Source organism: Arachis hypogaea, chromosome 7, assembly GCF_003086295.3.
Source record: "Arachis hypogaea cultivar Tifrunner chromosome 7, arahy.Tifrunner.gnm2.J5K5, whole genome shotgun sequence".
In the NCBI taxonomy this organism is placed as follows: domain Eukaryota; kingdom Viridiplantae; phylum Streptophyta; class Magnoliopsida; order Fabales; family Fabaceae; genus Arachis; species Arachis hypogaea.
This window is the reverse complement of record NC_092042.1, coordinates 62,864,188-62,936,276: the sequence shown is the minus strand read 5'-3', so window position 1 is coordinate 62,936,276 and position 72,089 is coordinate 62,864,188. Positions and strand designations below refer to the sequence as shown.

The window sequence follows — 72,089 nt, the reverse complement described above, 5'->3', positions numbered from 1 at the left end:
ATTTGTGAAGATTGTTCTTTTTGCATAACTAGAAATCTTGACTGAAAATCTCTCTGCTGGTTTATCGCTCTCAACTGAAGCTCCTCTTGTCTCTCTTGAGCTCTCCTGTATTGGGATTGGTACTCTTCCTGTTTTTCTTGAACTCTTGTATACTTTTCGGATAGCCTTTCAATGGCTTCTTGCATCCCGCTCATGTCCATGTTGATTTCTGCTGGGAATTGTTGCTCTTCTTCGTGTTCTTCTTCCTGTTGTTCTTCTCTCCTTCTCCTTCTTTGTGGTTTTCGATGTTGTTGGGCCACAGTGACATTCATCATCCTTTCTAGGGTCATGGGCATGCCTGGATTTAGCCAGATTGGGTTTGCATCCTCCAATGGCACTCTGGCTTTCATGCATAGCCGTATGATGGTGCTTGGGTAGTGTAGCTAGGCGTCAAGTGAGTTTTTCTCCGCGATCTTTTGAATATCATTTGCAACAATCTCATAAACTTTTATTTCTCTTCCTACCATTATGCAGTGCAACCTGATAGCCCTTTTTCTGTTAACTTCTGAAGTGTTGACTGTGCCCAGAATTGATCTCTTTATAAGCTCATACCACACTTTTGCTTCAGGGATAAGATCCCCTCTTCTCAAGTACTTGTGCCTTCCATGCTTGTCCCTCACCTAGTCAGCATTAACCACACAAATATCACTAGAAATTTCATCATAATCCGGTTGCCATTTAGTCTTTCTTGGTACCCAGGCTCATCAAAATATGCTGCCCTTAGTCCTAAGACCTTCATAATGGTCTTCGAACTAAAATCTACCTCCACTCCCCTTACAAAACTCTTATAAGTTGGGGCACGAGTTGTATCTAGCCTTGCATTGTTAGCATAAAACTTCCTTATGATGTTGGCATTGATCCTGGTGATTGGTGAGATAAGTTCCTCCCATTTCCTCTTTCTGATCTTGGCTCTTAATTCTGGACATCCATCATCAGGTAGCTGGAGAAGGACTTCTAGAAATATTCCTTTTTTCTGTCATCCACCCAAATTGCATTTGGTGGAACCTAATAAACCCCTATTTTATGGTTTATCTTGTGCTCAATTGAGTGGTTTCTATCAACTCTTTACCCACTTATTCATACTATTTACATGGTTTTACATTTTTCCTTCCTAACTTTGTGATATGATTAAGAACATGCTTCTTTGGCTTTAAATTTGCTATGTTTAATCCTCTCTTATTACCATTCGATGCCATGATATGTGTGTTAAGTGATTTCAGGGATTACAGGGCAGGAATGACTTAGAGGATGGAAAGGAAGCATGCAAAAGTGGAAGGAATAAAGGAAATTGAAGGAACTGCAAAGCTGTCAGCCTGACCCTCTCGCACTAAATTAAACATAACTTGAGCTACAGAAGTCCAAATGAAGCGGTTCTAATTGCGTTCAAAAGCTAACGTCTGGGGCTTCGAAATGATATATAATTTGCTATAGTGCCCGTACAGCTAGGTGACGCGAACACGTGTTCCACGCGGACACGTCGCAGTAACAAAAATCAGCGTGGCAGGTTTCGCAATCAGCAATTTCTGGGCTTTTTTGACCCAGTTTTCGGCCCAGAAAACACAGATTAGAGGCTATAAAGTGGGGGAATCCATTAATTCATGATCATTCATTCATAATTCACAATTTTAATTTTTAGATGTAGTTTTAGAGAGAGAGAGAGAGAGAGAGAGAGAGAGAGAGACTCTTAGGATTTAGGATTAGGATTCCTCTTAAAGGATTTAGGATTTCTTCTTCTCAAATTTCCAGGTTCAATGTTCCTTTTTTTTATTTTTCCAATTTAATTTATGAACTTTTCCATGTTACATTTGATATCTTTATTGAGGAAATTTGAGGTATTTCAGATGATGCCAAGTTATCTAGGCCAATTTCACTGACCTTTTCTTTACTGTTTTAGGGTAGTTTCATGCATTTTCTTAGGAGATAAGCAAGTTTTGGATGAAAATACACTTACACCTTGATTCAAGCAATTATTGTGTACTTTACATGATTTCATGAGGATTAGGCAGGAATTGAATGATATAATTGATGATGCATAATCTCATGACTTGTAACAAAGCTTTGATGCATTTTAATTGCTCGATTTCAGGACAAAGGAAGCTAGAAGCAACCACGTTAGTAGCCACGTTAATCTAATTAACGTGGTCACTAACGTGGAATGGGGACAAGCTTGTAGCATTAATGGAAAAGGTGATCACCAATAACGCCTTCGAAGCCATCATAGCCCATGTTAGTTGCCACGTTAACTACATTAACGTGGTAGCTAACGTGAAAGAAAAGAGGAGCTCCAATGTTAGTGGTAAAAGTGAATGCCACTAACGTTCCACAAAGGCACAAATTAAGCCACGTTAAGAGTCACGTTAACCTAATTAACATTATCTCTAATGTGGGACGAGGAATCAATTACCAACGTTAGTGACACTCACCTTTGTCACTAACGTTGGATCAACCCAAGAGTGCCCACGTTAGTGGTCACGTTAAGACCACTAACATAAGAAGTAACGTAGAGCTAAGCATGATGTGCCAATGTTAGTGACACTCACCTTTGTCACTAACGTTGGAGATGGCATTCACTACCACGTTAGTGGCCACGTTAATCCAATTAACGTGAACTCTAACGTGGGAAGGAGGGGCGTTTGGAGCGTTAGTGACAAAGGTAAGTGTCACTAACGCTCTCGAAGTTTAGGCATGCCCACGTTGAGAGTCACGTTAGCTATACTAACATGAACTCTGAGGTAGAGAAGGGGGGTAAAAGGCAACGTTGTTGGAAAAGGTGAGTGCCAATAACGTTTGCGAAGGACCAAGAGGCAACGTTAGTAGTCACGTTAGTACCACTAACGTTGAAGTTAACGTGGATCATTTTGGGTTGGAACGTTAATGAAAAAGGTGATCGTCACTAACGTTCTCGAACCCACATTTTCACTTAACGTTAACACCACTAACGTCCTAACTAACGTCCATGCTTAACTCACACTTTTATGCAAACAAAGCTGAGCCCACTGAAGATTGTAACGGCTTCAACACAAGATCAAATGCCCATATTCAAGACTTGAAGAACTAACTAGAAGATCAAGAAGAGTAGTATATATAGGAGTAGTTTTGAACTAGAGAAGAAGCTTGGCACTTTGGAGAACTACACCTTGTATATTTACTTTTCTGCACTTCTAGTCACTAAAAAATGTATTCTTCTTCATCATCTTCAATTTCCAGAGCTATGAACAACTAAACCCCCTTTCATTGGGTTAGGGAGCTCTGTTGTAATTTGATGGATCAATTATAGTTTTCATTCTTCATCCTCTTTGTTTTCTCTTGATTTACTAGAAAGCTTTCGATCTTAATCCAATTGGTTAGTTGTCTTGGAAAAGAAACTCTCCATAATTGGATCTCCTCTGAGCCTTGGAAAAGGGATGAGGAGATCATGCTAGAAATGCTTTCTCATGTTGGACCAAATTGGGGTTTAGACGGATATAGTGACATGTAATCCTCCCAACACTTTGATTTGGAAATACATGTGGTATAATTAGTGACCATACTTCATCTCTTCCCATGAGCAATTAAATCAAGGAATTGGGCAATTGTTCAAGCTTAGAGAGATTGGGTTGCCAAGGAATTGGGATCCAATCATCTAAGATTGCCAAGAAGATCAATGAATGCATTGCTTGAGGAAGAGATGAGAATGAACTTAATCCGGAGAATGCAACATCTCCTAAGCCCAATGAATCCCCCATTTCTGATCTTACCCATTCTCTTTACTTTCTGCCATTTATTTTTATGCTCATCTCCTCAAATCCCCATTTAAGATTCTGCAATTTATTTTCTGCAATTTACTTTCTCGGCATTTAATCTTCTGCAATTCTCAACTAAATTTCTGTTTAGCTCAACTAGCACACTTTTTCAACTAAAATTGCTTGACCAATCAATCCCTGTGGGATTCGACCTCACTCTACTGTGAGTTTTTACTTGACGATAATTCGGTATACTTACCGAAGGGAAATTTGTTGAGAGACAAGTTTTCGTGCATCATGTTTTTGGCGCTGTTGTCGGGGATTGATTTTGTATCGATAATGATTAAGTTGGAAGATCACTAGATTGAGCATTCCTCTCTTTTGTTTGTTCATTTTACCTTGTCAATTACTTTTAGCTTCAGTCATTTTCTTTCTCATCCCCTCTACCATCTCTATTTCTTTTTTTTTTGTTATTACTTACAATTTTGCTCACTAACCCACTAACTATTTGATAATTTGCACCACTCACACTAACAGCCACTCTAACAAGTATAATCACTTCACTTTATTTTCTGCTGTGTGCTCTGTTAGTTGTATGACAGGGAGAAGAAGCGGAGCTTCAATTTCCTTTGATTTGGAACTTGAGAGGACCTTCCTTAGATTAAGAAGGGAAGCAAGAGGAAAAAGAGTTGTTGGTGCTGAGGAAGAGTACTTTGAAAAAAACATGGAGGAGAACTTGGAAAACAACCATGAAGAAGAAGCTCACAACCATGCCAGAGAAGGCCCTGTGAATCATACAGGGCAAGAAAGAAGAGTGCTAGGCTCTTACATCAATCCAAATCCAGGAAATTGTGGAAGTAGCATCCAAAAGCCAACCATACATGCCAATAACTTTGAATTGAAATCCAAGCTCATCACCCTTGTTCAGAACAATTGCTCATTTGGAAGAAGTGCAAAAGAAGACCCCAATCAACATCTAACCACCTTCCTGAGAATATGTGACACTGTGAAGTCTAATGGTGTTCATCCGGATGTCTATAGACTGCTTTTGTTCCCCTTTTCACTCAGGGACAAAACATCTAAATGGCTGGAATCCTTCCCGAAGAAGAGCTTAACGAATTGGGAAGATGTGGTGAACAAATTTTTAGCAAGATTTTACGCTCCTCAAAGAATCAATAGGCTAAGAGCTGAGGTACAAACCTTCAGGAAACAACATGGTAAAACTCTCTATGAGGCATAGGAGAGGTTTAAGGACTTAACAAGAAGGTGCCCACTAGATATGTTCAATGAATGGGTTCAACTGCACATTTTCTATAAAGGTCTTTCTTACGAGTCAAAGAAGGCCATAGACCATTCATCAGGGTGCTCCTTAAACAAGAAGAAGACCATTGAACAAGCCATAGATGTCATAGAGACTGTGGCAGAGAATGACTACTTCTATGCTTCTGAAAGAAGCAACACTCGAGGAGTGATAGAGCTGAACCACATGGATGCACTGTTGGCTCAAAACAAGATGATCACCAAGCAATTAGCGGATCTTACCAAGAAGGTGGAAGAAAACTGACGTTAGGATTTTTGCTAGTAAAGAATTTTATAAAAATAGTTGCGTTGTAGATATAGATTCTAAACCAACAGAAATCCCTTCATACAAACATTTTGGTTGTCACAAGTAACAAACCCTTTTAAAATTGATAACCGAGTATTTAAACCCCGGGTCATCTTCTCAAGGAACTGCAGGGAAGTATGTTCTTATTATTGGTTATGGAGATTGTAAATTGGGGTTTGAGAATGATGAATGAATATGGCAAATAATTTAAATGGAAATTAAAATAAATAAATACTGTAAAGCAAACCCTTTGGCAAGGTATGAGAAATTGAAAGTCCAGACTTAGTTATTCTTATCAATAATAATGAAAGTTGAATCTTAATTCCACTTAGTTAACCTTTGCTAAAGTCAAGGGACTAATTAGTTTGACCTTCGAATCCTATTTATTTCCTAAGAAAAGGTTGGGATTATTGAAGTTCAGTTCAATTAGCAAAGATAACAGTTATCAATTATGTTGAGCTAAGATAACTCCTGAGTTACTGATTTCTTAACCAAGACCAAAAGGAAAAGGAATTAAATCTATTGGAATAAAAATGTCTTCAGATTGGGAATAATCAATAACATAAATAAAAGAAAGCAATATTAACTGAAATACCTCAAATAACATTAATTCGAAAGAGTAATCTGTAACATAGAAGAATTCATACTAAATTGAAAAGCAAGTAATGAAAAAGGAATATTGAACCTGATAAAAAGATAATCCTCAAAGCAAATAAAATCCTAAATCAAAATCCTAATCCTAAAGAGAGAGGAGAGAATCTCTCTCCAACTAAACCTAAATCATGGAAAGTGACTAAAATTCTCCAGTGTTTCCTTAATGGATGCATTCCCCCACTTCAGAGCCTCTGGTCTATGCCTTCTGGACTTGGATTTAGGCCAAAAAGGGCTTCAGAATTCACTATGAGCTTTTTCTGCAATTTCTGGTGCGTGGACTCTGTCACGCGTCCGCGTGGGTCACGCGGTCGCGTCAATTGGAGTTTTCCTTGTCGCGCGGTTGCGTCAGTCATGCAGCCGCGTCATAGGTGTTCTTCTTTAGGTGCGCTGACGCGTCAGTCATGCGGCCGCGTCGCTGCTTCTTCGCTCTTGGCACGCGGTCGCGTCATCCATGCGATCGCGTGGATGCCAGTTTCTCCAAAACTCCGTTTTACGCTTTCCTTCCATTTTTGTATGTTTCCTTTTTCATCCTTTAAGTCATTCCTACCTTAGAAGATCTAAACTATTCAACACCCTAATCATGGCTTTGAATGGAAAATAAAGGTAATTAAAATAATTAATTTTAAAGCATAGGAAACATGTTTTTCACATACATCACATAATAAGGAAGGGAAAGCAAAACCATGCAATTAATATGAATAAGTGGGTGAAGGATTGAATAAATCACTCAAACTAAGCACAAAATATATCACAAAATATGGGTTTATCAACCTCCCCACACTAAACAATACAATGTCCTCATGCTATATCCAAGGTAAAAAGTAAGGTTGAAGTGGTGGAATGCCATGCAATGCAATCTAATCTAAATGCAACTACTTAAATGAGTCATGCAATCCTAATTTTATTCACTCATATATAAAGCTTACATGTAGTTAAATCAATTCACATTCTCAAGGAATCATATATACATAGCCAACCTTAGATAATGTTAAAGCACTTTTACACTTGAGATGGGAAGAGAAATATTTCATAAACTTGCAAGACAATTAATAAATTAAGCATAGATATATGTTGATGAGTTATTGAACCCTCACTGGATTTTGTGTTTACTCTCTAATCACTCAGTGTTTATCGGGTTAATCACTCTATTCTTCTTTTTATCCTTACTTTCTATAACTTTGTTCTTCATCTAACCAATCAACAATCATAAAAAATAGACATACAAAGATCATGAGGTCTTTTTAAGGTTGTAATGGGGCCAAGGTAAAGGTAAGGGTATATATATAAGGCCAAGTGAGCTAATTAAGTGAATCCTTGATTAGTCTAAGATCTCACTTAACATACATATTTTATAAAGCAAAGCTTCTTTACCTATTTTCTCATATTTCCCACTTTTTATGTTACATGCTCATGCATTAGTTTTAATTTTTGCTCCATGTGCACTTGCTTTAATTTGCATTTTTTTAAATGCACATGGTAATTAATTATTTTAATTTCATATGAGCATGCTTCCCAAAACATCTTTATTCTTTTCAACTTTTCTACCTTCGTTTCTATCATCCATGTTCCCATAAATTTTTCCCACACTTAAACAATTACACAATTTCTATCTTAAGCTAACCAAGGATTCAACTTGGAATTTTTAATTTATTTTTCTGCTTAAGGTTAGTAATGTGGTTATAAACAAGGGGGATTTAAAAACTCAAGGGGGCTAACAAGGATGGCGTAAAAGGTAGGCTTTATTTGGGATAAGTGAGTTTTAATAAAAAATGGCCTCAATCCTATCTTGGTATGTATCTATATTCTATACTGGACATATAGATTAAAGCAAAGTAAAGAACATCAGAAAAATAAAAAGAAGGGCAAACACACAGGAATGAAATTTATGGTTTGAATGTAACCGTACAATTAAGCTCAAAACTCACAGGCTGTGTGTTCTCTAACTCAAACATCATATATCATTCATATATGTCATGCAGGTTTAGTTAAAAATTCCCATTATTCTCATAAAATTGTTTTGGGTGGCCTTTAAGGTTTTAGTGTTTCTCCTTGATGAAATGTTGTTAACTAACTAACATGTAATGCTATATATACAAGGTGTGTGGATTGTTTCTGTTGAGGTCTCTAGCTTACTCCTTTTTTTTCAATCAAGTTAACTATCATATACTAAAAAGGGTAAACTATACTAATTAATCCACTTAAAATATGACTAGTAAACTAATGTGCAAATCAAGCTAAAATATCCAAAATAGTATACATATAGCTCAAAGTGCAAAATGCAAAAAGTACAATAAAAAGCAAAAAGAGAAAAATATGCAAAAATACAGAAAATGAACAAAATAAGAGAGAGTTTGTAGTGGTTCACCAAAATACAGATATGTCAGAGATGGCAACCTCTCCACACTTAAAAAATAGCATCGTCCTCGATGCTCAGTCAAGCTGGGTGTGAAGGAGTGTCATCTTTAGAAGGATGGGTAGCTGGAGTCTCTGTGGTGGTGGTCTGAGGATCTGCCTGCTGCAGAGGAGGTGCTGACTGAATAGGGATCTCGGGATCTGCAGCCTGGATCTGATATGGGACCTCCTGCTGTGGTGCAGCCTGCTCTGTGCCTGCCTGCACAGTCTCTCTCTATGGATGGGTCTCCTCCTCGTGCTCATCCGCCTCCTCCTCAGATGGTTCTGATGGTGTGTCAGGCTCGGAGGGGATATCGCGGCCAGATCGTATCAACAGCTTCAGGTGCTCATAACGTCGCCGGCTGCAACGCTCAGATCTCACATACCGGCACCGGTTGCGGCGCTCTATCCTGTCTAGCTGCTGAAACAAGCGGTACACTAGGTGATAAACTGGCTCTGAGGCAGGTGGAGGTGCAATGGGTGGGGGAGGTGCAGCAGTGGAAGAAGAGGGGGCAGTTGAAGGTGTGGCTGTCTCATCTGAAGGAGTAAGGAAATCTGGTCTGTAGCCCAAGGCCTGAAAGTTCCTGCTGTGAGGAATAATCTTCCTGCACTCGGTAGCAGGTGGCCTCTCATCAGCGTCCTCCCAAGGCACGTCAGCCTGACGGCCTAACTGGGTAACCAGATAAGGGAAGGGGAGGGTACCTCAGATATGTACCCTAGCCATATAGTGCCGGATGAATCGTGGTAGGTACAGGTCCTTACCCTCCATCACACACCAGAGGAGGGTGATCATGGCAGCAGGTATCACAGTCTCATGGGTACTTGGCATAACAAAGTTGCTTAGGATCTGATGCCATAACCGAGGCTAATCATTTAAATAAATCCGCTTGATTCCCTTAGGCATGGTGGTGTCCTGACCCAATTCCCATGGAACAGTCGGGTCAAGGGCTATCTTTGCCTTGATAGCATCCCAATCAAACCTCATGAAGCGCATGTCCTCCTCAGCCTTTTTGTACCCATCAGGCTGATCGGACTTTGGTGGAAGGTGCAAAATATCCTCAATGACCTCTTCAGTGACCAGTATCTATTTTTCTCTGAGGTGCACGGCATCCAGGGAAGTCTTGAAGTAATTGCAGTAAAACTCTCTTACCCAGGAAGCATTTACCTCAGTCAAGTTTCGCTCTAAGAAGAAACAGCCTCTTTGTTTGATCTGATCGGAGGTGTACTGCTGTAGTTCTTCTGGGATTTTTAAAGTCCTCTCTAGGTACAAGTTTCTGGAGGTAGAAAACTTAGGAAACTTCAGCTCACAGTACCAGATTGCAAACTTGATTGGATCATTGGCAGGGAGGAGTTGGTCAGCCTTATCCTGCGCGGTAAAGTGCTTGTCCCACCAGGAGTCATCATGCAGAAGTTCTATGAGAGACATAGAGGATTCACCTCTTTTCCGTTTACCAGTAGTTGCCTTTCCTTTTCCCTTTCTTTGGGTGTCAAACATCCTGAAAGACAGAAATCAAGGATATAATGGGAATAGGAAAACAGGTAGGCACATAATAAAATAAGCACATAGTGGTAAAGGGGCAATAAAAGAATGAAAATTGAGTTAAGCGATGTGCATTAAAGATTATATAGGAGTTAAAATCTGAGAAAAGATATGCACAATCCATAATGTAATAGAAGGCATGTTAATTAGGAAAAATTATCAGTATGCCATGATTAGAAAGTTAAAAGAAAGTGAAAAACCAGAAGAGATGTTTTAAAAGGTTAGTTTGGTTAGAATTGAAAAAGAGTTTAGGAAGTTAAAATTAGTGAGTTAGTGAAAAATGGGTTGAGGTAAGTGGCATAAGGATAAGTTTCTAGGTAACAAGCATTCATAATTAAAAGCTACAGGTAACTCATAACCAAACAAGGAAAACAGGGGGATGTTGATTCAGATAGATATAGAAATAGCAAAAATTGGAATCAAACATAAAAAATGCAATTTATGAACCAGGAGATCAAAGAGAATAAGAATGTGTTCCCTGGCATTCATGAATTGGTTTGGGGGAATCTAAGGAAAGCACAGTTGAAAATGCCAAAACCAAGACAAGAATGGAAACATTTTACAGAAATTTGGGCAACATTCAGGCTAAAATTGGATCATCTCGAAAAATAAACAGCAACAAAACAGTTCATATGAATGAAAAATAAAACATAGCTGCAATCACATATAAGGAGTATAAACAGAAAAAGGCAATGTAAAAAGTAGCATGAAACAAGAAAGTACAGCATATGAACAATAGCAACATCACAGAAACATCAGAATTACGAAAATCAGAAAGCAAGAAACACGAACAGCACAATTATCAGGCCTAAATCCACTAACCACATCCTAGGCTACCTAACAACCTAGAATCCACTACAACATGCATATCTAAATAGCCTAATGATAAACAGAAACAAAAAAAGTATGGAATTAACTAAGAATGATAGAAGGGTGGCGTTCTGCGGAACCTGGTAGACGTATGAATTAAGGCGGGGCAGGGAGGTGGCTGGGGGATGGTGGTGGTGGCGTCTGGTGTGGCGGAGGAGGGTGGCGCGGCGGCGGTGTCTGCTGGTTGGGGGCAGGGAGGGAAAGGCAGGGGTAATGGGGGTAGGAGGGGAAGGGTTGGGACGGGGGTTAAGAGTGGTGGTTGTGGGCGGATAGAGGTGCGGCAGAGATGGCAACGCGGTGGGTGGCGATCGCGGAGGGGGGTCAGTGGCGGTGGAGGGAGAAGGGGAAAGAAGAAGAAGAAAGAGGGGGAGGAAGGAACGGGGTGGCGTGGCGGTGGGATCTGGGTGGTCGACGGGGGCGGCGGTGGCCGGTGGTGGTGGCTGGGTGGTTAGGGGGAAGAGAGGAAGGAGAAGGGTTTGGGGGGCGCGCGAATGGGTAGGGTTTCGCGTCACAGGGTGTAATCGAATTTGGGCACACGCGATCACGTGGGGCACACGGTCGCGTGGCTGGGGTGGAATAGGAGTTGACGCAATTGCGTGGGTCGCGCGATCGCATGGAACGAATAAAAGAGGGGATGACGCGATCGCATGCCTCAGGCGATCGCGTCGCTTGAAATTGTGTTAAACGCACGATTCCAGCGTCGTGTCAGCATAACTCTCTGTCTCATTGTTGGGTGTTGTGCAATCCATGTGACGCAATCGCGTTGCTCACGCTGTCGCGTGGGATTGGTTGTGTGCGATTGACGCGGTCGCGTCAGGGACGCGACCGCGTGGATCATTTTGTGCGAAACGCACAATGGCCACACGATTCCAGCCCAACTTTCTGGGCGTTGGATCTTTACGCCGATTTCCAAGTCACACGGCCGCGTGAGTGACGTGGACGCGTGGGAGGTGTTTTGTCGCAACTGACGCGATCGCATGATCGATGCGGTCGCATCGCACACCCTTTTTCTCTCTCTTTTTTTATGCAGGTATGTAATTATGCAGTATGCAGTGCTAAATGCAAATGTTATGAATAGCATCCAAGTTCAATACAAATGAAAAATATAAAATAAACAAAAACGAAATAAAATGGAAACAGGAACGATCATACCATGGTGGGTTGTCTCCCACCTAGCACTTTTAGTTAAAGTCCTTAAGTTGGACATTTGATGAGCTTCCTGTTATGGTGGCTTGTGCTTGAATTCGTCCAGAAATCTCCACTAGTGTTTGGAATGCCAGCATCCTCCGTGGTCCCAAACAAAGTACGTAAAGCCCTTGTGTGAGTTCAAACAGGCTTGTATGTTCTCGAAGTGTTGAATGTCAAAATAGACTCCAGGATCCCAAACTTTTCTTCTACACCCGTCTTTGTCTTGATCTACATTGTTCCAGTTGGGTGAGAAGTAATCCGAATTCTCACTGCAGTGACCAAACAGCTTCCGAGATCCTTTAAATTGAGCTTGACACCAATTCCTGCACCTCAAATTGAAGTGCAAAACCTCATTGAATCTTGCATACCAGTGCTGAGTGCGAGTCATTTCCCTCATTGACTGACAACCACTTTCGTTCTACCTTAGGCCGGGCGCATATCTCTTAGATTCCCCAACAGAATCTTCGTGGTATAAGCTAGATAGATGGCGGCATTCATGGGAATCCAGAAAGTCTAACCTTGTCTGTGGTATTCCGAGTAGGATTCCAGGAATCTGGAAAGTCTAACCTTGATGGGGTATTCCGAGTAAGATTCCGGTATTGAATGACTGTGACGAGCTTCAAACTCCTGAAGGCTGGGCGTTAGTGACAGACGCAAAAGAATCAATGGATTCTATTCCAACCTGATTGAGAACCGACAGATGATTAGCCGTGCTGTGACAGAGCATTTGGACCATTTTCACTGAGAGGATGGGATGTAGCCATTGTCAAGGGTGATGCCTCCAGACGATTAGCCATGCAGTGACAGCGCATAGGACCATTTTCCCGAGAGGATGAAAAGTAGCCATTGACGATGGTGATGCCCTACATACAGCTTGCCATGGAAAGGAGTAGGAAGGATTGGATGAATGTAATAAGAAAGTAGAGATTCGAGGGGAGCACAGCATCTCCATACGCCTATCTGAAATTCCCACTATTGATTTACATAAGTATTTCTATCCTATTTTATTTTCTTTTTATTATTAATTTTTGAAATCCATAATCATTTAATCTGCCTAACTGAGATTTACAAGGTGACCATAGCTTGCTTCATACCAACAATCTCTGTGGGATCGACCCTTACTCACGTAAGGTATTACTTGGATGACCCAGTACACTTGCTGGTTAAGTTGAATGGAGTTGTGAGCTTCTCTAACAGTGCCTGTAACTCTCTTGGTCCAACAACAATACTAAGCTGTTGGTGCCATTACCAGGGATTATTAAGATCCCAGTTCATCATACCATGATCTCTTTGGGGTATTTTTGATTTCATACAAGGACAAAGAGACCAACTTTGAGAATCACAATTTTGTCCACCAGCAACATCCTCTTTAGCATCAATTGTAACATCCTTGACGGAGTTCTCCACAACTATGGATTCAGGTGGCGGTTCGGCATCTCCTAAATCTTCAACCAACTCTTCTTCTTCTGCAATGACAGCGCCCTCTACTTGTTCCAGTACGAAGTTATGCTCTATGCTGTCCACTGGAGTCTCTAGTGTCTTCTTCGTGCTGCGTTCTTCATTAGTTTCTCCACATGAAGCCATGGGAGTCTGTTGAGTGTCTGAACGTCTAGAAGATAATTGATTTATTGCTTGCTCCAGTTGATGAAGGGTTGCACTGAACTGGTTTACTGATTCTTCGAAGCGGACATGTGATTCTTGGCTCGATGAATGTGAACATGGTGTATAAGGGAGTGGTAGTTCTCAGGAGTAATTGGATTGGTGTTGAGGTGGATAAGGATCATATGGTGGTGAATAGTGAAAAGAAGCTTGTGAGTATGGTGGATTGGGGTTGTGTTGAAGGGATGGTCTCTGAGCATAGGGTGGGGCTTGTTGGTAGCTACAAAGCGGTCCACCAAATCTATCAGTTGGGCATGCATCGTAAAATGGTCTTTGTCCATGATATCTAGGAGGGTATTGTTGCCTAAAGGGTCGATCAGGTCCTTGTGACTCCATCCATCTTTGATTGCTCAGACTTTGATGCATAGTCCTGTTATAGCTTCCATTCCTTGCAACAAAATTAGAATCAAACTCAAAGCAAGAGGGGTGAGAATTCATAATAGATATCAGAAATAAGAGGGAAGAGAAGAAACAAATAAACAAGTAAAAGAAATTTTTTTTTTGAAAAATGTTTACAATAACCAATAATAAGGCACACATTTGCAATTCCCCGGCAATGGCGCCATTTTGACGTTAGGATTTTTGCTAGTAAAGAATTTTATAAAAATAGTCGCGTTGTAGATATAGATTCTAAACCAACAGAAATCCCTTCGTGCAAACGTTTTGGTTGTCACAAGTAACAAACCCTTTTAAAATTGATAACCGAGTATTTAAACCTCGGGTCGTCTTCTCAAGGAACTGTAGGGAAGTGTGTTCTTATTATTGGTTATGGAGATTGTAAATTGGGGTTTGAGAATGAGGAATGAATATGGCAAATAATTTAAATGGCAATTAAAATAAATAAATACTGTAAAGCAAACCCTTTGGCAAGGTATGAGAAATTGGAAGTCCAGACTTAGTTATTCTTATCAATAATAATGAAAGTTGAATCTTAATTCCACTTAGTTAACCTTTGCTAAAGCAAAGGAAAGTCAAGGGACTAATTAGTTTGACCTTCGAATCCTATTTATTTCCTAAGAAAAGGTTGGGATTTTTGAAGTTCAGTTCAATTAGCAAAGATAATAGTGATCAATTATGTTGAGCTAAGATAACTCCTGAGTTACTGATTTCTTAAACAAGACCAAAAGGAAAAGGAATTAAATCTACTGGAATAAAAATGTCTTCAGATTGGGAATAATCAATAACATAAATAAAAGAAAGCAATATTAACTGAAATACCTCAAATAACATTAATTCGAAAGAGTAATCTGTAACATAGAAGAATTCATACTAAATTGAAAAGCAAGTAATGAAAAAGAAATATTGAACCTGATAAAAAGATAATCCTCAAAGCAAATAAAATCCTAAATCTAAATCCTAATCCTAAAGAGAGAGGAGAGAACCTCTCTCCAACTAAACCTAAATCATGGAAAGTGACTAAAATTCCCCAGTGTCTCCTCAATGGATGCATTCCCCCACTTCATAGCCTCTGGTCTATGCCTTCTGGACTTGGATTTGGGCCAAAAAGGGCTTCAGAATTCACTAAGAGCTTTTTCTGCAATTTCTGGTGCGTGGTCTCTGTCACGCGTCCGCGCATGACTGACGCGAGCGCGCGACAAGGAAAACTCCAATTAACGCGTCCGTGTGACCCACGCGATCGCGTCAATTGGAGTTTTCCTTATCGCGCGGTCGCGTCAGTCATGCGGCCGCGTCATAGGTGTTCTTCTTTAGGTGCGCGATCGCATCAGTCATGCGGCCGCGTCACTGCTTCTTCGCTCTTGGCACGCGGTCGCATCATCCATGCAATCGCGTGGATGCCAGTTTCTCCAAAACTCCGTTTTACGCTTTCCTTCCATTTTTGTATGTTTCCTTTTTCATCCTTTTAGTCATTCCTGCCTTAGAAGATCTGAACTATTCAACACACTAATCATGGCATCGAATGGGAAATAAAGGTAATTAAAATAATTAATTTTAAAGCATAGAAAACATGTTTTTCACATACATCACAAAATAAGGAAGGGAAAGTAAAACCATGCAATTAATATGAATAAGTGGGTAAAGGATTGAATAAATCACTCAAACTAAGCACAAAATATATCACAAAATATGGGTTTATCAAAAACCTAGTTGCAGCAGTAGTCACATCATTACCCGCTCAAGAAGGAGTGAATGTAGGAGAAGAAGGTGACTGGGAACAAGCCAATTACGTTGGAAATTCACCCACACAGACCCATGATCCATACTCCAAAACTTATAATTCTGGTTGCAGAAACCACCTTAATTTTGGGTGGGGAAACCAACAAGACCAAGGCCAAGACCAGAGACGCTACAACCATAATCCCAACAACAATGCAACTCACCAACACCCCTCACAGAGATCCTATCAACATCTACCTAATCACCCTTCTCAACCAGCTAACCTCAACCCACCATCACCAACTAAAGATAGACTTTCCAGAATTGAAACTCTATTTGAAGACATATGTAAAGAAGTCCAAGATAATAGAGTGTTCAAGGATGAAGTGCGAGCCAATATCAAAAACCAGGGAGACACCATCAAGAGGCTGGAGTCCCAAGTGGGGTATCTATCACAGCAGTTCCCAAAACCTATTGATAGTTTCCCAAGTGACACAGAGAAGAACCCAAGAGGAGAAACAAAGAAAGTAAGGTGGGAAGAATGCAAGATGATCACTATAAGTGATGAGAAGAGTTTGGAATGAGTGCACACACAAACAGAACACTTCCAAGACAATCAAAAGGAAAAACATGAAGGAAGAAACCAAGCAGCCCATCCCACACACAGGGAGGAGCTAAAGAAAGGGGAGACCCTAAACCCATATGCACCCTTTCCCCAAAGGCTCAAAGGTGGCGTAGCAAGAAGAATGTATTCAAGGTTCCTCGACATGTTTGCATCTCTTGATGTAAATATACCATTCATTAAGGCCCTCCAGCAGATGCCCTCCTACATCAAGTACATAAGGAGCTGCTAGCCAAAAAGAGCTCACTAAAGGGTGGGTAAACAATAATGATGAACAGGGGGTACAGTGCTCTCATTCAAACAGAGCCACCTACAAAGAAGAAGGACCCAGGGGTTTTCACATTCCCTGTGCTATAGGAGAGACAATGATTGATAAGGGACTCTGTGACTTGGGAGCAAGCATCAACTTAATGCATCTATCCCTCATGAAAAAGCTTCAAATCAATGAGCTAACTCCCACGGATGTAATCATCAAACTGGCTGACAAAACTCAAAAACAGGCAATAGAAGTGGTTGAAAATGTGCTAGTGAAGGTTGGGAACTACCTCCTACCCACAGACTTAGTTATCCTGGAGATGGAAGAGAATCCCATCCATCCCATCATCCTGGGGAGGCCATTCTTAGCCACAGCCAGGGCGCTTATAGATGTGGAGCGAAGGGAGCTAGTATTGAGGATACATGATGAACAGCTCACCTTTAACGTATTCAAACCATCACAAGAAGCAGATCATGATAACAAAGAGTCAAAGGAAGAGCACAATAAGGAGCTGATGAAAGAGACAAGTATGGGAGCACAAGCACCACACCTGAGAATCCCTATGGTTGACACGCAATATGGTCAGAAGAAGCAACAGCGCCAAGTGTAACCCTAGAGAAGCTAAACCCACCAGAGTCATATGAGACAAGCAACAAAACCCTCATGAAAGAAGAAATCACAAGGAGCAAAGTAACATCGAGGGACACAAGGAAAAAGGCCCCAAGGGGATGGAGAAACAAGAAGATCCCTACAGAGGATTTTTCTCCAGGAGATGAAGTAGTCTCTGCCTATATTCCATTTATCCCACCTCATCTCCCCACTATCCCATCTCAGTTGCCTCAAGTGTACACCATCAGCAAAATTTTGTCCTTAGAACATGTGGAGCTTCTTAACAAAGCCAATGGAGATAGATTCACTGCAAGAGGGGAACATTTGAAGCACTACCAACCACCCTGACAAAGGCCAAACGTCAAGCTAATGACGCTAAAGAAGCGCTTCATGGGAGGCAACCCATGTTTTATACCCTTTCTTTTTAATCTTTAATGGTAGTTAATAAAGCAAGGTTCATGGATTCTAAATCAACTTCGACAAACACCTATAAGAATCCTTACATGCAACATATAGTACATGATAAGTTTGGTGTTCAAGGCACACCAAAAGGGCTTGAATACACTCCATTTTATGAGAGTCTTAAGCAAATCTTGTTGCACCATATGATCACAAACAAGTTTGGTGTCACCAACGTTGCATGCATAGGCATTTGATTGGTCGGTTGATTTGCATTCATGAATAACATTTAGTTAGTCAAAAGCAAAAACAAAAAGAAAAAGGGGGTGGCTAGCCTCCGAAAATTTTTTTTCCGCCACAATTCAAACTAATCTCTCTTTCCTTTTGTTTTGCAAGGAATTTGAAGGGAATATTGGAAGAACTTGATGGGATAACCAATTAAAAAAGGGGGAGGGTTCGGCCACTTCACCCACGGAACTACACATTTGTCTTCAAGGAGAGCACCTTGGGAAGTGTTGCCATGCAACATTGGGAGTAGGATAGCCTTGGAGACCAAACCAATCAATTCATAAAGGTGGAGATCCTTGTGCCCATCCAATGCCAAACTCCAACCGTCCATTAGTGAGCCACACTATCAATCCACACCCTTCAATCACCAATCATCCTCCTATATAAATGACTCCTACTCCGTACCTTTCTATATGCAATCATCCTCTCAATCCATCTTTCTTCCTTCTTCCGAACTCACACACACTCAACATCTTCACACACCAATTCTCACTCATAGCATCACCGAGCTCTAAAAGAAGAAAAGGGAAGGAACCTATGAAGCAGCCCCTTTTTGATAAGAAGAAATTTAGAACCTTTTACCATGCATTACAATTTGGGTGGATGGCTGAGAAAGAAATCATATATGAGTTAGGCCTCCAAGTCACAAAAACTGAGTGCCCTGAAATCACAGAAAAGGTGGTAAAGAAAAGATGGGAGCTCCTCACTGATCCGGTCACAAGAGTAAACGCAACTATTGTAAGAGAGTTATATGCAAATGCGGTCAGATATGATAAAGCAGATGAAACCTATACAAGCTTCGTAAGAGGGATGACAGTGGATTTTAGTCCCATGAGCATTATGAGGGTCTTAAAACTATGAATCATACCATTCAAAGAAGAAAGCTATCAATCCAGAATAGATAGCAATCCTGACTACGATCAGATTGTAAAAGATATCTGCATACCAGGAGTAGATTGGGTAAGAGATAAGAAACCCAAATTCATTAAGAGAGGGTATCTCACCCCTGAAGTAAAAGGGTGGTTCGAAATTGTAAGGAGATCCATCCTCCTCGCCAGAAACAACTCAGAGGTAAACCTTAAGAGAGCTACAATGGTACAATGTATACTCAAGGGGGGAGAGATCAAGGTTCACGAGCTCATAGCTCAGGGCATTCGGAAGTTTGCTGAGAAGAGTGATTCTGGAGGAAGACTAGGCTACCCATGCCGTTGTACCTCCCCTACCTCAACGAAGACTAAGAAAGAGGCCAGCCCCTCAAGTGGAAGAAGGAAAAAATCCGGAGGAACAAGCCCCAACCACTTTAGACATGCATCAATTACAAGAAGCTATTGATGGCTTGTCTAGGCAATACATGGAAAATCAAGGGGCACAGAAGGAACTTCAACTGCAAATGATGGATCGATAAGAAGAATCACTCTCTAGATGGATGAACCAACAATGGGAGTGGCGAAAGCAATTGATAGAGTAGCAACTTGAACAAGGGAGACAGTGGGGTGACTCCTTCCACAAGTTGAACCAAAAGCAAGATCAACAACAAGAAGCCATCCAAAAGCTAACCAACATCCAAGCACATCAAGGTGCACACATTCATGAGATACATCGGAAACAAAGAGAACAGGCAAATCTTTTCGATGAATACATAGCATTCTCAGAAGGAGTCTATATGAGTAAAACCGGTTACCATGTAAACACTCAAGCCAGGCTCGGATATTTAGTTGGACAACTGCCTGTATTGCACCCTAGGATCACGAGGTATGAGGACGTAAAGGAGGAATTAGCACGAGTGGAATGAGAAAAGGCCGAAAAGAGTCATGAATTAGTAAAAAAGGCATTGGAAGATTGGAAAATAGCCAGAATGAATCGGATGCAAGGAAGTGCAAGTGGACATAAAGAGGACAAACATGGGAGAGAACATGAGCATTCCGATAAGTAAAAGGTGGTGGAGTTCCCTCTTTGTTTATCTTTTTTAAGTTTTAAATAAGGAAAATCATGTATGAAATAGAATATGCTTCCATAATAGCTTAGGGATTTTCAATTCTGCCTTTAAATTTTCAGTGTTTAAGTCAAAGTGTTTGGTCTAGGTCCCTAGTTTTCATTGTCATCTTGCTTATATGTATGCTTGTCCTTCTAAGTCAATTAAAAAGAAAATGTTATGAAAAACAAGAGTGGACTTATTTTGTGAAGCAAATTCTGAATGTTTATGGTAGGGTCATTAATTAGCTAAGTTGGTTCACCAACAAGGTGTATAGGCAACTATATGCTCCAATTTACACGCTTGAGACACACCCTATGAGACTAACCAAACAATAAGATCCCAATAAGAGAAGAGAAAGAGTAATAAGAGTTTGAAAAAGAAAGAAAAACAATAAGAAATAGGGCTAGGCACCAAGGAATGTAGTGAGATGCTCAATGGGAAATCAGGATGAACACCATTAGATTTAACCATATCACAAATCCTTAGGAATGTAGTGAGATGCTCATTAGGGTCTTCTTGTGCACTTCCCCCAAAAGAACAATTGTTTTAGACGAGTGTGATGAGCTGAGACTTCAATTCAAAATTATTAGCATGGATGGTTGGCTTTTGAATGCTGCTACCACATTTTCCTGGGTTTGGATTGATGTAGGAACCCAGCACTCTCATCTATTGTCCAACAGGGTTATCTGCACCTCTTCTGGCATGATTATTCACCTCCCCTTCATGATGATTTTCCATATCATCTTCCATGTCTATATCCAAGTCTTCCTCCTCTTCCTCTGCACCAATAACCTTCTTCCCTCTCGATTTCCTCCTTAATCTAAGGAAGGTCCTCTCCAGTTCACTATCAAAAGAGGTTGAGGTTTCCCTTCTACCACCTGTCATACAATGAACAAGTACAAGAAATAACAAGTACAGAATCCACTAAAGCATGGTATAGTTAGCTTGGTTAGAGCAATTTATCAAATGGTTAGTGGGTTAGCCTGCTGAAAAGTAAGGAAATAAAGAAAAATACAGAGGAACGACTAAAACTGCAAAATAAATGAAACAGTGAAAATTGAAATCACCTAACAAAAGAAAAACAAAATGCTCAATCTAGTTATACTTAAATTTAGTAATTGTCAATACAAAACCAATCCCCGGTAATGGCGCCATAAACTTGATGTCCCGAAAACTGTCTCTCAACAATTTTCTACCGGCAAGTGCACCGGATTTGTAGTCAAGTAAAAACTCACTATTGAGTGAGGTCAAATCCCATAGGGATTGGTTGGTTGAGCAACTTTAATTGAAGAATTGTTCCAGTTGAGCTAAATCTGAATTGGAACTAGGATTGCACAAAGTAAATTGACGGGGAACTTAAATTGCAAGAAATTAAATGAACATAAATTAAATTACGGAATATAAAGAGCAGAAGCTTAAATTGCAAGAAATTAAATGGGAATGGGGATTAAGCATGCAATTAAAGAACAGAATGTAAAGAAAGTGGGTAGATTAGAGAATAGGAAGCTCATTGGGGTCAGGAGATGTGATAATTCTCCGAATCAAGTTCATTTTCATCTCTTCCACAATCAATGCATTCATTGATCTCCTTGGCAATCTTAGGTGATTAGATCCCAATTCCTTGGCAATCTAATCTCTCTTAGCATGAACAATTTCCCAATTCCTTTATTTAAGTGCTCATGGGAAGAGATGAAGTATGGTCACTGATTATACCACACATATTCATAGATAAAAGTGTTGGTAGGATTACATGTCACGATATCCATCAAAACCCCAATCTAATCCAATGTGAGAAAGCATTTCTAGCATGATCTCCTCATTCCTCTTCCAAGGTTCAGAGGAGATCCAATTATGAATAGCTTCTTTCCCAAGATAACTATCCAGTTGGATGAAGATCGAAAGCTTTCTAGCAAAATCAAGAGAAAAGAAAGAAGAAGATGAATGAAAACTAATATTGATCCATTGAATTACATAGAGCTCCTAAACCCAATGAAAGGGTTTTAGTTGTTTATAGCACTAAGAATGGAAAATGGAATTGAAAGATACATTTCAGAATTGAAATCACAAAGGAAATGAATATTGGCAGAGTTTTAAGATGAATCTCCATCTAAGATGTCCCCACTAAAACTTGAATTCTAAGCTATTTATACACTTTCTTTCATTGATTCTTCAGTCTCTGAATTGGGCTTTTGGCCTTAATTGAAATGGGTTGAAGTTGCTCCAGTGGGTTTCCTTGCTGTTGAGAAGAGCTCTGCCTGAGCGTGCCAAGTTCTGATGCTTCACGTTGGAGTCCACGTTTAGGAAAGATGCTCATGCATCACAACACCAAACCTGAATTGTTGCTTGTCCTCAACCAACCAAAATTAGTACATGATTAAGATGTGCATTTGCATGAGAGGTGAGAGTTCAGTTATGCTCATGTCTCTTCTTAAAGTGGGGTTTATCTATTATAATTCTGAACAGTTTTGCCATCTCACTCTCCTTTAAATCAGAGGAATGTCACTGTCATTTGGAATTAGAATCTAGATTATATTATGAATTCTCTGCTCTTTGTACTCCAGTTTAATCCTTGAACATATCATACATCCTTTACTTATCAATGAATTGGTGTTTTACACCTTGAGTCTAGTCGTGACTTTAAATGTTTTGTCTCAAGTTTTATTTGACACAAAAACACCACAAGCACTTGACTGGGGAACTCTCTTTAAGTTCTAATTTTTCTTTCAGTTACTCCCAGACAGTGGTGCTCAAAGCCTTTGGCATACTCTGCTAAATGTATTTGGCGTCAACTTTAGATATTATGTCTCAAGGATTATTTGACACAAGAACACCACAAGCATATGACTAAAGAAACAACTCTTTGAGCTTTAAATCATGTCTGAACTCCTTAGTCATTGATGCTCAGAGCCTTGGACCCTGCTTTTATTTTTCTTTTGCTATTTCTTTTGCTTCAAGGATTAAGCTTTCACTAGTTTCAGAGAAGTCATAATAATTCTCTAAAGTCTTGTTCCTTATACATCAACATCCTTTGATTCAAATTCAAATATGCACTGTTCTTGTCATTCATTCAAAATCACAAATAATACCACCACATTTAAGTAAGCAAGACTAATCTTAAATATAAACTCAATTTCTCATGCAATACATCACTTCTTTTTCTTTTCTTTTTAGATTCAAGTTCAGTGAGTGGTACATAAGACATTTTTTTTTCTAAAAGCAAATGACATAATGAAATTAAATCTAAGAACTAAAAGTACTAAAGATCATGCAGGCAATCAAAGCAATAGAAAACATAAGACAACAAAATAAGAATGGAAGAGAAATAGAATGAAAGGAACTTAACCACATCAGTTATGCTGGTGGCCATCTCATTCCTCTATGAAGAACATTCATCTCCCTTTGGTACTATTAAAATAAACAGAAAAGGCCAAAAGCGAAGGAACAACACCAAACTTAAAAGTTTGCTTGTCCTCAAGCAAAGAAAAGCTGAAAACAGGGCGTCAAAAATTCTTCTTAATTGCTCCATTTCCTGTTCTAAAAATTTTGCATGATCAAGCATACGTAAAACAAAGGAAAACAGTAAAAACTCAATAAAAATCAAACAAACAATATAATCAACTCAATGAAAAAAGTAACTAAGGATACGAAATTATCAGGTTGCCTCCCGACAAGCACTTTTTTAACGTCACTAGCTTGATGGTCAGTTCCACTAATTCAGCAGATGAGCAGACCTCTGGCGATCAATCTCGCCACCAAGATACTGCTTCAACCTCTGGCCATTTACTGTAAACTTCTTGTCAAAATTTTCTTCCTGTATTTCCACATGACCATATGGTGAAGCTCTGGTAACCACAAACGGTCCGGACCACCGGGATTTCAACTTCCCGGGAAAGAGTTTGAGCCTTGAATTATACAGAAGCACTCACTGTCCTGGCTCAAAGACTCTGATGGTAATCTTCTTGTCATGCAATAACTTGGTTCTCTCCTTATAGAGCTTGGCAATCTCATAGGCCGAATATCTGAATTCATCAAGCTCATTCAACTGAAACATTCTCTTAATTCCAGCAGATTCTGAATCAAGATTCAGATACCGGATTGCCCAGTATGCTTTATGCTCCAGCTCAACTGGCAAGTGACAGGCTTTGCCATATACGAACTGATAAGGAGACATGCCAATAGGAGTCTTGTAAGCTGTCCGGAAGGCCCAGAGAGCATCATCAAGCTTCCTAGACCAGTCCTTTCTTGAAACACTGACGGTCCTTTCTAAAATCTGCTTGAGTTCCCTGTTGGAAACTTCCACTACAAGAAACGTCGTTAAAATCGATGGCCAAATCAACGGCTTAGCCGTCGATAATATTGAAATTCGACGGCAAAATAGACGGCGCAGTTGGTCGCTATAAAGCCTGTCGATTTTTCAAAATGCTAATAAAATCGACGGCTTTGATGGCCGTCGATAATAATTTAATAAAATCGATGTCCGTTCCGTCTGTAATATGGGTGTGAGAATTTTACATCCTTTATAAAATCGACAACATTGCCGTCGATATTATTATTTAAAATCGACGTCTTCTTTGTCGATAATTGATTCAATAAAATCGACAGCCTTTGTGTCGATATTTAACTCAATAAAATCAACAACACTTTTGTCTATAATCTGTTTAATAAAATCGACGCCAAGGCCGTCGATATATGCTTGAATAAAATCGACACTATTGCCGTCGATTTAATTATTTAGATTTGTCTATTTTAACTTTTTAAAGCGACAACTTTGCCGTTGATTTTAATAGTTACAAATAAACTTTTAAATATAAAAATAAAATTTAAATAGAATATTAGATAACAAGACAAATAAACTTTTAAATATAAAAATAAAATTTATACTAAATATTAGATAATGAGTTTACAAACTTATCAAAAAGACTCAAGACAAGATAAATAACTAAACTTAGACTTATATTCGTTTAAATTACAATCTACTAATAATACAAAATATTCAAAATATTCATCGTCCTCCTCATTATTTATGTCAGGAACCTGGAGGTCAACTACTTGAAGTTGTATATGCTGAATAGCTTTTCTGGGAATCTTAAACTCTACCAATACTTTGTGATACTGTATATGCTGAAGAACCAAATACTCCACTATTGTTTCTTTGATCAAAAGATTCTATTGTCCCACACCACTACAATTCCCACTGTGAAATGCTGCATAGAAATATCAAATATTGCAAAAGAGTATATCAGAAAACTAACTAAGCTCCAAGAAGCTACAGAATCAGCTGGTAACAAAATGCTTAATCAGTAACCGAATTTCAAATTCCAACAAACTTAAAACTAGCTAACAAGAAATCAAGCAAGCAATCAACACATGAAGAATAAGCAAAAATTGGCAATTGCTAATACCTGAGCTAAAATTACAGCAAGCAGTAATTGAAGAAATGAAAAGGGTAGTGTACCTGGTCATAGGAAACCCTAACTTTGCAGCACCAGAGAGAGAGGGAATCTTTTAAGAAAGCTGCTTCAAATGTATATGTTGTTGTTAGAAAATCAAAATATAAAGTTAGGAACAGGGAATCATTGCAATCTATAGATATAACTCTAAATGTTTGAGAAAAAATGGAAGTCACGTTAAAATACTATATAAACTATAAGGTATTGAAACAATAAAAAAATAATTATTTTAATATTTTTATATTTTTGTCTTGAGACTGTTATTAATAAAAATGAGGATGGAATCCAGAGAGCCAATAGATTTGCACCAGATTTCAAAAGGAAAATAGAACAAAATGCATAGGTCATTTGTAGGAAGAAACAGAGTTTTGAACGAAAACAAAGTTTTATTTTCTTTCATATTAATGAGTGGAAGTCTCAAAAGCCAAGTGGGAGCTTAGATATACACTCATCATCATCATCATTCATGTCCAAAAGGCATACTTTGAAAGACTTTGTAATTTAGGCTTTAGCATTCAATTATTGCCTTTTTATGCTACAGTTACCAGAAAAAAGAAAGATTCATATGCTAATGACTTTTTATTTTAATTGCTAATGAATTAAACTTTCACCACAAGTCAATGTTACACTTTACACGTATATGTGCTTAATTTGAATGAAAAATCTGACATATTCTCATGTTTCAGAATTCAGATATGCTATAAGCCTATAGTTGCAGACACAAATGAACAAATAAAACAAATATCTTAAAAGGACACTAAAAATAAAAAGAAAAACCAAACTGGTAATTAGCATGTGAGCCCTTTTTTATTGGGCAAGGCCTAACAAAACTCATGAAACGGTTATGGATCTTATCTATTAATTCTAGAGAATAGTCCACTAATGACCACTGTTATGGATCTTATCTGTTAATCATAAATTAATGCATGCAATTCAGAGACATTGAAATATAGCTAGCAAGTTGAACTAATACCATAAGCACTATAATCTAAAACTAAACAGTGTAGTAATAGTACCAGAAAATATAATTGATCAAGGTAAATAGATTAAATAAAATCAAAACTCGAGCCATGACATTTCATTTGAAAACTTTTAATGATCAACAAATAAGTTAGCAATATTTATTTGTAATAAGATAGAACTGGAAGAAAGTGTGTGTGTCTCAAGTACAAACTAAAACTAGCGGACCACACAAAATGTGCCTTAGCTTTTACTAAAGTGTGGTACCAACCATTGAACCCCATGGAGCTCATTACCTAAACGATGTGTTATTAGATTCTTCCCTAGCTAGATACAATTCATTATTTACTATTTTACTCTATCAAAATATTATAAAATTGAAAAAATAAACCTAATAATAATCATAATAATAAAGCCTTACATACAAAAATTCTATTCAGGCATTTCTCCGAACATGTGGTGTGCAAAGTTCAAAACAGTAAATTTCAGTTTAATCTAAGCAACATTCAACCCAGTAATTTCAGAAAGATACAGCCAACAACAATTTTAGTCCAGAAACACAAGTTTTAACAAACCTAAGCCTAACCAAAATTTCTAAAAATAGAATTAAAAAGCAGTAAAAATAAAGAAAAGAAGACAGGGAACAGGATAAGGGAACTTGCATTGATGAAAGGAGGAAGAAGAACGGAGAGGCGGTGGGGTGGTGGTGATGTCGCGGTGACACAGAAGGTCGCCGCCGCTGGTGGTTGCTTGTCAGTGCTTGAAGACGCGAACACAGGGTGACTCCATGAACAGGGGTGTCGCACGCGGGAACGAAGAAATGGAGAAATGGAGAAGAAAGAGAAGAAGGAAGAGAGAGAAGGTAGGCGATGGTGGTCGTCGGTGGTGGTGTCGGACGGAGGCGGTGTTGAAGAGAAAGCGAATTCAATCAAAGGATACCTAGAATACCTAACTTGAATTTGGGGAAGTATGCGTTTCTGAACTTTGGAAGCACGAGTTGAGAAAATATGTTTTTAGTGATAAAAATCGACGGCCTATTTGTCGATTTTATTCAAATTTATCGACGGCAAAGGTGTCGATATTTTAAATAATAAAATAGATGACATATTCGTCGATTTTAATATAAAAAAAGCAGCACATGTGGCGTCTATTATATAGATTAAATTTAGACCGTTCATCCCATTTTAGAAAGTAATCTAGATCGTTCAAATTTATCGATGGCAATGTTGTCGATATTTAAAATAATAAAATAGACGCCATATTCGTCGATTTTAATATAAAAAAAACACATATGGCGTCTATTATATAGATTAAATTTAGACCGTTCATCCCATTTTAGAAAGTGATCTAGACCGTTCAAATTTATCGACGGCAATGTTGTCGATATTTAAAATAATAAAATAGACGCCACATTCGTCGATTTTATTTTCGACTTCTGGTTCGCCTATCCTATGATGATAATAGGGAAATAAATTAATGCATTATAAAAATATCGACGACCCGGCCGTCGATTTTAATATTTTTATTTTCAATTATTTTTTTAGTAATATCGACAGCAGGCCATCGAAAATTATCGATGGCAGAAATAGCCGTCGATTTTTTCCATCGATAAACATGCTTTTTCTTGTAGTGTTCAACCTGTCCACTTGTTTGAGGGTGATAGGGCGTTGCCACTTTATGACGGACTCCATATCTCTGCAGAAGTGAGTCCAGTTGTCTATTATAGAAATGACTTCTACCATCACTAATGAGTGTCCTTGGGACACCAAACTGGCAGAAAATATATCTCTAAAGAAATCTTATCACCACTTTGGCATCATTGGTGGATAGAGCCACAGCTTCCACCCATTTGGACACATAATCAACTACCACTAGGATATAGTTGTTTGAATGTGAGGGTGAAAAAGGTCCCATGAAATCAATACCCTATACATCAAACAACTCAATCTCAAGAATCCCTTACTGTGGCATCTCATGGTTGGCAGGAAGCTTCGTGGCTTTTTCACATCTGTCACAGTGCTTCACAAATTCTCTTGAGTCCCTGAAGAGAGTCGGCCAGTAAAACCCGCTCTGAAGGACTTTTGTAGCTGTCCTTTCACCACCAAAGTGGCCCCCCTAATCAGAACCATGACAATGCCAAAGAATATGCTGTTTTTCCTCATCCGAGACACATCTCCGGATTATACCATATGAACACCTTTTAAAAAGGCACGGTTCCTCCCAAATGTAGTACTTTGCATCAGTCAATAGCTTCTTTACTTGTTGTCTACTGTACTCCTTTGGAATAAAATTCATGGCTTTCTAATTTGTAATTTCTACAAACCATGGAGCCTGCTGAATGAGAAACAATTGCTCATCCGAAAATGTCTCAGTCACAGCTGTGGGTGGTTGCACTCCTTTTTCAGGCTCTATTCTGGAAAGATGGTCGGCTACTTGATTTTCTGAATATTTCCTGTCCTTTATCTCAATGTCAAACTCCTGGAGGAGCAACACCCATCTGATTAATCTCGGTTTAGAGTCTTGCTTGGTTAGAAGGTACTTCAAAGCAGCATGATCAGTATAAACAATAACCTTAGAACCAATTAAATAGGACCTAAACTTATCAACAGCATACATAATAGCTAATAATTCTTTTTCTGTAGTTGTGTAATTCTTTTGAGCATCATTTAGCACCTGGTTAGCATAGTAAATGACATGTACAAGCTTCCCCTACCTATGTCCTAAAACAGCTCCTATAGCAAAATCACTAGCATTACACATCAATTCAAATGGTAAATCCCAGTCAGGGGGAGCTATAATAAGAGCAGAGGTAAGGTTTGCTTTTAGAGTTTCAAAAGCATGCAAGCATCCAGCATCAAATACAAAAGGAACATCAACAACCAACAGGTTGCTTAGTGGCTTAACAATTTTTGAAAAATCCTTTATAAATCTTCTATAAAATCCTGCATGACCTAAGAAACTCCTGACTGCCTTAACATTAGCTGGTGGTGGTAACTTTTCAATTACCTCCACCTTTGCTCTATCAACCTAAATCCATTTACTTGAAATCTGGTGTCCAAGAACAATACCTTCTGTAACCATAAAATGACATTTTTTCCAATTTAAAACAAGGTTTGATTCTTGACACCGCTTCAAAACCAGAGATAAATTCTTAAGGCATGAATCAAAAGAATTACCAAAAATAGAAAAGTCATCCATAAATACCTCAATGAACTTTTCAACCATATCAGAAAAAATTGAAAGCATACACCTTTGAAAAGTTACTGGAGCATTACAAAGTCCGAATGGCATTCTCTTGTAAGCAAATACTCCAAAAGGGCATGTGAATGCTGTCTTTTCTTGATCTTGAGGGTCCACTACAATTTGATTATATCTAGAATATCCATCTAGAAAATAATAAAAAGCATGACCAGCTAACCTCTCAAGCATCTGATCAATGAAAGGCAAGGGGAAGTGATCCTTCCTTGTAGCAGTATTGAGCCTCCTATAGTCTATGCACATTCTCCATCCTGTGACTGTTTTTGTAGGAATAAACTCATTCTTTTCATTCTTGACCACCGTCATCCCTCCTTTATTGGGAACTACCTACACAGGACTTACCCAAGGACTATCAGAAATAGGGTAAATAATACATGCTTCCCATAATTTCAATACCTCTTTTTGGACCACCTTTTTTATAGTTGGATTGAGCCTCCTTTGTGGTTGCCCAACTGGTTTAGCATCATCTTCAAGAAAGATCTTGTGCATACACTTGGTGGGACTAATCCCCTTTAAATCACTAATGGTCCACCCAAGAGCTATTTTGTAGCTCCTAAGCACTAAGATAAGCGCCTCTTCCTCTTTAGGCTTCAGGGAAGAGCTAATAATTACTAGATATGAATTACATTCACCCAAGAACACATATTTCAGAGAAGGAGGTAAAGGTTTGAGCTCAAGTTTGGGGGCTTCCTCCTCTGCTTTAGGCGTGTGAATCATAGCCTTCTAGGGTAGTGAATCGTCAACTTCAACCAATTCATACTCAGAAACAGGATCCAGAATGTCATCAAGTACCTCAGCTTCCAGTACTTCTTGAACAAGTGGTTCAACAACATCGATTCTCATACACCCTTCAGAATCATTAGGGTACTTGAGAGCATCAAAAACATTAAGGACCACCTGTTCTTCATTTACCCTCAGGGTAAATTCACCCTTTTGCACATCAATCAGAGCTTTACCTAGAGCTAAAAAGGGTCTACCAAGAATAATAGAGGATTTTACATCCTCTTCTATGTCTAAAATAACAAAATCAGCAGGAAAAATAAATGGTCATACTTTCACAAGTAAATTCTCAAAACACCCACAGGTAATTTAATAGAAAGATAAGCAAGTTGAAGAGAAATACGAGTGGGTTTTACCTCCTCAATTTTAAGCTTTTTCATCACTGAAAGTGGCATGAGGTTGATGCTAGCTCCAAGATCACATAAAGCTCTCTGAATGGTGACATCTCCAATGGTGCAAGGAATCACAAAGCTCCCTGGATCCTGCATTTTCTCAGGAAGGTTATGTTGAATAATAGCACTGCATTCCTTGGTTAACACCACTGTTTCTTGTTCCTTCCAATTCCTCTTGTTAGTCAACAATTCTTTCATAAATTTAGCATAAAGAGGCATTTGCTCAAGAGCCTCTGCAAAAGGAATGTTGATCCGCAGCTTCTTGAAGACTTCTAAAAATTTAGAAAATTGCTTGTCTTTGGAAGCCTTCTGAAGCCTCTAAGGATATGGCATTTTTGGCTTATATTCAGCAGCCTTTGGCAAAGTAGGATAAGTGTCAAGAGACTCAGGGAACAGATTGTCTGCACGCTTTGGAGGGGGCGTGCTCCACTGCTTCCTTCTTCTCCTTTGGAGCTTCTTTTTCAACTAACTACTCATTTATCTTGGTCTCAGAACCAGCTACTTTACCACTTCTCAATTGAATAGCCTTACAATCTTCTCTTGGGTTCACCACTGTATCACCAAAAAATGTATTTGAAGACCTCTCAGGTAATTGCTTGCTCAATTAGCCCATTTGCTCCTCCAAGTTTCTAATGAAAGCTCTGGTTTCCTGCATAAAACTCCTCATCATCTCCCAATTAGAATCTTCTTGGGATTTAGAATTTGCCTGCTGAGGTGGTTATTGTTGATGAGACTAAAATTGGCAGTTATTGTGATTGTTCTGTTGGAAGTCGCTCTGAAAATTATTGTTGAAATTTTGAGATCTTTGAGGTTGGTCTCTCTACCCAAAATTCGGGTGATTTCTCCATCCTTGATTATAGGTCTTAGAGTATGGATCATTGTTGGAATTTCTAGGATCATTTCCCATGTAATTGACCTGTTCAGAGGAGGATTAAGCATAATCATAATTATCATTTTGCACAAAATTACCTATCATGTCATAAGGGACCTCTTGAGATGCAGCCTGAGTATTGACAGCTGAAACTTGCATTCCACTCATTTGTTGAGTAATTAGACTTAGTTGCTGAGACAAAAGCTTGTTCTGAGCAAGAATGGCATTAAGAGCTTCTACTTCCATAACACCTTTCTTCTGAGGGGTCTCAGAGTTCACAGGATTCCTGTTAAATGAATATAAATATTGGTTGCTAGCAACCAACTCAATAAGCTCAATAGTTTCCTCCGATGTTTTCTTCATGTGCAATGAACCACCTGCAGAATTATCTAAGCACATCTTGGACATTTCACCTAAGCCTTCATAAAAGATATCCGACTGAGTCCACTTAGAAAACATGTCTAGAGGGCATTGCCTAGTCAGCAACTTGTACCTCTCCCAAGCTTTATAGAGAGTCTCACCATCCTTCTGTCTGAAGGTCTAAACCTCCACCCTAAGCTTAGTCAGCTTCTTTGGTGGGAAAATTTTAGTAAGAAATCCAGTGATAACCTTTTCCCAATTATCCAAACTCTCCTTGGGTTGAGAATCTAGCCACAGCTTTGCTCTGTTCTTCAAGGAAAATGGGAAGAGCATGAGTTTGTTCACATCAGAATCTACCCCATTAGTTTTCACAGTATCATAAATCTGCACAAAATTAGAGATAAACTGATTGGGATCTTTCTGAGGGAGTCTATGATATTGACAGTTTTGTTGCACCAAAGTGACTAGCTATGGCTTCAGTTCAAAGTTGTTTGCAGCTATAGGAGGCACCACAATACTTTTTCTATAAAGATCTGCAGTAGGAGCAGTGTAAGAGCCAAGCACTCTTCTGGGTTGTTCATTCCCAACTGGATTTGCCACATTGGCATTAGCAGCATTATTATGATCCATAGTGGACTCTGCAGCCTTGTAAAGTCTTGCTTGTTGCAAACGCCGCCTGAAAGTCCTTTCAGATTCAGGATCAAAGTCTGACAGAGGTTTCTTGCCCCTGTTTCTGCTCATAAATGGACAGAAGACAAGAAAAAATGGAATTCTCAATGTTAGAGTGCAGAGAATTTCCAGTGAGGTAACCTGTGTAAAATAATAAAATAAAAATACTAATTAAATAAATAAATAAAATTCGAAATTACTTGCAAATTTAGGACAAAAAACTTTAAAATTAGGGAGCTAAATAAATAAGAAAAATAAAAATAAAAATAACTAGAAAACACCAAACTTAATTTCAGAAATTAAAGAAAAGTAATATAAGATGCAATTTTTTTAAATTAAAAATAAAAATAAAATAAAACTAATTAAATATAAAAAGTAAAAAAATAATGAAAAAAAAACAAAACAAAACAAAAATAAAAAATAAAAATAAAAAGAAAAATAAAGAAAAAGAACGGACGAGATTTTATAAAAATAAAAAAAATAAAAAATAAAAGGAAGTTTAAAAAACCGGGGACAGAGGGATGGGAAACTTGCTAACGGAAAGAACAATAAAGCGGAAAAAAGAAATAAAAAAAATAAATAAAAAAATAAAAAAATGAATTAAAAGAAAAATTATCTAAACTAAGCAATCAAATAACTAATAGTTGTCAATCACAATCAATCCCTAGCAATGGCGCCAAAAATTTGGTGCGTAGTTTACAACCACAAACTAACCGGCAAGTGCACCGGGTCGTACCAAGTAATACCTCAGGTGAGTGAGGTTCGATCCCACGAGGATTGATGGATTAAGCAACAATGGTTGATTAATTTACTTAGTTAGACAAGCAGAAAAGAGTGTTGAGAGTTTAAATGCATCAAACAGTAAATTTAAAATATCAGAAAGCAAACAGTAAATTGATGTGAATAATATATGTAGAAACAATTAAGGTTTCAGAGTTATCTATTTTTCGGATTGACTTTTCTTACTAACTATTTTAATCATACAAGATTTAAATCTTGGCAAACTGTATGTGACTAAACCCTAATTCCTTAGACCTTTTTAGTCTCCTCTAAAATTCATCAACCGCCAATTCCTTGGTCACTTAATTCCAATTAGAGGGTAAAGTTCAATTCTAGTTTATATGCCACAAAAAGCCTAATTACCCAAATATAAGAGGATTATATGTCACGTATCCCGTTAAGTCCAGATAATTAGAAATTTAGGAGAATATGTTTTCAAGATGTTGTTCAAGTAAAGAGCTTTTCCAAGTTCTACAAGAACGCAATTAGAACAAGGGTCATACTTCCATTCCACCCAAATTCATATGATAAAGAACGAAAACAATTCTTAAAATATAAATCAGTACATGAATTAAAATAGAAAAATAATAGTATCAATCCATACAATAGATAGAGCTCCTAACCTTAACAGTGGAGGTTTAGTTGCTCATGGTTCAGAGAGAAAACTAGGATTCAGGTAAATTGTAAATTGCTGAATGAGGTAGAAGAGAATATATGAGATTCTTTTCCCTTTTATATCTAATCCTAATTAATGTAAAATATATTTCCTAAAACTAAATAATATCTTTTCTTATTTTTAAATAAAATAAAGTTTAAATAAGAATTAATAGGAGATTGCGTGCTTGCTTCTTGGAGAGTTGGGGACCGCTTGATTCCTTAATAATCCACGCCTAACTTGAGAAATCTCAAGTTAGGCGCAGCCTTGGCCGAATTGATGGAAAAGAAATATGATTGGAAAGCTCTGGAAGTTAGCTTTCCAACGCCACTAGAATCACGTCAATTGTACCTCTGTAGCTTGAGTTATTCAGGTTTGAGTGCAGAGAGGTCAGGGTTGACAGCATCATTCGCCTTCTTCTCTTTTTCTGCGGAAACTCCATCAAATCCTTCCGAATGCTACCTAAAATAAATAGAATTACACACGACTGAAAGTAGCATCCATAGTGGCAAAAAGATAATTAATTCTTGATTAAACTCAACAAATTAAATACAAATTCACTAGGAAAAGGTAGGAAAGATGCTCACGCATCAATGGCCAACGTTGAATCAAACGTCGTCTTAAAAATTCAGTTCTGCTTGCTGTCATTGACGTTTGACTTAACGTCGGAGTGCCAACGTTCTTCTACCCACGGGTACGCGTGCCTTGTGCGTTTGCACAATTGGGGTTAGACTACATATCCACGCGTGCGCGTGATGTATGCGTGCGCGTGGATGCAAATATCCCAATTCCAGTTTTTAAAGCTTTTAGAAGAACGTTGGCCTCAGCGTTGGACTGGTAACGTTCCCTCCATCGTTGGCCTATCCACATGTGCGCGTGACGTACGCGTGCACGTGACGTATGCGTGCACGTTGTTGCGCTTTTTCAAAATCAGGATTTCGAGTTCAAGATCGCGCACGTTGGCCACCACATTTGAGGTAGCGTTGTTGGTCCAACGTTACCCATCTACGCGTATGCGTCAGCTACACGTGCGCGTGGATTGTTAGAATTTCCAACCCACGCGTGCGCGTCGCTACAAATTTTTCAAATCTCTAGAAAGCACATTTTAGCACAACGTTGGGGGTAACGTTGGCTTGCCAACGTTCCCTTCAACGTGAGTATCAGCAAATTATGCAGCAACTTGCTTTGCCTTCCTCTCAACGTTTGAGGCAACGTTGGTGGTCTAACTTGGCCACGAACGTTGCTTTTTCTTCATCCTCTCCATGGACATTCTTCAACCTCCTTCCTTGCATTTCTTCACCTGTCATCAACCAACACATGTATCAAAGCATTGCTAAAGCTATGAGAATTATCATCATTATTAGCACCTAAGAAATTATAGCATTATTCTCATGAAATTGCATCAAATTAACCATGCTTGGATGAATCTAAGCATATATGAATTTCTAACCCAATTGCTTACTTATAATGCAGTAAAGTGCATAAAACCTACTAAAAACAAAGACAAAATGCTAGTGAAACTAGCCTAAGATGCCTTGGGATCAGTGGTTAATGAGCGGATATTTTATACGCTTTTTGACATCATTTTCATAATATGTTAGTTATGTTTTGTCTAAGTTTTGTTATATTTTCATAGGTTTTAATGCAAAATTAACATTTTTAGATTTAGTTTGAGTTGTTGTGTTTTCTAATGATTTCTGGTAATTTCTGGCTAAAATTGAAGAGTTTTGACAAAGTCCGGTTCAGAGGCAAGGAAAGCGTAGCAAATGCTGTCAGATTCTGACCACCATGCATTCAAATGAGCATTTCCAGAGCTACCGAGATCCAAATGAAGCTTTCTCAACGGCGTTGGAATTTAACTTTCAGAGCTTTCCAGCAATATATAATGATCTGTACTTTTCATCGAAGAAGACTGCCCATACTGGGCGTTGAACGCCCAAAACACCCTCTTTCTGGCATTCAACGCCCCAAAGAGACTCAAGCCAATGTTGAACACCCAAATCAACCCCTTTGGGGCATTCAATGCCCACCAAGGAGCACAAGGCAGTGTGGATTACCCCCTAATGGGCGTTCAACACCCATTCCTCAAGTTGGACACCAAGCTCTGCCCAAGCACTCAACCAAAGTGGGCCCAAGAGTGGACTTTCGCACCTATAGTCTAGTCTATCATACTTGTGTACTTCTTAGTTACTAGATTAGTATATATAGAACAAAGATCACCCCTGTTAGAGATCTTTGTCCTTTTGCACATTTTACTATTATCTTCTGTAAGCTATGAGCAACTAAACCTCCTAAGTTAGGGTTAGGAGCTTGATAAACCCCATTTTTAGGGTTTATCTTGTGTTGAATTTAGAGGGTTTTGTCAACTTGTCTCCTATTTATTCACTAAAATAGCATGGTTTTCTAAATTCTCTTTTAATTGTGCTTAAGAATAAAACCATGCTTTTTGGGTCTTAAAATAGCTAAATTTAATTCACCTTGATTCCATTAGATGCCTTGATCTGTTTGTTAAGTTATTTCCAGTTTAAGAGGCAAAGATTGGAATTGAGGGAATTAAGAAAAAGCATGTAAAAATGGATAACTCATGAAGAAATGAAGGAATTGCAAAGTTGTCAATCCTGACCTCTTCAAACTTAATCAATCATATCTTGAGCTACTAAGGTCCAAATGAGGCGGTTCTAATTGCATTGGAAAGCTAACATCCGGGGCTTCAAAAGGATATAAAATTTGCCATATTTTCCTGACGTTTATGGATGCGTGCGCGTGATGTACGCGTACACATTGATGCTTGCATGTGACTCACTAAAGGCAACTTGTGGCCAGCGATTTCTAAAGCATTTGGGCCCAATCCAACTCATTTTTGATGCTATTTAACTCAAGGATTAAAGGGGAATAAAGAATCAAGTTACTAATTAGTTTAGTTTAGTTTAGTTTTGGAGGAAAAGTTAGTTTCTAGAGAGAGAAGCTCTCTCTTCTCTCTAGAATTAGGATTAGGTTTAGGTTAATCTTTTAGATCTAGATCTACTTCTTCTCTTGCTTCAATTTTCCTTTTGCTTTATGAATTATCTTGTAGATCTACATTTCTTCCCAATGCAATTGGTAAGTTCTTTGTTGTTTCATAATTGTTTTGCCTTTTTATTGTTAATCTCTTGCTTTTGTAGTTAGATCTCTCTTTAATTCTTGCAATTCATGTTGTTTACCTTTGTTGCCTTTTATGTGTTTGATGAAATGCTTCTTTTAGTTATGACGTAGATTTTGTTCTTCTTGGATTTGGTTGAGTAATTGGTGCCTCTTGAGTTATTTAATTCCTTTGTTGATTTATAATTGGAAGTTGCTAATTGACTTGATAGTCTTTCATCTAGATTTGGCTAGGACTTGTGATATCAAGTTAATTCCTCTACTTGACCTTCCTTCATTGTTAGAGGTTAACCAAGTGGGAGCAATGAATAATTCTCATCACAATTGATAAGGATAACTAGGATAGAAATTCTGGTTCTCATACCTTGCCAAGAGCTTTCTTACTTGCTAGTTTACTTCCTTTGCCATTTATATTTCTTGTCTATTATCTCAAAAACCCAAACATACTTCATAACCAATAGCAAGAACATTTTCTTGCAATTCCTAGGGAGAACGACTCGAGGTTTGACTACTTCGGTTTATATTTTTAGGGGTTTGTTACTTGTGACAATCAAATTTTTGTATGAAAGGATTATTGTTGGTTTAGAAACTATACTTGCAATGAGATTTCATTTGTGAAATTCTTTACCATACAAATATCCGTTCATCAGAGCTCTGCTGATTCTCATGGATTAATAATATTACTGTTTCTATTCCAATACATGTCTAATTCTATTCTCTTATACATTCTCGTTCTTTATCTCATGAATTGAGGATGAACCGTGACATTCATCCTTGTTCTACATGGGTTCCGTGTGAGTCCTGACCCGAATAGCATTGAACCATAGCTAGAGAGTGCATTACGGATTCCAAGAGAGTACCTGGGCAACTTTGGATATGTGACATGAAATTCCGTTGACCGTGGGTTACTGAGGTCTCTGTGGCGCTAAGGCTAGAGTTAGAAAAGCAGCATTCCCTGATCCGGAAGATCCAACCTTGTCTATGACACTTTGAGTCGCAAAGGGGAGTGGATTGCTTAGAGCTTCATTTTCGGCTATAGTGGGAAGCCATGAGTTAAATTGATGAGAGGACATGAGTTAATTACTTACGGCTGCCATTGAATGAATCATTCGTTATTGGAATAGACAATAAGAAAGGTTAATCCGGAAAGAATACACATCTCCGAAGCCTTAACTGAATCTCTACCACTATTTTCACATTAATCTGGTATTTCGTTTTCTTTACTATTCGTTTATGCTTTCAAACAACAACCATCTTTTCTAATCGCCTGACTAAGATTTACAAGATACCCATTGCTTGCTCAATCTGACAATCTCCGTGGAATTCGACCCTCACTCACCTGAGGTATTACTTGGATGACCCGGTACACTTGCCGGTTCATCTGTGCGAAGTTTGCAGAGTTCAATTTCGCACACCAAGTTTTTGGCACCGTTGACGGGGATTGTTCGAGATTGACAAACTATCGGACTATCTTGTTGCTTAGATGAGGTACTTTTATGGTTTATTTGCTCTTTTACTTGTTTTTCTTGTTTTCTTTTTCAAAAATTTTTCAAGACCTTTTCTTTTCTTCAATAATCTTATTATTTTGTTTGAGTTTTGTGTCAGTTTTCAAATTTGGGGTCCCTTTTGTGTTCATTATTTTCTTAAATTTTTGAAATTGTTCATGGTTGTTCTTCTTGGTATTCAAATTATTATTGCTAATTTCTTTGTTTGATTTCAAAATTTTTAAGTCTGGTGTCTTGTTGTGTTTTTCCTTCCAAAATTTTTGAAAATCATGTCTCTTGATTTCAAAATTTTAAGTTTCATGTCCTTTTAGTGTTTGTCCTCTTAAATTTTCAAAATTCAAATTTCAATTTTCAACTTTTCTTGTTATCTTATTTTAATTTAATTTCAAAATCTAAGTTTGGTGTCCCATTTGTTATCTTTTTATCTTTTCTTTGAATTTTCGTGTCCTTTTGTGTTTATCTTTTTATCTTTTCAAATCTTTATCTTATATTTCCTTTTCTTTGAATTTCAAAATTTTATTATCTTGTCTTAATTCAGATTCAATTTTTAAAATTCAAAATTTTAAAATTCAAATTCAAATTTCAAAATTTAAAACTTTAAATTAAAATTTCAAAATTCAAATTTCAAAAGTTAGTGTGTTGTTGGCTTCTCTCTATTTCAAAATTAAATTTCAAATCATATCTTGCTTATCTTTCTTGATTTTAAATCTTCATCATATCTTTTTCCTTGATTTTCAAAATTTTGTTATCTTATCTTATTTTAATTTCAAATTTTAAATTCAATTTTAAAGTTTAGTATCTTGTTAGTTGTTATTTCTTTCAAAAATTAAGTTTCAAATCTCTAAAAATCTTTTCAAATCTCTAAAAATCTTTTCAAATCTTATCTTATCTTGTTTGACTTATTCTTTCAAAAAAAATCAATTTTCAAAATCTTTTCTTGACCTTCTCTTTTTGAATTTCAAAAATTTTCAGAATCAAATCTTATTGCTTTTAATTTCAATTCTAGTTAGTTACTTGTTTGAATTTTCTTGATCTTCTCTTATTGTTTAGTGTTTTGTCTCTCTTTTTGAATTTTGAAAATTTTTAAACCCCTTTCTTTTTAATTTTTTTTTAAAAAATCCAAAAATTCTAGTTGCTTTTTTTATTTGTGTTCAAGAATAAAAAACAACTAAACTAACAGAGTCAATAATATCATCCGAATTCTAAATTCCTAAAGATGCCAATTCTTCTGAGCTTCAAAGGATAGTGAGATGCTAAAACTATTCAGAAGTAAATGGTTACCAGCCCTGCTCATCAATTGGAACTGAGTTTCATTGGAAACATTGAGACTTATTGTATCTTTCTCTTTTTTTTTAATCCTAATTTTTTTTGGTTGCTTGGGGATAAGAAACAGTTTAAGATTGATGTTCTGATGAGCGAATATTTTATACGCTTTTTCGGATCATTTTCATAGTATTTTAGATATGTTTTGTTTGAGTTTTTCTTATATTTTCATAGATTTTAGTGCAAAATTCAAATTTTTGGATTCTACTTTGAGTTGTTTTATTTTCTGATGATTTCAGGTAATTTCTTGCTGAAATTGACGAGTTTTGGCAAAGTTCGATTCAGAGGCAAGAAAACCATAGCAGATGTTGTTAGATTCTGACCACCATGCATTCAAATGAGCATTTCTGGAGCTACAGAGGTTCAAATGAAGCGTTCTCAATGGCGTTGGAAAACTAACTTCTAGAGCTTTCCAGATAAATATAATGATCTATACCTTTTTGTTCCGAGGGTTACCTGAAATTGAAGGTCGATCTCGGACGAGATCTTCTGGTGTAATCGGAGTTGTAGTGTACGACTTGCTGGATCTTGAGGTGCTGCTGGTCCTTGGTCACCGAAGGGTGGTGGTACATGTAAGTGACTCTGATGCTTAAGTTAGCACAGACTTTAGGCAGGTTTTTTGTAGAATTCGAGTATGAGTTATACCTGGGTGCTCCACTGTATTTATAGTAGTGTATAGTGACCTTCCTTGATATAACTTTGTTATCTTATCTTATCTTTTGTGACTAAGATGAGCTATCTTTTGGCCAACCACCTTCTGGTGGGTGACGTCCTTTGTTTTGAGCCTGATTTGGGCCTCTATGGCAATTTGGCCGAGCTCTTTAGTAAGAGGTCAGTGACGACCAACCTTATAAGAGGTTGGTCGTTTTGTCTTCGTCCAACCCGGACTGTATATCTCGGCCCAGGGTATGAACAGTGCCCCTTCTTGAGCTTCGATCTTTCCATGAGGTTGTGCTCATTTCTGAGCTTCAACCTCTTTCAGGGAAGTCGTGTTCAAGCATCTCCTTAATCGTATTCGGTTCGCCCTTTTCTTGCGCGAGTTTCGCATTCTTTAATGATTTAGAAACACAAAGTGTTTTAGATGTGGCATCATTTTCCAAATGCCTCAATTTGAAATGAGCGCTTTTAAAGCTCTTAATAGGGCTTTTAATTCCCTTTTCCGTTTCATACCCCGCTTGATTTGAAAAAAAAAATAAGGTTTAGACTTTGTCTTCAGTTTCTTGTTTGAGAGAAAACTTCCTTTCGTTCATCTTCTGCTTGCCCCAACACTCCAAGATTGTTCCTTTCTTGAATTTTCGGAGTCTTCGTCTCTTAGTGGAGATCGTTCGTGGCTTGCTACTTGCTCGTTTTATCTTCTTCCGCGGTTGGTGTTTTTGTTTCGTGCCTTTTTTTGTTTTGCGTGTTTTATTTGTCGCCCTCCTTTGCGCTTTATTCTTGCATGTTCTCTTCATGTATAAAGTTTCGATCTTGCTGAGCCTCTTTTGAAAAGGTTGAAACTTTCCTTTTATTGTATGCCTTTGTCTTTGTGAAAGTTACAATCTTTTTATCTCGCTGTTTATGTGGAGAAATGTTGGTATCTGGGTTTTTGTTTGCCTCCTTGTATTTTCTTTTGTTTGGGAGGGTTAGGGCTCTAGCTTTTGCGTTGTTTCCTTTTCTGCATTCTGCTCCGTTGTTGCCTCTAAAGGGTGCCCCTGGGCTTTTGGTGTTGATTCTTTGTTCTTTGTGAGTCCTGGGGTTCCCTTTTGTTGCCATACCTGACGCTTGTTAGTTGTTTCTTTCCCATTCTGTTACTGTCCGAGTTGTTTGGTAGTGACCCCTTTTCTTTTTTCTTACTGTAGGTATAGTTGCTTTATGTCTTCTCATAAGAACATTGTCGAGATGTCCATGAAGGTCCCTACTGGTATGGCCGATTGGTTAGACTCTATAGTGTTGATGTGTGTCACTATGGCCGATCCTGAGTACTGTGAAAAACTTAGGCGATTTCATAGGGTCTATGAGCGTAAGAAGAACAAGAAGAACTATGAGTTGGTGTCACCTGATCCTGAGGAGAGAGTTAGTTTCCCTCCCTTAGATCGGATCGAGCGTCCTTTCTTTTATGCCTATGACTATTTCTTTAGCTGATTAGGTATTACCCTTCCTTTTACTACCTTTGAAACCGAACTCTTGTGGAACTATAATGTCGCCCCTTCTCAGCTTCATCTGAACTCTTGGGCCTTTATAAAGATCTTTCAGTTACTGTGCCAAGAACTGGGTGTCCGACCTACCTTGAAACTTTTTCTTTACTTGTTTGTGCTAACCAAACCCGGGGTGGCCAAGAAGAAAGCTTCTTGGATCTCTTTCTGAGCTACCCAGGGAAAGAGAGTGTTCTCAATGTTTGATGAATCTTTTCATGATTTTAAGAACCATTTCAAAGTCTGAGCTACTGAGGGTGCTCAGCCTTTCTTTTTGGATGAAGATAAGGAACCGACCTTTCCTTTATGGTGGCAAAAAGATCCTGTAGTCCTTAAGTATCCTTGAAAAAGTTTAGATGAAGTAGAACAGGCTTTCGTGGGTGTTCTAGAGGAACATTGGGGGGAGCCTCCAGGATACTAAGAGATTTCTAGGAGAACCTTCCCTCCTCCAGTTCGAGCTAGGTAGTATACGACCTCTTTTTTCATAGAAGTGGTTTTCTTGTGCCATTTTGTGATCTTTGTCCTTTTTCCTCTACTGTGTAACTGTCTTCCTGGCTTCTTTTTCAGAAATGGTGAGCACTTCTGATTCAATGAAAATGTTTCGTAAGACAAAAAAGGCGGTGGCTGCCCAGAACTTATCAAGGAAGGCTTCGGGGAAGGGCTCTTCAGAACAGTTGCCTCCCAAGAAACTGACAGCTGAGTCTCAGGGTCTGAGGAAGATCATTCTGACCCCACGAGTTCGGACAGTTCCCTCTGACCCTTTTTAAATGACTTCTGGTGCTGCCTCCTCCAATACTGCTGGTCCCCCTCCAAAAAAGCAAAAGACTGTTGAGACTTATAATCTGGACAACAAAGAGTTTGATGGTGTGGCCTTTGCCACAGAGTTGATTGCTCCTTATGGCCAGGTTTCGACTGACGATGTGCTCGATCCTTCACCACCTTGACTTCATAACAAGCAATAGTATTCGAATGGCCAATCTTGGTGCGGCCTTATCCCGAGTTGTCCGGGAGTCCCCGATTCGTGCTACCAAAGCCTTTATTAAGCATGCTAAGTCTGAGTATGACATGATTAAGGCTTTAAAAGATGAGTTGGATGCCCGGGTGGCTAAATTAGAGCTTGATGTTGAGAAGGAGAAGTCTAGAGCTACCGCAGCGGAGGCAGCTGCTAACCTGGCCGAGGAAATGGCCAAGAAAGCTAAAGAGAGCTATATCCGGACATATGTCGAGCTGTTGGAAATGAGGGAGAGGCTTCAATCTGCTCAGGACGATTACACCGAGCTTCAAGGCCATATAGTGAGCAGTATGACCGATATGTATGAAATTCTGAAGGCCCAGGTCCGAGTTCTTGCTCATGATGCCGACCTCTCCCTTTTAGTATGGACAATGTGGTGGAGGATGGCAAGATTGTGCTTGCGCTAGATGATGATGATGAGGGTCCTCCTCTTGCGCCACCAGCCAAGGCTTCTGCAACTTCAGCTTCTTCAATTCCTTTTGCAGAGGTGGTTCCACCCGAGCCTGACCTAGAGATCCTGACTGGCCCGGATGTGGTTGTTGGAGCCGTCCCTATCACGACTATCCCTCCTTCTCCTCAGGATGCAGCTGTTGATGTGACTTCGGATTCTTTATGATTCCTTACTATATTTTTTATTATGTATTGGTACTGTCTGACCTGTGGACTTGTTTGAACTTTTGCTGGTTTCTTGTGGGTTTCTTTGGATGACTTTGTGACACTTTTTTGCCAGTTGCTTCTTAGCAACTCTTTTCTTTAAAAACACTTTTAACTCTTGGGTTGCTTTTAGGCAACCTTTGAGCCTTTAATGTTTCAATTTTGTGTTTTGCTTATACGTCAATCAAACCTTTGGCGAGTTACCTAATGTTTGGAGGTTGTTCCTTTATTGCTTTTTTACCCTTGCAATTCTCGAGGATTTTCTAGAGGTTTGGTATTTTCCAGTCCGACTTCTTTTGTGGGGTAGTATGGGTTTCTACCCTTGCCTTTTGGATCACGCCTTGTTTTTAGTTTGTGTTGACAACCTCCGCTTTGGCAAAGTTATCTTTGCGGCTTGATATCCGGGCTTTTTGTTACTTGTCCGATACCTTTTTAGTGTTCTTTTCATAGAACCTTTATAGTTTGTTCGAACGACATTGTAGCCTTGTTTTGAGACCGTGTTTTCGCCTTTTTGAGTATCGTCTCTTTTAGGAGTTGTACCCTTTTAGCTAAGCACTTTTGGGCCTAAGCTATTTTTCAACCTTTTTGGCCTTTTCTTGTTCTCTTTTTTCTAGGTCGTATTTGTCTCTTTGGGTCGCACTTCTTCTTAGCTGACGTCGACCTACATGACTTCGTTATCCGGGCTTTAGTCATATTCCAACAACTTTTTAGGTAGTGTTCTGAAGGGGGACCTTTTCTTTATAGTTTGTTCGGATGACTTTTTAGCTCCGTTTTGAGATCGTGCTCTTGCCTTAAGTAAGATCCTTTTTAGGACTTTGCACCTTTTTACCGGAGCACTTCGGGTCCTGATTTTTAACCTTTTTTTGGCCTTTGCAAGATGTTTTTGTCCATTTTTAGTGATCCCTTTATTGGTCCGGCTTCTCTGTCGGGCCTTCTTAAGTTATTTTTAGTAATCCCATTTTTAGTTAGACCTCATCAGGTCACTTTTTCTGGGTTACTTTTTATAACTTCTTGCATTAACTTGCTTCTATTGCTTCACCTTGCCGACCTCTTTGTAATCGGGCAATGATTTTTTGCATTTTATGAGCGTAGATCAATGCATCTTGGTAGGAAACTTTTTAGGGAATCGATAACTTTCATTCAAATAATAATAATAAGATGAAAATATAGATAAAAGTGTGTACCTGTGAGTGCCTATCCTTCTAGGTTGGGTAGTTTTTTAGATCTTGGTCTGACGCCTCATTAAAAAACCTTTGTTAGGAAAAAGGGTGCGCCTTCACCTAAGATCTTTACTATTTTCTAGCTATAGTACTGTTCATACCCTGACCGAGCTCCTCCAACTCGGCGAAATCCATGAAAGGTCCGACCTCGTCCCAAGGCCCACACCTGAGGTCGGACCTCGGATAGCAAAAGCTAAGAAGGCCCATCAAAAGGAACGCAGCCCAAAACCTAAAGGCCGAAAAGGCCTAGGAAAGGCGGTTCCACAAAGATAGAGATAAAACTCCCAAAAGATAAGATAAGATAAGAATATCTTATCCAGGGAAGATCACGGCCAACTATTATAAATACACTGGAGCACCCAGGTATAACTCATACTCTAATTCTACTCAATATCTGCTTGGACCCATGCTAACTTAAGCATCGGAGTGTCATTGCAGGTACAACCACCAACCACTCCACATATCAAGCTCGGGTCCCTGACCCCCACCTCGGGCCTCACCAAGACGACCGAGCTACTCGTTTCAGGTAACCCTCGGAACATTGGCGCCGTTGCCGGGGACCTGGAAGTCATCCCTTTACCATGGCGGACGACCCTCTTGACAATAACCACGCTGCATCAGAGCAAGAGGATGAAGTCGACACCGGAGAACGACCGGACAGCCCTCTATCACCGCGCACTCCAGGAGGAAACAAACAGAATCGCCCAAAGACATCACTCCAAAACAAAGATCCACAAAATCCCGAAAAAGAAAAGAGCTCGGAAATTCTAGAAGCAGTTCGGGCACAACAAAACCGACTGAAACAACTCGAAGAGGATATAAAGAAGCAAAAGGAAACTGAACAAGAGCTGAGAAGAGAGGCTCGAAAGCGCAGAGAACTAGAAGAAAAACTACGGAAAATAGAGGCCAATCTGAAAGACCAGACAGAACGCGGCACCACCCCCGAATGCAACCATGATCCCTTCACGCAAGAGATCATGAAGGAGAAGGTACCACGAAACTTCAAGCCACCCGATATGGATCTCTACGACGGCACCACCGATCCAAATCACTACCTCAGCAACTTCAGAAGCAGAATGTACCTAGTCGACGCCTCCGATGCGATTCGATGCAAAGCCTTCCCCACCACTCTCACCAAGTCGGCCATGAAGTGGTTCGACAACCTGCCACCAAGATCAATCACCAGCTTCGAAGACCTAACCAAAAAATTCCTGACAAGGTTCTCTATTCAAAAGGACAAAACGAAACATGCCCCCAGTCTACTCGGAATCAAACAAGGTAACCAAGAAACTCTCCGAGAGTACATGGAGCGATTCAACAGAGCCTGCCTGGACATACAACACTTGCCGACTGAAGCAGCCATCATGGGACTAGCAAACGGCCTAAAGGAGGGACCATTTAGCCAATCCCTATCCAAACGATACCCGACCTCCCTATACGAGGTGCAGGAGCGAGCAGAAAAATATATCAACATGGAGGAAACCTCCCAGTTAAGAGACTCTTCTAGGAAGGAATCGACCTACCCACTCCGAGATCGAGATCGGGAACAGAGGAAGAAGGAAGAAACCAACTCGGACAAGCCACGGAAGTACCACAGTTACACCCCCCTCCGAGTCTCCTTGGTAGACATCTACTTTGAAGTATGCCACACCGAAAAGATCCCACCACCTCGACCGCTAAAACACAAGAGGGCGGGGAGAGATCGGTCTGAATACTGTGAATATCACAAGCTCTATGGTCATTCTACTAACGACTGCCACGACCTAAAGAATGTCATAGAGAAGCTAGCCAGAGAAGGAAAACTCGACAGACACATAGCAGAGAAAGGAGAAGAGACCAAGAAGAGAAGAAGGGGAGATAATGAAGATCGGGCTGAACAAACCCCGCGAACCCCTGAAAGGCACGTTCACATGATAAATGGAGGTTTTGCAGGCGGAGGAACATCCAGATCCTCGCGAAAAAGACACCTCAAAGAAGTCTACCACGTCCGAGAAGACAATCCCCTGCCCGAACTACCTACTATCTCGTTTACCCGAGAAGATGCTCAAGGGATAATACCCGGGCACGACGATCCAATGGTAATCACCATTATCCTAGCAAACGCCAACTTACATCGAACCCTGATTGACCAGGGAAGCTCAGCAGATATCCTGTTCAAAACGGCCTTCGACAAACTCGGACTCGAAGAAAAAGAACTAAAGGCCTATCCCACCGACCTATTCGGGCTAGGAGATGCCCCGATCCATCCCTTAGGATACATCTCACTACACACTACCTTCGGAAAAGGCGAGCAATCTAAAACATTGAGCATCGACTACATTATAGTCGACGTTACTTCAGCATACAATGCCCTCATTGGGCGACCAACCTTAAACAGACTGGCAGCTATAGTCTCGACCCCACACCTCTGTATGAAGTTCCCTACCGCAAAAGGAATCGCCACCCTAAAAGGCGACCAAAAACTGGCGCGGCGATGCTACAACGAAAGCCTGAGCTTAAAAGGAAAAGAGATCAACACAATAGAACTCGGGCGAGTTCAAGCCCGAGAAGATCTTCGGCCACAACCAGAGGGAGAAACCGAAAAAGTCCAGATCGGAAACACTTCTGAAAAAGTCACAAACATAAGAGCAAACCTCGAAGCAGGCCTAAAAGAGGAACTCATAACCCTCTTAAAAGAAAATTCCGATCTCTTCGCCTGGAAAGCCTCGGACATGCCGGGCATAAGCCCCGACCTGATGTGCCATAGGCTATCAGTGTACCCGGGATCCCGACCTGTCCAACAAAGACGCAGGAAGCTCGGGCCCGAACGCATGCAAGCAATAGAAGAACAAGTACAAGCACTACTAGATGCAGGGTTCATTAGGGAAGTAAAATATCCCCTATGGCTCGCAAACGTGGTCCTGGTAAAAAAGCCCAATGGAAAATGGAGGATGTGCGTCGATTACATGGATCTCAACAAAGCCTGCCCCAAAGACCCATATCCACTACCAAACATCGACGCCTTAGTAGACGCCGCCTCAGGCTATAGATACCTCTCCTTCATGGACGCATACTCGGGATACAATCAAATCCCGATGTACGGACCCGACCAAGAAAAGACCTCGTTCATAACCCCAAGGGCAAACTACTGCTACGTAGTAATGCCCTTCGGGTTGAAGAACGCAGGGGCAACCTACCAGAGGCTAATGAACAAAGTGTTCTCAGAGCACATCGGACTACAATTAGAGGTGTACGTCGACGACATGCTGGTAAAGACACAAGAAGACGGAAACTTGCTGACCGACCTCACCAGTGTCTTCGGCACCCTCAGAAAGCACAACATGAGACTTAACCCGGCAAAGTGCACCTTCGCCGCAGAAGCCGGAAAGTTCTTAGGCTTCATGCTGACTCAAGGGGAATCGAAGCAAACCCGGACAAATGCCAAGCGATAATCAATACGAAGAGCCCGACGTGTGTCAAAGAAGTACAACAACTGAATGGAAGGCTGGCCGCCCTATCAAGATTCTTGGCAGGATCAGCGATAAAATCACTACCTCTATACTCACTCCTAAAGAAAGGGAAACCCTTCTCGTGGACCCCGGAGTGCGAAAAAGCCTTTCAAGAATTCAAGGAATTCCTCGGGCAGCCACCAATCCTAACCCGACCTTTAAAAGGGGAAGAGCTCGTACTATACCTCTCGGTCGGACATCGAGCAGTCGCTTCAGCATTAATACGAGAAAATGACCAAGGACAACACCCCATATACTTTGTAAGCAAGGCACTACAAGGGGCCGAATTAAACTATCAGAAAATAGAAAAATTCGCCTACGCCCTAGTGTTCACAGCTCGGAGGCTCCGTCCCTACTTTCAAGCCCACACCATCAAAGTCCGGACAAACCAACCCATGAGACACATCCTACAAAAAACAGACTTGGCAGGACGAATCCTACAATGGGCGGTAGAACTGTCCGAGTTCGACCTCCACTATGAAGCCCGGACTGCCATAAAATCTCAGTATCTAGCCGACTTCATCGCAGAATACACTGAGACCCCTGGAAACCACTCTCGTGGAACCTATATGTCGACGGGTCCTCAAACAAAACAGGAAGCGGAGCCGGTGTTATACTCGAAAGCGACCAAGGAACGCGGATAGAACTATCCCTAAAATTCGAGTTCCAGGCTTCAAACAACCAAGCCGAATACGAGGCCCTACTAGCAGGACTAAAGCTAGCCGAAGAGGTCGGAGCCCGGAAAATCACAATCTTCAGCGACTCTCAGGTCGTCACATCACAAGTAAATGGAAGCTACCAGGCCAAAGACCCCACCATGAAAAAATACCTGGACCAAACACAGGCACAACTGCGCCACTTTTCAGAGATACAGATTCAGCACATACCTCGAGAACAAAACGCCCGGGCAGACGTCCTCTCAAAGCTCGCCAGCACCAAGCCCGGAGGCAACAACAGAAGTCTTCTCCAGGAAACCTTGCGATCCCCCTCCGTGCTAAGAAAGGAAGAAACGCTGAGCATATCCAACCAACAGCAAGGATGGATGACCCCCATACTCAACTACCTGAAGTCGGGAACTCTTCCCGCCGAAAGAAAGGAAGCCAAAAGACTCACGAAAGACGCCCAGAATTATACACTAATTCACGACGTATTATACAGAAGAGGATTCACAACTCCCCTCCTTCGGTGCGTCCCGACCTCAGAAACAAAGAACGTCCTCGAAGAAGTCCACGGAGGCATGTGTGGGAACCATCTCGGAGCTCGGGCATTGTCCAAAAAGGTAGTCCGAGCCGGGTTCTACTGGCCGACCTTACAGAAAGACTCGACGGAATTCGTGAAAATATGCCCCCTGCCAAAAACACGCCAATTTCCACAAGGCACCACCAGAAGACCTTATCAGCATCACCGCACCATGGCCCTTCGCAAAATGGGGACTTGACCTACTCGGCCCGTTCCCCCAAGGACCGGGGCAAGTCAAATACCTCATAGTAGGGGTCGACTACTTCACAAAGTGGATCGAAGTTGAACCCTTAGCCACCATTACGGCTCAGAAAAGCCGCAAATTCCTATACAAAAACATTGTCACGAGGTTCGGAGTCCCCTACTCCATCACAACGGACAATGGAACACAGTTCACGGACACAAGCTTTCAAAACTTAGTAGCCGAACTAAAAATCAAACAGCAATTCACCTCAGTCGAGCACCCACAAGCCAATGGACAAGCAGAGGCTGCAAATAAAGTCATCTTGGCAGGGTTAAAACGAAGACTCCAAGAGGCCAAAGGGGCATGGGCCGAGGAGCTCCCCCAGGTACTATGGGCGTATCGGACAACCCCACACTCTACAACGGGAGAATCACCGTTCCGACTAGCTTACGGGATGGAGGCAATGATTCCTATCGAAATAGACGAAGGGTCACCCAGAGTCATCTTCTACAACGAAGAAGGCAACCCACAGGCACAAAAGGAAGAACTCGACCTCCTCCCCGAGGTCCGAGAAAGAGCCCGAGTCCGAGAAGAAGCCTTAAAACGACGAACGGCCCTCAGATACAATCAGAAAGTAATAAAGCGAAGCTTCTCCATTCACGACCTGATTCTAATCCGAAATGACATCGGAACACAAAAGTCGGGAGAAGGAAAGCTAGCCGCAAATTGGAAAGGGCCCTACAAGGTAACAGAAGTCTTAGGGACAGGCTATTACAAAGTATCCGACCTAGAAGGCAATGAGCTGCCCAGGGCCTGGCACGCCTGTAATCTAAGGCGGTACTACAGCTAGAAAAACTTACCCGAGGTGTACTCTTTTTCCCTACAAGGGTTTTTTAATGAGACACCCGGTTAAGTAAGACACCCGACCTAGTCAAAAGGGTAAACACTATGTAAATATTCTTTCGTTTTTAATACTAATCAAATTTCTCTATTTTCTTTTTCCTTTTCCTCATGATGAAACGAATCCTAGAAAGTACCCCACCAAGGCGCATTAATTTACGCTCGGCAAAACGCAAAAAATCATTTGCCAAGAGACCACACAAGGTCGGCAAAGATGAAGCGACGAGGTTCAAATTAATGTGAGAAGTTATAAAGTAACTCTGAAAAGGCTCAAAAGGCCAAATAAAAAGAGATTACAAAAATAACTTAAAAGGCCGACCAACAACAAGGTCGGACCCAACAAAGGGAAAGTTATAAAGTAACTCTGAAATGGCTCAAAAAGCCAAATAAAAAGAGATTACAAAAATAACTCAAAAGGGCCGACCAACGACAAAGTCGGACCCAACCAAAACGAGGTACTCGAGCGCCCGAGGACCGAGAAAAAGCTCGGATCCAAGAAAGAAGCCTTAAAACGAAAGGGAACCAAGATTTCGAAAAACGCTTACTAAAAAAGTTGCTTTACAAAAAGCAACTAAAAAGTACAAGCGAAAGAACGAAATCAAAGGAAGTTCGGAAAATGCTTACTAAAAAAGTTGCTTTACAAAAAGCAACTAAAAAGTACAAGCAAAAGAACGAAAGCAAAGGAAGTTTCGAGACGCTAGCTAAAAAGTTGTTATCCGAAAACAACTAAAAAGCACAAAAGCGGAAACAAAAAAGTCAAAACGCGAGCAAAAACACCGCATAATAAAGTTACTTCAAGTAGCTAAATAAAGCAAAAGGTGTCCAAAGCGTTCACAGAAACCATCCAAAAACAAAAAAGCCCACAAGCCGGGCAAAACACCAAAAAGATTACAGAGGGTTAAGGTCCTTTCCGGACTCCACATCAACAGCAGACTGCGGAGGAAACATAGAGATCGGGACTGCATCGACGGCAACGTCATCCCGGTTTGGAACCTCCACACCAGACCCATCCCCGACCAAAGGTGAAGTCGGGTTCTCAATCGGAACTTTGGGGTCGGACATCGGAACCTCATCCTCGGTAGGAGCAGGAACAATCTTTCCCTCCACAACAATGTTATCCGTACTGAATAAGCTCAGATCCAGGTCGGGAGCAAGAACCCGGACCTGAGCCCTCAAATTTTCGAACATAGCATCCATACCCTTGGCCACATGACCTTCCAGCTCGTAAAACTCGTCCTGCGCGGATTGCAACTTCTCCTTCGTCTCCACAAGCTCGGCATATAGCCGAGTATAATTCTCTGTAGCCGCCTTCGCCATCTCCTCAGACGTCTTCGCTGCCGCCACAGCCGCGGTAGCTTTAGTTTTCTCTTTCTCCAAAGAGGCCTCCAGCTCAGTAATCCGGGCAGCCTTCAGTTGACTAATCTTATCAAGCTCGGACTGAGCCTTCTCAAGTCGGGAGCTGGTCGCCCCAAGGGGGGATTTCCTGAACTCCCGGGCAATAGCGGCATGAAGACTAGCCATCCGGACGCAGCTCCGCGCCATATACTGAAAATGATGCTCCATAGACACATCATCAGTAGAAATAAAGGTCTGAGGGAGAATATGTTGTTCAATCCAACCAAGAGCATCAAATTCCTTATCGTTGAAACCGGCAAGCTCCTGAGAGGTCTTCTGCTTCTTGGGAGGAGGACCCGAAAACGGAGGAGGAGAAGAAGTAGCAGGCCCAGAGGTCGGAGGATCCTGACTTACAGCTCGGAACTGGGGAGTCGGAATAGTCTTCGACCGAGTCTGAACACCCCCGGTAGTCTTCTGTGGAGAAGATCGGGCAGAAGCCTCCCCAGCCTCGATATTCCGAGCAGCCACAGACTTCTTCGTCCGACGAAGGAACTTCATGGAATCCGCCTGAGAAGACATCTCTGCAAGAAATAAAGAAAGGGATTACCACAAACAGAAATTCCACCAAAAAACAAGCAAAACCAAAGTACTAAAAAAGATGAATCTCGGAAGAGGTCGGGAACTACCTAACTCGGAACGGAGAAGGCTTGGATCCCCCAACATTTTCTTCGTGTCCAAGTGAGGTGCCCGACCCCATAAACTGCTCACCACACCCACAAAAGCCTGCTCCACCTCATCTAGACTCTCAAAGGTATACTTAGCAGACACTACATTCTCCTGCCAACAAAGAGGAAAAGAAGGCTCCCCACTCTCATCGAGAAAGAAAGGTCGGGCGTCTCCAGTAGCCCGGACCTTGAAATAAAAGTTCTTAAAATCGTGAAAGGACTCATCATACAGGGTACAAAACTTTCTTCCCTGGTTAGCCCTAAAAGAGACCCAAGATACCTTCCCTACACCCGACCCCGGCTTCGTCAACACAAACAAGTAGGAAAAAAGAGAAATAGAGGGAGCAACGCCCAAAAACTGACACAAAAGTTGGAACAGCTTTAAAAATGCCCAAGAATTTGGATGGAGCTGCGTAGGGGCAAGGTTACAAGACCATAACACCTCGGACTCCAGGTCGGTAAAAGGAAGTCGGACACTCAGCTTAGAGAAAAAACAATCATAAGCGTAAAAGAAGAGCTTCTCGGAACTATCTAAGGGCGAGAAGCAAACTCTCTCCTCGGAATCCGGGGCTACTAGTTCATAATCCCTCTCAGACTCTCTATCTTCACATATGCTACATTGCCTACGAAACCTAGCTAAATACTCAGAATCTACCACAGAAGGGACTCTTAGAGGAACAGGATCTACCCAACCAAGACCACTTGGAATCTTGGTCGACATCGCTTGAAGAACCTTTCGAGACATAAAATTCTTGCCTACAAAGAAGAACACAACAGCAAAGCAAAAATCACATAAAAGCAGACAGCGAAAACCCATCCAGCAAAGCAAGAAAACAAAATTCTTTTAGAAAAAAATACAGCAACCCGGAGCAAAATACCAGAGAACAAAAAAAGAGTCCCCCCCATACAAACAAACAAAGCAATGGCGGCGCCTCTTTTCGGGGCAACCCAGGCATAGAGAAAAGAAACAAACAAAGAGCCACACAAAAGAAACAGAAGCATATGTGCACAAAAAAAAAAGAGATGGGAACAAACCTGGAAGAAAGAAACGAGGACGACGAGCTCCGAAGCAAAGAGAACAGAACGGCGGCGCAGAGGAAACCCCGGAAAAACGCACAGAAAGATTCGGGGAAGAAGAACAAAAGAGAAAAAAAGAAAGCAATGCTCGAAAAAGAGATGGCGAAAACTCAGAAAACAGGAAGGGAACAGAATAAACGAAGAAAAGGAGGAGAGGGGCAAATAAATAGTACCTTCACCAAAGCCCGAACGGAAATCGAGGAGAAACGGTAAAATGCAATAAATGCAGGAACGGCCACCTTTTGAAATTTGAAAAACTACTATGCCCGAGCTCGACCTCTCAAAAAGGACGAACTCGGGCAGGGGCACTGTTCATACCCTGACCGAGCTCCTCCAACTCGGCGAAATCCATGAAAGGTCCGACCTCGTCCCAAGGCCCACACCTGAGGTCGGACCTCGGATAGCAAAAGCTAAGAAGGCCCATCAAAAGGAACGCAGCCCAAAACCTAAAGGCCGAAAAGGCCTAGGAAAGGCGGTTCCACAAAGATAGAGATAAAACTCCCAAAAGATAAGATAAGATAAGAATATCTTATCCAGGGAAGATCACGGCCAACTATTATAAATACACTGGAGCACCCAGGTATAACTCATACTCTAATTCTACTCAATATCTGCTTGGACCCATGCTAACTTAAGCATCGGAGTGTCATTGCAGGTACAACCACCAACCACTCCATATATCAAGCTCGGGTCCCTGACCCCCACCTCGGGCCTCACCAAGACGACCGAGCTACTCGTTTCAGGTAACCCTTGGAACAAGTACCTTCTCAGGTTACAGGCATGCCATGACCTTGGTAGCTCCCGCCCTTCAAGGTCGGCCACCCTATAGTAACCTTTCCCCAGTACTTTTGTAACTCAGTAGGGTCCTTTCCAGTTGGCTGCTAGCTTTCCTTCTACTGACCGACCTGCTCCGATATCATTTCGGATTAAGATGAGATCGTTGGTGGCAAAGTTTCGCTGGATTACCTTCCGATTATACCTCAGAGACATTCAACGCTTTTGTGCTTCCTCTCTAATCCGAACTCTTTCTCGGACTTCTGGAAGTAGGTCGAGCTTTTCCCTTTGGGCTTGAAAGTTGGTGTCTTCGTTGTAGAGGATCACCCTAGGGATCCTTCTTCTACTTCCAATGGAATCATTGCCTCCATTCCGTAAGCAAGTCAAAATGGTGATTCTCCGGTGGTGGAGTGTGGTGTTGTCCGGTATGCCCATAGGACTTGCGAGAGCTCTTCGGCCCAAGTTCCCTTAGCATCCGGTAGTCTTCATTTTAGCCCGGCCAGTATGACTTTGTTGGCGGCTTCCGCCTGTCCATTGGCTTGTGGGTGCTCTACAGAGGTGAACTGGTGCTTGATTTTCAAATCGGCTACAAGGTTTCTGAAGCCCGTGTCAGTGAACTGAGTGCCATTGTCTGTGGTAATGGAACATGGGACGCTGATGAGCAGATAATTTATACGCTTTTTGGCACTGTTTTTAGTATGTTTTTAGTACATTTAGTTAGTTTTTATTATATTTTTTTAGTTTTTAATTAAAATTCATTTTTCTGGACTTTACTATGAGTTTGTATATTTTTCTATGATTTCAGGTATTTTCTTGCTGAAATTGAGGGACCTGAGCAAAAATCTGTTTCAGAGGCTGAAAAAGGACTGCAGATGCTGTTGGATTCTGACCTCCCTGCACTCGAAGTGGATTTTCTGGAGCTACAGAAACGCAATTGGCGTGCTCTCAATTGCGTTGGAAAGTAGACATCCTGGGCATTCCAGAAATGTATAATAGTTTATACTTTGCTCGAGATTTGATGGCCCAAACTGGTGTTGCAAATCAGCTTTAGAATTCCCGGCGTTTAACGCCGGAACTGGCACAAAAATTGGAGTTAAACGCCCAAACTGGCACAAAAGCTGGCGTTTACCTCCAGAAAAAGTCTCTACACATGAAAGCTTCAATGCTCAGCCCAAGCACACATCATGTGGACCCCGGAAGTGGATTTTTACGTCATTTACTCATTCTTGTAAACCCTAGGTCACTAGTTCACTATAAATAGGACTTTTTGCTATTGTATCTTGATCTCATGACACATTACACATTTCATATTGTATCTTCTACGGCATGAGTCTCTAAACCCCATGGTTGGGGGTGAGGAGCTCTGCTGTGTCTTGATGGATTAATGCAATTACTACTGTTTTTCATTCAATCACGCATGCTTCTATTCTAAGATACCACTTGTTCTTCAACCTGATAAATGTGATGATCCGTGACACTCATCACCATTCTCACCGATGAACGTGTGTCTGACAACCACCTCCGTTCTACCTTCGTTTGAGTGTGTATCTCTTGGATTCCTTAAGCAGAATCTTCGTGGTATAAGCTAGAACCATTGGCGGCCATTCTTTAGAATCCGGAAAGTCTAAACCTTGTCTGTGGTATTCTGAGTAGAATTTGAGGATTGAATGACTGTGACGAGCTTTAAACTCGCGAGTGTTGGGCGTTAGTGACAGACGCAAAAGAATCATTAGATTCTATTCCGACATGATCGAGAATCGACAGATGATTAGCCGTGCGATGACAGCGTGCGTTGAACATTTTCACTGAGAGGATGGGAGGTAGCCATTGACAACGGTGAAACCCAACATATAGCTTGCCATGGAAGGAGCCTTGCGTGCATGAAGAAGAAGACAGTAGGAAAGTAGAGATTCAAAAGATATAGCATCTCCAAAACCTCAACCTGTTCTCCATTACTACAAAACAAGTATTTATTTCATGTTATTTTACTTTTTACAATTAAATCTAAGAACTATTGATATCCTGACTAAGAGTTACAAGATAACCATAGCGTGCTTCAAGCCGACAATCTCCGTGGGATCGACCCTTACTCACGTAAGGTATTACTTGGACGACCTAGTGCACTTGCTGGTTAGTTGTGCGGAATTGCAAAAGTGTGATTGTGATTTCGTGCACCAGACGCCCAAACCTTGTGACAATATTTCTGTACAGGAACTTCCGACTTCTTTGGGCGGTGACATTGGCTAACGGCTTTGCCTCAATCCATTTCATAAAATAGTCTGTTCCTACAATGAGGAACTTAACTTGTCCTGATCCCTGGGAAAATGGCCCGAGGAGGTCAAGCCCATATTTTGCGAACGGCCAGGGTGAAGTCACACAGATGAGTTCCTCTGGTGGTGTGATATGGAAGTTGGCGTGCTTCTGGCATGGGGGGCATGTTTTAACGAACTCTGTTGCTTCCTTTTGCAAGGTCGATCAGTAAAAACCAGCTCAGAGTACCTTTTTATAAAGAGCTCGTGCCTCGAGGTGGTTGCCACACATGCCACTGTGACTTCCTCTAGAACTTCTTTTGTAGCGGAGGTCGGGAAGCATTATAGGAGGGGTGTAGAGATTCCTCTCCTATACAAGACATCGTGCACTATGGTGTAGCACTATGCTTCTCGTACTAGCTAATGACTGCACATCATTTTATGTTTTTCTATGCTTTTTCAAACAAAAAATTGATGATTAATGCTTAATTATTGAGTATTTTAGTGCTTAAATAGTATATTTCTTTGATCTTTTGATTTGATAAACTTTGTAGGAACTAAGTAGAAAAAGAAGCAAAAAAGCACAAATTAAGTTCAATTAATCTCAAAAGGAGAAAAGAGGAATTTCGGGGCACACTTTGAAGTTTGAGCACGCTTTAGAACCTTAGGCCACGCTTTTAAAAGCGTGGCCCATGATTTAATCAAGGAAGCTTGGCGCTCCATTTTGCTCCAAGAGCGCTACACATGACGAAGAGCAATACGCTCTTTAACCAAGAATGCCTGCGATAAATGGAGTGGGAATATTCCACTAGCGACGCGTACGTGTGGGGCACGCGTACGCGTCGGTGTGACATTATTGATGGAGCATGCGATCGCGTGAATTGAGCGGAAGCGTGGATGTGACATTTTGCAATCCACGCGTACCCGTGGGTGATGCGTACACATGGGAAGAGCGCTCTTTTCGTGAATGCTACGCTCTCAAAGCGAGCGCTACAAGGGACACGTACGCGTGGGTGACGCGTACGCGTCGATGTGCCAAAATGCGAACTACGCGTGGGTGCCCGAGCGCTACGTTGTCTTTAAGAATGCTACGCTCTCCTGGAAGCAGTCCCTTTGGCCCAATTTACATCACTCCGAGGTCATTTAAACTTCAAGCAAGCAAGCCCATTCATATAACTCAATCAAGGCCACAAGAATCATCCAGATTTAATTTTCATTTGATTGTAATTTGCTTTTAATTTTATTTCAATTTGTAATTTAGGAAAGCTTATATAAAGACATCAGTTTCAATTTACTTGAGTTATCAAACTCAACAGTGGTTGAAATTGGCAATTGCTAATTAATTAGTCTACTTGACTTTCCTTTATTTAATAAGGGATAATTAAGTGGGATTAAAATCCAATTCTCAGGACACCTGATAAGGATAACTAGGATAGGAATTCTAATTTTCATACCTTGCCAAGAGATTTACAGTTATTGATTTATTAACTCCTGCAATTTATTTCTCTTGCTCAACCCTTCTTAAAACCCAAAAATACTATTTTCCATAACCAATAATAAAACACACCTCCCTGCAATTCCTTGAGAAGACGATCCGAGGTTTGAATACTTCGGTATCAATTTTATTGGGTTTGCTTAAGTGACAAACAAAATGTTTGTAAGAAAGGAATTCTTGTCGGTCTAGAAGCTATACTTACGACGGGAATTTATTTGTCGAAATTCTAGATCATGCGAGAGTTTCATTCTTCAGTGATGGAGATAGGGGAGAGAGGGGATTCGGCCAAATAAGGCGGGTAGGGAAGAATAAGAGTGTGGAAGTTGTGTGTATGAATGGATGTAAGAGGGTGTGTTTATAGGGTTGGTAGGGGGTAGGGTTCGATTGGGTGGGAGGGAAAAATGGGGGGAAAGGTTTGAAATTGAATTGGGTGGGGTTGATGGAAATTAATATGTTGGGATTTATGATGGTTTTGGGGAAGAGTGTGTGTTGGAAAGAGGGAAAGGAGTGTGAGTTTTAAGGCTTTGAAAGTAGGAGAGAGAAAATAGGGTAGGTGTAGATTCTGCAGGTCCCACGTGCCCAGAACTTTTGAAGCTTCGAAATTGCTGTCCCCTACTTGGTGTTCAATGCCATGAATGGGTGTTGAACACCCAAGGGGGGTCAAAGAGTGGCGTTGGCTGCTCCATGTGGGGCGTTGAATGCCCAGTCTTGCTCCCTGGCTAGCGTTCAACACCAAGACTTGCTCCCTGAATAGCGTTGAACGCCCAAAGTGGTCCTACTCTGGCGTTTAACGCCAGGTCTTGCTCCTTTAAGAGGCATTGAATGCTCAGAATGCTCTCATTCTGGCATTCAACGCCAGCTTCCTTGCTCCTTTCTGGGAATTATTGAACGCCCATTTTCTTCCTTGTCTAGCGTTCAACGCCAGCAAGGAGAATTTCACAAAGTGTTCTGTTTCCATCTCTGAATGCTTCTGTTTCTGTTCTAGGTACTGCACATGATCATAAATGTCTAAAGCAAAGGAAAACTATGAAATTAAACTTAAAAATGGACTTAAATGAAAATAAACAAAGAAGTATATAAAAAATACTACTCATGGTTGGGTTTCCTCCCGACAAGACCTTCTTTATCGTCACTAGCTTGACGGGCAGCTCCTTTATGGAGATAGATAGTGGCTCAGAATTTTGCCCCTTACAGTGAACTTTTTTTCTGTGCCCTCATGGATGAGCTCCACATGCTCTAGAGACAGGATTCTGCTCACAATGTGTGAAATGATTGGATTGCTAGTGAAGACAACCCTCATGCCAGGTGAGAGACCTTTAGTAGGAATCTTGTCCCTGCAGCCTTTAGGTACCTTCTCCGTAGCACCTCCATTCCCAGTGCTTGATGATGGCTGCCCAACACCAAACTTAGAGTTGGTGTCTGGGGGCTCTATATAGCTCTACACAGAAAGGGAAGGTTCGAACACTATGTGCTGCACAATGGTACCCTTTTTATCAAAGGGAGAGCTAAGGTTGGGCATCTTGAACAAGATGTAGTCCTCCTAAAACTGCAGGACTAGCTCTCCCTTTTCCACATCAATTATGGCTTTAGCAGTGGCTAGAAAAGGCCTTCCAAGGATGATGGATTCCTCTTTCTCTTCTCCAGTGTCTAGGATTATAAAATCCGCAGGGATGTAAAGGTCTTCAACCTTCACTAAGATGTCCTCCACCATGCCATACGCCCTTTTTAGGGACCTGTATGCCATCTCTAATGAGCTTTTAGCAGCTTGCACCTCTAGAATTCCCAACCTCTTCATTACAGAGAGAGGCATGAGGTTGATGATTAATTCAAGGTCGCATAATGTCTTCTCAAAGGTGATTGTCCCTATAGTACAGGAAATCAGGAAACTTCCGGGATCAGGTAGCTTCTGAAGTAGCTTCCTCTGAACCAGAGCATTGAGCTCCTTGGTCAGCACTGGAGGTTTCTTCTCCAATGCCACTGCCCCAAAGAATTTGGCATTCAGTTTCATGAGGATTGCTAGGTATCGAGCATTTTGCTCTTCCCTAGTTTCTTCTTCCTCATCAGAGGAAGAGTATTCTTCAGATTCCACAAAATGCAATAAGGCATTCAAGGGGACTTCTATGGTCTTCTCATGAGCTTTAATTTCCTTTAGTTCCTCAACAGGATGGTCTTCAGTGAGCGTTGGATGCCCATCTTCTCCTGTTTTGGCGTTCAACGCCATTGACTACTCCTTATTGGGTTCGGTTGCAGCCTCTACAATGAGGGCTTTGTACTCTTCCTTTGGATTGATCTCTATGTTATCGGGAAGAGTGCTGGATGGGATCACTGGGATCCTCTTGCTTAGCTAACCAATCTGCACTTCCAAATGCTTAATGGAGGATCTAGTTTCTGCATTGAAACTATGAGTGGTCATAGAGAGATTGGAGACTATGGTAGCCAAGTCAGAGAGACTTTTCTTGGGTGTCTCCATCTGTTTCTGAGAGGAATCAAATGGTTTATTGGTGAACATATTTTGGTTTGTGCCACCTTGATTGTTGTTGAAGCCTTGTTGAGGCTTCTGCTGATCTCTCCACCCTAAGTTAGGGTGGTTCCTCCATCCCTGATTGTAAATGTTTGAATAGGGATTGTTATTAGAGTTTCTGGGAAGGTTTTCCATGTAGTGCACCTCCTCCATGGTGGTCCAAGTGTTGTCAGCAGCGTTTATTTCATACGTTGTTTCATACTTTGTGGCCCACTTCTGAGTTGCCGCATATTTAACAGGGTTCTTCTCAGAGGTGTACATGTATTGGTTATTGGCAACCATGTCAATAAGCTCATGCTCCTCTTCAAATATTTTCTTCAAGTAGAGGGATCCACCTGCTAAATGATCCAATGCCATCTTGGACATTTCAGATAGACTATCATAGAAAATATCTAACATAGTCCAGTCCAATATCATGTCAGGGGGACATCTCCTGATCAATTGCTTGTATCTTTCCCAAACTTCATAGAGGGATTCACCTTCTTTTTATCTGAAGGTTTGAACTTTCACCCTAAGCTTGCTAAGCTTTTGGGGTGGAAAGAATTTGGTCAAGACCGCCTTGACCACCTTTTCCCATGAATCTAGGCTTTCCTTAGGTTGAGAATCCAACCATAGCCTTGCTCTGTCTTTAACCGCAAAGGGAAAGAGCATAAGTGGTGCACGAAATTGTGATCAATACTTTTCACAACACAAATAATCCCCGGTGATGAATCCAAAAACTTGGTGTTCAATACCATGGCATAAACACAACTTCGCACAACTAACCAGCAAGTGTACTGGGTCGTCCAAGTAATAAACCTTACGCGAGTAAGGGTCGATCCCACAGAGATTGTTGGTATGAAGCAAGCTATGGTCACCTTGTAAATCTTAGTCAGGCAGACTCAAATGGATATGAATGATGATATACGAATAAAACATAAAGATAAAGATAGAGATACTTATGTAATTCATTGGTAGGAATTTCAGATAAGCGTATGAAGATGCTTGTCCCTTCCGTCTCTCTGCTTTCCTACTGTCTTCATCCAATCCTTCTTACTCCTTTCCATGGCAAGCTTATGCAAGGGTTTCACCGTTGTCAGTGGCTACCTCCCATCCTCTCAGTGGAAATGTTCAACGCACCCTGTCACGGCACGGCTATCCATCTGTCGGTTCTCAATCAGGCCGGAATAGAATCCAGTGATTCTTTTGCGTCTGTCACTAACGCCCGCCCTCAGGAGTTTGAAGCTCGTCACAGTCATTCAATCATTGAATCCTACTCAGAATACCACAGACAAGGTTAGACCTTCCGGATTCTCTTGAATGCTGCCATCAGTTCTAGCCTATACCACGAAGACTCTGATCTCACGGAATGGCTGGCTCGGTTGTCAGGCGAGCACTCGGTTGTCAGGCGATCAACCATGCATCGTGTATCAGGAATCCAAGAGATATTCACCCAATCTAAGGTAGAACGGAGGTGGTTGTCAGGCACACGTTCATAGGTGAGAATGATGATGAGTGTCACGGATCATCACATTCATCAAGTTGAAGAACAAGTGATATCTTGGAACAAGAACAAGCGGAATTGAATAGAAGAACAATAATAATTGCATTAATACTCGAGGTACAGCAGAGCTCCACACCTTAATCTATGGTGTGTAGAAACTCCACCGCTGAAAATACATAAGAACAAGGTCTAGGCATGGCCGAATGGCCAGCCTCCCAAAGAGGGTTCAATCATAAATACATGATCAAAAGGCCCAAATACAATAGTAAAAGGTCCTATATATAGAGAACTAGTAGCCTAGGGTGTACAGAGATGAGTAAATGACATAAAAGTCCACTTCCGGGCCCACTTGGTGTGTGCTTGGGCTAAGCATTGAAGCATTTTCGTGTAGAGACTTTTCTTGGAGTTAAACGCCAGCTTTTATGCCAGTTTGGGCGTTTAACTCCCATTCTTGTGCCAGTTCCAGCGTTTAACGCTGGGAATTCTGAGGGTGACTTTGAACGCCGGTTTGGGCCATCAAATCTTGGGCAAAGTATAGACTATCATATATTGCTGGAAAGCCCAGGATGTCTACTTTCTAACGCAGTTGAGAGCGCCCCAATTGGGCTTCTGTAACTCCAGAAAATCTACTTCGAGTGCAGGGAGGTCAGAATCCAACAGCATCGCTGTCCTTTTCAGCCTCTGAATCAGATTTTTGCTCAGGTCCCTCAATTTCAGTCAGAAAATACCTGAATCACAGAAAAACACAAAAACTCATAGTAAAGTCCAGAAAAGTTAATTTTAACTAAAAACTAATAAAAATATAATAAAAACTAACTAGATCATACTAAAAACATACTAAAAACAATGCCAAAAAGCGTACAAATTATCCGCTCATCACAACACCAAACTTAAATTGTTGCTTGTCCTCAAGCAACTGAAAATCAAATAAGATAAAAAGAAGAGAATATACAATGAATTCCAAAAACATCTATGAAGATCAGTATTAATTAGATGAGCGGGGCTTTTAGCTTTTTGCCTCTGAACAGTTTTGGCATCTCACTCTATCCTTTGAAATTCAGAATGATTGGCTTCTTTAGGAACTCAGAATCCAGATAGTGTCATTGATTCTCCTAGCTAAGTATGATGATTCTTGAACACAGCTACTTATTGAGTCTTGGTCGTGACCCAAAGCACTCTGTCTTCCAGTATTACCACCGGATACATACATGCCACAGACACATAATTGGGTGAACCTTTTCAGATTGTGACTCAGCTTTGCTAGAGTCCCCAATTAGAGGTGTCCAGGGTTCTTAAGCACACTCTTTTTGCCTTGGATCTCAACTTTATTTCTTTCTTTTTCTTTCTTTTTCTTTTTCTCTTTTTTTTCGAAAATTTTTTTTTTGTATTCACTGCTTTTTTCTTGCTTCAAGAATCATTTTTATGATTTTTCAGATCCTCCGTAACATGTCTCCTTTTTCATCATTCTTTCAAGAGCCAACATTCATGAACCACAAATTCAAAAGACATATGCACTGTTTAAGCATACATTCAGAGAATAAAAGTATTGCCACCACATCAAAATAATTAAACTGTTATAAAATTCAAAATTCATGCAATTCTTTTCTTTTTCAATTAAGAACATTTTTCATTTAAGAAAGGTGATGGATTCATAGGACATTCATAACTTTAATGCATAGACACTAAGACACTAATGATCACAAGACACAAACATAGACAAACATAAGCACTAAAATTCGAAAAACAAGAAAATAAAGAACAAGGAAATTAAAGAACGGGTCCACCTTAGTGATGGCGGCTTGTTCTTCCTCTTGAAGATCCTATGGAGTGCTTGAGCTCCTCAATGTCTCTTCCTTGTCTTTGTTGCTCCTCTCTTATGATTCTTTGATCTTCTCTAATTTCATGGAGGAGAACAGAGTGTTCTTGGTGCTCCACCCTTAGTTGTCCCATGTTGGAACTCAATTCTCCTAGGGAGGTGTTTAGTTGCTCCCAATAGTTTTGTGGAGGAAAGTGCATCCCTTGAGGCATCTCAGGGATTTGATGATGAGAGGGGTCTCTTGTTTGATCCATCCTCTTCTTAGTGATGGGCTTGTCCTCATCAATGGGGATGTCTCCCTCTATGTCAACTCCAACTGAGTAACAGAGGTGACAAATGAGATGAGGAAAGGCTAACCTTGCCAAGGTAGAGGACTTGTCCGCCACCTTATAAAGTTCTTGGGATATCACCTCATGAACTTCTATTTCTTCTCCAATCATGATGCTATGAATCATGATAGCCCGGTCTATAGTAACTTCGGACCGGTTGCTAGTGGAAATGATTGAGCGTTGGATAAACTCCAACCATCCTCTAGCCACGGGTTTGAGGTCATGCCTTCTCAGTTGAACCGGCTTCCCTCTTGAATCTCTCTTCCATTGGGCGCCCTCTTCGCATATGACTGTGAGGACTTGGTCCAACCTTTGATCAAAGTTGACCCTTCTAGTGTAAGGATGTTCATCTCCTTGCATCATGGGCAAGTTGAATGCCACCCTTACATTTTCCGGACTAAAATTCAAGTATTTCCCCCGAACCATAGTAAACCAATTCTTTGGATCCAGGTTCACACTTTGGTCATGGTTCTTGGTGATCCATGCATTGGCATAGAACTCTTGAACCATTAAGATTCCGACTTGTTGAATGGGGTTGGTAAGAACTTCCCAACCTCTTCTTCGGATCTCATGTCGGATCTCCGGATATTCACTCTTTTTGAGTGAAAAAGGGACCTCGGGGATCACCTTCTTCAAGGCCACAACTTCATAGAAGTGGTCTTGATGCACCCTTGAGATGAATCTTTCCATCTCCCATGACTCGGAGGTGGAAGCTTTTGCCTTCCCTTTCCTCTTTCTAGAGGTTTCTCCGGCCTTGGATGCCATAAATGGTTATGGAAAAACAAAAAGCAATGCTTTTACCACACCAAACTTAAAAGGTTTGCTCGTCCTCGAGCAAAAGAAGAAAGAAGAGAGTAGAAGAAGAAGAAATGAGGAAGAAGGGAATGGCTTTGTGTTCGGCCAAAAAGGGGGAGAAGTGGTGGTTTGGTTGTGTGAAAATGAAGGAGTGAAGATGGGTTTATATAGGAGTGGGGGGTTCATGGTTCGGTCATGTATGGGTGGGTTTGGGAGGGAAAGTGGTTTGAATTTGAAGGGTGAAGTAGGTGGGGTTTTATGAAGGATGGATGTGAGTGGTGAAGAGAAAGATGGGATTTGATAGGTGAAGGGTTTTAGGGGAAGAGGTGTTGAGGTGATTGGTGAATGGGTGAAGAAGAGAGAGAGTGGTGGGGTAGGTGGGGATCCTGTGGGGTCCACAGATCCTGAGGTGTCAAGGAAAAGTCATCCCTGCACCAAGTGGCAAGCAAAAATGCGTTTTGAGCCAATTCTGGCGTTAAACGCCGGGCTGGTGCCCTTTTCTGGCGTTTAACGCCAGTCTGGTGCCCCTTTCTGGCGTTAAACGCCCAGAATGGTGCCAGACTGGGCGTTAAACGCCCATGATGAGCGGATAATTTATACGCTTTTTGGCATTGTTTTTAGGTAGTTTTTAGTAAGTTTAAGCTACTTTTAGGGATGTTTTCATTAGTTTTTATGTTAAATTCACATTTCTGGACTTTACTATGAGTTTGTGTGTTTTTCTGTGATTTCAGGTAAATTCTGGCTGAAATTGAGGGATTTGAGCAAAACTCTGAAGAAGGCTGACAAAAGGACTGCTGATGCTGTTGGAATCTGACCTCCCTGCACTCGAAATGGATTTTCTGGAGCTACAGAACTCCAATTGACGCTCTCTCAACGGCGTTGGAAAGTAGACATCCAGAGCTTTCCAGCAATATATAATAGTCCATGCTTTATTCGAAGAAAGACGACGTAACTTGACGTTGAACGCCAAGTACAAGCTGCTGTCTGGAGTTAAACGCCAGAAAAACGTCATGATTCGGAGTTGAACGCCCAAAACACGTCATAACTCGGAGTTCAACTCCAAGAGAAGTCTCAGCTCGTGGATTGATCAAGCTCAGCCCAAACATACACCAAGTGGGCCCCAGAAGTGGATTTATGCATCAATTACTTACTCATGTAAACCCTAGGAGCTAGTCTAGTATAAATAGGATAAGTTACTATTGTATTAGATATCTTTTGACCACTTTAAGTCTTTGATTATTCGGTCACTTGATCATGGAGGGGGGCTGGCCATTCGGCCATGCCTGAATCCTTTGCTTATGTATTTTCAACGGTGGAGTTTCTGCACACCAGAGATTAAGGGTGTGGAGCTCTGCTGTACCTCAAGTATTAATGAAGTTCTATTTTCTTTTATTCAAATCTCTCTTATTCTTATTCCAAGATATTCATTCGTACCCAAGAACATGATGAATGTGATGATAAGTAACCCTCATTATCATTCTCACTTATGAACGCGCGTGATTGACAACCACTTCCGTTCTACATGCAACAGAGCTTGAATGCGTATCTCTTAGATTCCCCAACAGAATCTTTGTGGTATAAGCTAGATAGATGGCGGCATTCATGAGGATCCGGAAAGTCTCACCTTGTCTGTGGTATTTCGAGTAGGATCCTGGGAATCCGGAAAGTCTAACCTTGTCTGTGGTATTCCGAGTAGGATTCCGGTAATGAATGACTGTGACGTGCTTCAAACTTGCAAGTGCTGGGCGTTAGTGACAGACGCAAAAGAATCAAGGGATTCTATTCCAGTAGGAGCGGGAACCAACCAGTGATTAGCCGTACTGTGACAGAGTGCGTGAGCATTAGTTTTCACTGCGAGGATGGGATGTAGCCATCAACCATGGGTGATGCCTCCAGACGATTAGCCGTGCGAGTGACAGCCGCATAGGATCATTTTCCCGAGAGGATTGAAAGTAGCCACAGCTGATGGTGAACCCCTATACAAAGCTTGCCATGGAAAGGAGTAAGAAGGATTGAGTAGAAGCAGTAGGAAAGCAGGCGTCCTTGAGCCATGCAGCATCTCCATTCGCTTATCTGAAATTCTCATCAATGAATCTGCATAAGTCTTCTATCTCGTTTATTCTTTTTATTTTCTTATTTCTATTTTTGAAACCCATAAATCAATTTAATCTGCCTAACTGAGATTTACAAGGTGACCATAGCTTGCTTCATACCAACAATCTCTGTGGGATCGACCCTTACTCACGTAAGGTTTATTACTTGGACGACCCAGTACACTTGCTGGTTAGTTGAACGGAGTTGTGATAACAACTGGTGCCACAATAATGATTTCATACAACTCAAAGAACAGTGATCACAATTTCGTCCACCAAGTTTTTGGCGCCGTTGCCGGGGATTGTTCGAGTATGGACAACTGACGGTTCATCTTGTTGCTCAGATTAGGTAATTTTCTTTTCAAAAATCTTTTTCGAAAATTTTTCTTTTTATTTTTCGTTTTTCCAAACTATGTTTTTCGAAAAAATTAATAAAAATACAAAAAAATCATAAAATCATAAAAATAAAAAATATTTTGTGTTTCTTGTTTGAGTCTTGAGTCAAACTTTAAGTTTGGTGTCAATTGCATGCTTTTAAAATTTTTCTTGCATTTTTTTCGAAAATCTCATGCATTCATAGTGTTCTTCATAATCTTCAAGTTGTTCTTGACAAGTCTTCTTGTTTGATCTTGATGATTTCTTGTTTTATGTCTTTTGTTGTTTTTCATGTGCACTTTTGCATTCATATTTTCCATGCATTAAAGATTTCTAAGTTTGGTGTCTTGCATGTTTTCTTTGCATTAAAAATTTTTCAAAAATATGTTCTTGATGTTCATCATGATCTTCAAAGTGTTCATGGTGTTCATCTTGACATTCATAGCATTCTTGCACGCATTCATTGTTTTGATCTAAAAATTTCATGCATTGATTATTTTTGTTGTTTTTCTCTTTCATAATTAAAAATTCAAAAAATCAAAAAAATATCTTTTCCTTATTTTCCTCCAAATTTTCAAAATTTTGAGTTGACTTGGTCAAAAATTTTTTAAAATTAGTTGTTTCTTACAAGTCAAGTCAAAATTTCAATTTTAAAAATTTTATCTTTTTAAAATCTTTTTCAAAAATCATATCTTTTTCATTTTTTTTATAAATTTCGAAAATTTCAAAAATCTTTTTCAAAATATTTTCAAAATCTTTTTCTTATCTTTATATCAAATTTTCGAAAATTAAGCTAACAATTAATGTGATTGGTTCAAAAATTTGAAGTTTGTTACTTTCTTGTTAAGAAAGGTTCAATCTTTAAATTCTAGAATCCTATCTTGTAGTTTCTTGTTAGTTACGTAATTTTTAAAATTAAATCTTTTTCAAAATATCTTTTTCAAATATATCATTTTATCTTTTATCTTATCTTTTTCAAAAAATTTTATCTTTTTCAAAATTTGATGTCAAAATATCTTATCTAACTTCTTATCTTCTTATCTTTTTCAAAATTTGATTTCAAATCTTTTTCAATCAACTAACTAACTTTTTGTTTATTTCTTATTTTTTTCAAAACCACCTAACTACTTTTCCCTCTCTAATTCTCGAAAATTCTCCCTCTCTTTTTCAAAAATTCTTTTTGTTTTAAATTCTAATTTTAAACTTATCTTTAATTTTCGAAAATCACCAACTCTTTTTCAAAAATTATTTTCGAAATTTCTCTTCTCTCTTCTTATTCTATTTAATTAATTATTTACTAACACTTCTCTTCACCTCTCTTCATCCAAAAATCCGAATCCATCCCTTTTCTTTCTTATACCCCTATCTTCTTCTACTAACATAAGGGAATCTCTATACTGTGACATAGAGGATTCCTTTTTCTTTTCTTGTTTTCTTCTCTTTCATATGAGCAGGAACAGGGAAAAAGGCACTCTTGTTGAAGTTGATCCAGAACCTGAAAGGACTCTGAAGAGGAAATTAAGAGAAGCTAAATTACAACAATCCAGAAATAACCTTTCAGAAATTTTCGAACAAGAGAAGGACATGGCAGCCGAAAATAATAATAATAATAATGCAAGGAGAATGCTTGGTGACTTCACAAAGCCAACGTCCAAGTTTGATGGAAGAAGCATCTCCATTCCTGCCATTGGAGCCAATAACTTTGAGCTGAAACCTCAGCTAGTTGCTTTAATGCAACAAAACTGCAAGTTTTATGGACTTCCATCTGAAGATCCTTATCAGTTCTTAACTGAGTTCTTGCAGATCTGTGAGACTGTAAAGACAAATGGAGTTGATCCTGAAGTCTACAGACTCATGCTTTTCCCTTTTGCTGTAAGAGACAGAGTTAGAATATGGTTGGATTCACAACCTAAGGATAGCCTGGACTCCTGGGATAAGCTGGTCACTGCCTTCTTGGATAAATTCTTTCCTCCTCAAAAGTTGAGCAAGCTGAGAGTGGATGTTCAAACCTTCAAACAAAAAGATGGTGAATCCCTCTATGAAGCTTGGGAAAGATACAAGCAGTTGACCAAAAGATGTCCATCTGACATGTTTTCAGAATGGACCCTATTAGATATATTCTATTATGGTCTCTCTGAATTTTCGAAAATGTCATTGGACCATTCTGCAGGTGGATCTATTCACCTGAAGAAAACGCCTGAAGAGGCTCAAGAACTCATTGACATGGTTGCAAACAACCAGTTCATGTATACCTCTGAGAGGAATTCCGTGAACAATGGGATACCTCAGAAGAAAGGAGTTCTTGAAATTGATGCTCTGAATGCCATATTGGCTCAGAACAAAATGTTGACTCAACAGGTCAACATAATCTCTCAAAATCTGAATGGATTGCAACATGCATCCAACAGTACTAGAGAGGCAGCTTCTGAAGAAGCTTATGATCCTGAGAACCCTGCCATGGCAGAGGTTAATTATATGGGTGAACCTTATGGAAACACCTATAATCCATCATGGAGAAATCATCCAAATTTCTCCTGGAAGGATCAACAGAAGCCTCAACAAGGCTTTAACAATGGTGGACGCAATAGGCTGAACAATAGTAAGCCATATCCATCATCTTCTCAGCAACAGACAGAGAACTCTGAACAAAATACTTCTAATTTAGCAAATATAGTCTCTGATCTGTCAAAGGCCACTTTTAGTTTCATGAATGAAACAAGATCCTCCATTAGAAATTTGGAGGCACAAGTGGGCCAGCTGAGTAAGAAAGTCATTGAAACTCCTCCCAGTATTCTCCCAAGCAATACAAAAGAGAATCCAAAAGGAGAGTGCAAGGCCATTGATTTGATCAAAGTGGCCGAATGCACTAGGGAGGAGGAGGACGAAAATCCTAGTGAGGAGGACCTCCTGGGACGTCCTTCAAGCAAGAAGGAGTTTCCTATTAAGGATCCAGAGGAATCTGAGGCTCATATAGAGACCATAGAGATTCCATTAAATCTCCTTCTGCCATTCATGAGCTCTGAAGACTATTCATCCTCTGAAGAGGATGAAGATGTGACTGGAGAGCAAGTTGCTCAATATTTAGGAGCTATCATGAAGCTGAATGCCAAGCTGTTTGGTAATGAGACTTGGGAAAGTGAACCTCCCTTGCTCATTAGTGAACTAGATACTTGGATTCAGAAAACTCTACCTCAAAAGAAACAGGATCCTGGCAAGTTCTTAATACCTTGTACCATTGGCACCATGAGCTTTGAAAAAGCTCTATGTGATCTGGGGTCAGGGATAAATCTTATGCCACTCTCTGTAATGGAGAAGCTAGGGATCATTGAGGTACAACCTGCCTTGTTCTCATTACAATTGGCAGATAAGTCATTGAGACAAGCTTATGGGACAGTAGAGGACGTGTTAGTAAAGGTTGAAGGCCTTTACATCCCTGCTGATTTCATAATCCTAGACACTAGGAAGGAAGATGATGAATGCATCATCCTAGGAAGACCTTTCCTAGCCACAGCAGGAGCTGTGATAGATGTCAACAGAGGAGAGTTAGTCCTTCAATTGAATGGGGACTACCTTGTGTTTAAGGCACATGGCCATCCCTCTGTGACAAAAGAGAGTAAGCATAAAGAGCTTCTCTCAGTTCAGAGTCAAGAAGAGCCCACACAGTCAAACTCTAAGTTTGGTGTTGTGAGGCCACAACCAAACTCTAAGTTTGGTGTTCAAACTCCATATCCAAACTCTAAGTTTGGTGTGGGGACTACACACTAAAATTGACCTGATCATCTTGTGGCTCCATGAGAGCCACTGTCAAGCTATTGACATTAAAGAAGCGCTTGTTGGGAGGCAACCCAATTTTATTTATCTAATTTTATTTTATTTTGTTTCTTTGTTATTTTTGTGTTTAATTAGGTACATGATCATGAGGAGTCACGAAAAAAATCAAAAAAATTAAAAACAGAGTCAAAAACAGAAGAAAAAAATTGTTCACCCTGGAGGCAGCGCAGACTGGCGTTCAACGCCAGTAAGATGCATCTGGCTGGCGTTCAACGCCAGAACAGAGCACCATTCTGGCGCTGAACGCTA

General features: G+C 40.3%; 2 non-coding genes across 2 annotated transcripts; one reads left to right on the top strand and one right to left on the bottom strand.

Annotated features, from left to right (window-relative positions):
- Window positions 1–32,097: 32,097 nt before the first annotated feature.
- LOC112704687 (small nucleolar RNA R71) lies at window positions 32,098–32,205 on the top strand. Its single transcript, XR_003155298.1, has one exon. It is a non-coding gene; the product is annotated as a small nucleolar RNA R71 (small nucleolar RNA).
- A 37,790-nt stretch (window positions 32,206–69,995) lies between these two features.
- On the bottom strand, window positions 69,996–70,099 carry LOC112704629 (small nucleolar RNA R71). Its single transcript, XR_003155245.1, has one exon. It is a non-coding gene; the product is annotated as a small nucleolar RNA R71 (small nucleolar RNA).
- Between the last annotated feature and the right edge of the window lie 1,990 nt (window positions 70,100–72,089).